Source organism: Solanum pennellii, chromosome 3, assembly GCF_001406875.1.
Source record: "Solanum pennellii chromosome 3, SPENNV200".
Taxonomy (NCBI): domain Eukaryota; kingdom Viridiplantae; phylum Streptophyta; class Magnoliopsida; order Solanales; family Solanaceae; genus Solanum; species Solanum pennellii.
The window spans coordinates 64,253,515-64,319,944 of NC_028639.1; the positions used below are offsets into that span (position 1 = coordinate 64,253,515).

The 66,430-nt window shown below is 35.9% G+C and overlaps 5 protein-coding genes across 5 annotated transcripts; 4 read left to right on the forward strand and 1 right to left on the reverse strand.

Annotated features, from left to right (window-relative positions):
• The first annotated feature begins 14,021 nt into the window (after positions 1-14,021).
• Positions 14,022-22,242, forward strand: LOC107015390 (poly(A) polymerase I). The gene is made up of 14 exons (XM_015215641.2): positions 14,022-14,179; positions 14,285-14,342; positions 14,426-14,527; positions 15,991-16,088; positions 17,508-17,591; positions 17,701-17,834; positions 18,065-18,137; positions 18,231-18,276; positions 18,526-18,635; positions 18,812-18,919; positions 18,992-19,051; positions 19,978-20,039; positions 21,357-21,666; positions 21,869-22,242. The coding sequence occupies exons 1-14, from the start codon at positions 14,111-14,113 to the stop codon at positions 22,076-22,078; spliced, it is 1,524 nt and encodes a 507-aa protein (XP_015071127.1). The 5' UTR covers positions 14,022-14,110; the 3' UTR covers positions 22,079-22,242.
• Positions 22,220-24,815, reverse strand: LOC107015391 (mitochondrial phosphate carrier protein 3, mitochondrial). The gene is made up of 6 exons (XM_015215642.2): positions 24,409-24,815; positions 23,608-23,969; positions 23,466-23,509; positions 22,837-23,051; positions 22,617-22,741; positions 22,220-22,527 (listed from the first exon to the last, which is right to left on the reverse strand). The coding sequence occupies exons 1-6, from the start codon at positions 24,679-24,681 to the stop codon at positions 22,488-22,490; spliced, it is 1,059 nt and encodes a 352-aa protein (XP_015071128.1). The 5' UTR covers positions 24,682-24,815; the 3' UTR covers positions 22,220-22,487.
• Positions 24,816-30,475: 5,660 nt separating this feature from the next.
• LOC114076557 (pentatricopeptide repeat-containing protein At5g16860) lies at positions 30,476-34,064 on the forward strand. The gene is made up of 2 exons (XM_027915853.1): positions 30,476-33,215; positions 33,294-34,064. The coding sequence occupies exon 1, from the start codon at positions 30,498-30,500 to the stop codon at positions 33,027-33,029; it is 2,532 nt and encodes an 843-aa protein (XP_027771654.1). The 5' UTR covers positions 30,476-30,497; the 3' UTR covers positions 33,030-33,215; positions 33,294-34,064.
• Positions 34,065-34,112: 48 nt separating this feature from the next.
• On the forward strand, positions 34,113-39,528 carry LOC107012266 (potassium transporter 25-like). Its single transcript, XM_027915854.1, has 10 exons — positions 34,113-35,644; positions 36,480-36,705; positions 36,786-37,028; positions 37,127-37,180; positions 37,265-37,315; positions 37,400-37,657; positions 37,786-37,838; positions 37,907-38,030; positions 38,115-38,369; positions 38,501-39,528. Exons 1-10 carry the CDS (start codon positions 35,600-35,602, stop codon positions 39,526-39,528), a joined length of 2,337 nt encoding a protein of 778 aa, XP_027771655.1. The 5' UTR covers positions 34,113-35,599.
• Positions 39,529-42,266: 2,738 nt separating this feature from the next.
• Positions 42,267-44,981, forward strand: LOC107014896 (bidirectional sugar transporter N3). The gene is made up of 6 exons (XM_015215014.1): positions 42,267-42,563; positions 42,773-42,809; positions 42,904-43,114; positions 43,216-43,377; positions 43,483-43,602; positions 44,343-44,981. Exons 1-6 carry the CDS (start codon positions 42,518-42,520, stop codon positions 44,667-44,669), a joined length of 903 nt encoding a protein of 300 aa, XP_015070500.1. The 5' UTR covers positions 42,267-42,517; the 3' UTR covers positions 44,670-44,981.
• The last annotated feature ends 21,449 nt before the right edge of the window (positions 44,982-66,430 follow it).

The following is a 66,430-nucleotide window of genomic DNA, read 5'->3' on the forward strand; positions in this document are numbered from 1 at the left end:
TCCTAAAAAGAAAGCTATGAACGTTTAAGATTAGAATAAAGATTGTAGTAGATAATCTAGTGTTGTTGCATATTTTGTAGGAGGGGTCATTTGGTGTGATGAATAAAGAAAAATAATATTGAGATATGTTTAAAAGCATTACTCAATTCTTTGTCTGGTTACAAAGTGTAAGATAATTTATTTAAAGATTAATAATTATGACTGGGATTTATTATCCTTACTTGTGGGTGAAATACTAATCGTGGGACAACTTATTCCGTGATTAATAATTATGGCTGGGATATATAATCTCTACTTTTGGGTGAAATACTAACCCTCGAATAACTTATTCCAATATAAAAATGTAAAATAACAAATATGTTAATATCCCCCTTAAATCCTCTTTTATAAACAAACAACTTATTCTTAGACGATATTTTTGTAAACAACAACTTATTCTTAGAAATTATGCATGTCATACATGTTTTATAAATCAAACAACTAATAAAAAATAATACTAACATAACTAATTTGATCATAATTTATCTCAATATAACTCATTCTATCATAATTAATCTCAACATAACTTGTCTTTAAATCGAAGACCCCTTAGTAGTCACACATTCTTTTATTTTCATTAGGTATTACTATTTGTTATTTTATTTGCTTTGTATCATGTCTTCTTTTGTGTGTTTGAAAACTTTTCTTTTAAATTCGAGAGCTTACTGGAAACAATATATATATTCCTACCCGACAAAATAGGTATAAGTTGCATCCATCCTATGCTTCTCAAGTGTTATTTCATTCAATAAGATTGGGACCTAAAGCCAGCTTCATAAAGAGGTCTTACTTTTTTTCCTTCTTATTACACATATAAATTAATAATCTTAATATATTTAGTGTAATTCTACGAGTGATATTTATGGAAGATAAAATATATGCAAACCTTATGAAATAAGTGTTATTCAATCTGTATTATAAGGTTAGCCTAAAAAAGACAGAAACAGAATAAGATGAAACAGAAAGTAAATAGATTACAAGAAGTAATCCGAGTCCACAGAAACTACTGTGTGTCGTTAAGAAATTTAATCCCCTCACTGTACCCGAGGTTATGGATTAATTTCTCCCAAGATAAAACGGATTAATCCTGTTAAAGAAATAGCGGTACCTCAAATTTCTTTAACTTCAGCGAACTTCAGAACAGCAACAAGTCACACATACTCAGTCGATCGACACTTTGATTTGTTTGAGAGAAAAAATTTATGCAGAGCAGGAAAAAATGCAGTGTTTGAAAAAATGAAAATTGTATCAATCAATCACATCATTTGCCGAAGCCGACCGACAACGGCGCGAGGGGACATCTTCTTCTTAGCTCTTTTAAAAGTAATGGAAGTGTTTCCTTATATAAGGACAACAAACAATTTCCTTTCTTTTGCCGATACGGGAGAAATGACTTTTCATTTGCACTTTGCAAATAACTTTTCATTTTCCCTTTATAATAGTTCCCTCACTTTTCATATTCTCTTTTTTCTTTTTCCATTCACACTTGCTAAACCCAACAATAAGAACAAAGAATGCAAATTTTCAATAAAAATGTATAGTATAAAGTTAAAATAATAAAATCAAACTCAAGAATTTAGAAAGATGACATAATGAAAATAAAAAAAAGTGTTGCACTAAATTTAATTCGTAGATATAACGATATTGAAATAGTATTAACTTGTCAAGTTGACCTTGCTTGTTGGTGATGAAGATGAGTGTATTATTGTTGTTGTTACTTGTTTGTGTTAAAATTTCGTAAAACATGCATGACACACCCCAATTATATTGAAAATGTCAGTTGCTTTTTTTGGTCTTCCGTTGAATGACTCTCTCATCAGTGAATCAGAGATGCAAACACTGAGATATGATGATTCAACTTTCAAGTCAGTTATTATTATGTATCTAAAAATATGACAATTCACAAGAGTTGAAACGTAATAAAACATCTATTCATTGCTGCCATTAATTGTATTTGTGTTTCTCATCTTTTAATTATTATTGTACTCATCACAAACCCCTATAGTTGAGTCTAATATTTCTAGCATTAGTTTTGTCATGGCCTATTCTAAAATAGCTTACCTATATTCTTGATTAAAGCAAAAGTGAATTTTGCATTATTATACCATAATTAGTACTCTTATAATACATGTATGAATGATTCTATCCTTAAAAAAAAATTAAATTAATAATCTTTATGATTAAAATCGAGCATGACATATGGACGAATCAAGAAGTGATATGTGGCAACAAAAATAGGTTGAAAGTGAATAATTAGGAGGGATAACATCAAATACTATACTTATCCTCAAAACGTGATCGAAATGGTGGCGAAAGCATGATTTTTCAAAATATAAAAAATTAAATACATAAAAAAATAGATAAAGGAGATTCAACAATGTTACTCCCTAATTTATATTTACAAAATCAAGCTTTGCCTGGTGATGCTGCCAGCTATCAACACTAGACCTAAGGCTCATTCTATATCTGTTATCTCTTTTACATATGCATTAAGCAAATGTAACTTATAATTCTATACCCTAGTTTGTGAGTAAAAATTGTTAAAATAGTACTATATAAGGAAACCACATTTTAATCATAGAAACTATGGAGAATAATTAAAAAAGAACTTTAACTATGTGAAACGAATAAATATATCCTTGCTATCAATATTTTGATCCAAAAATATCTTTGCCCCGTTAATAGTTTGGTCAATACCTCCCTTTTTTTTCTCTCTATATGCCAGATGAATGTTTTGTCCTTGGAAGGATTTTGAGGACGTTATATCTTCAATATTTTTTAACCAAATTATAAGGGAAAATGGACAGATATATGTTGAATTATTGTAAATGGTATGCAAATTCTCTATTATACTTTTGCAGAGGCGGAGCTAGGTGGAGTTAATGGGTTCGGACGAACCCACTAGTTTTTTTGTAGATCCATATTTGTATTAGAAAATTAAATAAATATATGTTTATCAACATGTGAACCCCCAAACAAAATTGATTTAGAACCCACAAACTCTTAACTTTGGCTCTGCCTCTATACTTTTGGGACAATGGTACCCTGCCACTCAAAAACTAGAGCATATATATATCCACCAAACCGATGGATAAGATTGTATCACATGTCCCTATTTAATCTTGCGTTAGAGTGAAGAATATACATAGTCTAGTTTTTGGACCGATACAATCATCCCAAAAATATAATAAAAAATATCTCTATATCATTTATAATAATTTAGAGATAAATATCTCCTTTGTTCCTAAATAAAATTACAGGAGAGTTCACAGCATGTATAGATCCCCAATGAACATAGTTAGGTTGGGCTAACTGTTGTCTTTGTCCAGGTCCAGCCTGTTCTTGTGGCTCAGTATCCATCAGTCTTAAAACGTGAAACTACTATAGTATATATTTGATCCGACCCCCACAATGAAGAAATATCGTACTACTATGAGTAACTTTTGATTATTGCTATTCTTCATTTCAATTTATATGACTTGAACAAAATTTAAATTATTTGTGCATTTTTTTTTTTGATTTTTCATCCGGTGTTCGGAGTCCATATTGGAGCTCTGGCTAAATCCGGATCGCGCTCTCTAGGGCTAGGGGGCCTATTCAGAGGGGGGGTGCTCCCAACAAGGTTTTCCCCATATCTAGGGCTCTAACCGAGACCTCTGATTAAGGGTGAGACACTCCCCTAGTACACCACAACCCATATTAATAAATTATTTGTGTATGGTCCAAAGCACTCGTTGGTAGTGCAATTACAAATAATTTCATTAAAGATAAAAGAAAAATTTTACAATTAAATTGTTTGTCGTTGACATAGAAAGGAAATAATTTTTTAGATGAAGTTATAAAAAGAAAACTGTGTCACGTAATAAATTTGAGGACAAACAAGGTATAATGTTTATAAATTACCTTAAAAGAAAACCGACACAAGGAAAAATAGAAATATGATTATCTTTATTCTTTGAATCAATAATTTGAAAATTTGTGTATTTGAAAATTTGCACATGCAACATAATTATAATGCGTCTGTTGATATATATATTTATATAGAGCCAGCAAAGATCCAAAAATATATAATTAGCACATTTGGAATTTGGATTATCCCTAATCAATTCTAATGGATTCTAAATTTCTCATTTGTGTTGATTGATAATTTATTTCAAATCATGCATCTCTACAGTCAAGTTGGTTCCCAACAAAGTTCCAATATCTTTTGGCAACATATATAACTTTAAATCACTTATACAAAAGGGAAAATTCCAACCTGGTACTTAGCACAATTAACGCCATAAATATTAATCACCTTAATTTTAGAAAATAAAATAAAATTTGTGCCAGTTGTCGAGATAATAATACTCATAAGCCATAACATAGTGCCTCTCACAGTTCTTGGAGATCCTCACTCAATGTCAGTCCAATCTATTTTATAGGCTTTATTTATATTAGAGCCGTTTCAAATTTTCACACAAATTAATTGATTTTTTTTTAAAAAAAACATACTCATTCATTTTAAAAATAAATAGTGTTTTCAACTCCAATACACCTCTTAAGAAAACTATTCATTTTTTGAAAATAAGAAAATGTTTTACAATCTTACCCCTTAATTAGATGTCTTGAAGAAAGAAATAGTTCTTTAATGATGTAAAACTCCATATTGTATTAAACTAAAAGTGAGTTCTGAAAGATTTTTTAAAATATTCTTCTTGAAAACACCATTTATTATTTTTTTAGAAAAAGGAAGTGAATTTGAAGCTTCAAGTTACAATAATAGGCTATAGTATAAACAAAAGCTTATTTCAAATAATTTTAAAATATTTTGAAAAATTTATTCATGGTGGCTCCTTAATTTTCAGCAGTTTTTGAATTTTACTTAGCCAAGGTCTTGTTTCATACAACCGCAATTTGCAACGTGCTTAATAACCCTTGGCTAATTAGGTCAAAGTTAATTTGTAGTGATTTCTGCTACTTTTGAATAAAAACAGGTTCATGAAACACATTATCTTTGACTCTATAGTTATTACATGTTGCTATAATCACTTCAAGTTTAATTATATACACATTATTACACCTTTTTGGATAGTTGTTACCTTTGTATTGTTTCGTTTAAATATGTTATTGTATCGTATCGTTTAATTTTATCATCGCATAATAACGAAAAAATCTATTTTGTGTAACGATCAATTTATTATTATTGCATCATTACCTTAATATTTCTATTCGTTTTATTTTTATTTATTATTTAATAATTATATTTTATTGTTTACCCTATCTTTAAAGTGACTTTACATCATATCCTATTTTTTTCATAAATTTATCATTTAAATTATATGTGTACATTATGTAACGACAAAAGACGATACAGTCTATCCAAATACTAAATTAATCAAAAATCAAAATATGATACAATATAATACTAACACGATACATTATAAAATAATTGCGGGACAACCCTCCAAATAGTGTAACAAGGTGTATATACACGTTGCTCGTAGCAAAGTATTAATTGCTCTAGTGCCTCCACAAAAAAACAAAACAAAAAGAAAGTGTTTAAATAATTATTAGCATATATGCCTCAGCAATTTTTTTAAAAAAATTGTTCATTCTAATTAGATTTCATAAAGATTCAATATTTCAAGAAAAAAATGACCCCTTTTTTTTGGTTGAGAAATTGAGGTAACGTTGCCTACTAAAATAATAGCCTAACAAATGAATATATTTTGTATATTAATATACTATATACATTAAATATACAATTCTGATATAAAAATAGTACGTATTATATATTTTCTTATTATCATATTTCAAAATGCAAATTCTACGTTCAAGAAACATTGATTGGTCATCTGGAATCTAGAGAAAAAAGAAAGAAAAAGACCTCTCTCCATGTCTGGCATTTCAAGAAAATTTTATTGATCAAATGTGATACTCGTGGTCAAAATTAGCTATGTATTATGCATATTATGTCCACACATTCATGAATTATTATATTTTCCTTTTGGAAACTTATAATTAATGAATTACTATTTATTTTGGGAAAACTTTTAATCGACCTTATCAAAGTTTCTAATTTAGATAATAGACAATGACCCAAATTCTCCTAGGATGTTGGGAGTTTGATTGATCTAATTCATTCTCATTCTTAAACGTTTTAATTTCTTCTAAACGAAATGTAGTGATGCAAGCACAAGTAGAGGGAAACAGGTTGGGGGGTTCACCTCATTAAAATGTCAATGTTTCGTGGAATTGCTGAAGAAAGATTATATTTGAACTATTTAGATGATGTCGAGGATATTTTTGAACTAATAATATAACATAGACAAATTTGATCTTTTACTGATATTTGTTTACTATTTTCAACAATTAGCTGTAGTAAGCACTTGCAGAAAACGTTTTTGATTTTTTTCCCCACCAAAATCCAATTCTATTTTTGATTGATATATTTTCTTTTTCAAAATTATAGATGGTCTTTTTGTTGAAAAATTTAACCCACGGGGTCATCGTCTGTCAAATATTTGACTGGCTATGAAGCGTCGTTTGGTTATTAATTTACAAAAATAGAAAAAATAATCTCGTATAAAATCTCGCATTATTTAATATAATGTTTGATTACATTTTTAAAAAATTTCTGATCAAAATTAATATATTCATATAGTAAACAATATTTTATTTTGGTTAAAATTAATAATTGTACACTTTATATTAATTATTATACAACACATCAATTTTATATGACAGTAGTAAATAAATAATCCTTGTGTTATAATCCATAAATTCTACAATCGTTGCTTTACAAATATCAATATCATTAATCTCCTAATCATTTTGATTCTCGTATTATAATTTTAATATAACTTCTTAACCAATCAATCGACTCTTTATTATCTTACTACTCACTCCCGTGATTGGCCTTAGGAAATGAGTATTTTCTCAGGTAGTGATATTTCAGTCTAGAGTAAAGTTGATATTTTTGCTTTTTTATGCAATATGCACAATTTTGTACACACATCAATTAAGTTCATGGAACTATGCCAACATCTACCACTAAAAAAATCTATGGCCATATTAAGAATTGGTCAGTGATTATTCTACTGTACTGTGTACTAATTGTTGGTCCATTTTCTTTTTCTTGTAACTTTCTACTCATTACATTTGGATCTCTTGTTTTTCTGAATGTACCAATTGCCCCCTCCCCCGCGGTCGTCTCCTATTTTTTTTAGTTGTTGTATTCAATGTAATTTTACATGTGAATTTCGAGATGGTAGGAGATGTGCAGTTATCAAGTAAAAATGTAAATATTAAAAATTTTTCAACAACACAATGTAATATAAAATTAAAATAATAAAACATGACTAACTTTTTCTAAAGTGTCTATATAATGATATTGAAATAGTTATCTTTACTTATTTGATAGGTTGATATAAAGATACTAAAATTCAACTGGTACATTGTTACTCTGCTTGAAATTTAAAGAATATACCAAAAACAAATTTGATCTTTTTAGAAAAACACAACAAGATTTTGCATAATGATTATTTGATGGACTTTAGAATATTCAATAACGAGAGATTAAAAATAGAAAAAGATAAATGTAAGAATAGTATAATATGGGTTCTTAATATTAATTAGGCCCCAAGTGACTGCTTTAATTTAGTGGCCTTATCAAGTAAAAATGTAAATATTAAAAATTTTCAACAACACAATGTAATATAAAATTAAAATAATAAAACATGACTAACTTTTTCTAAAGTATCTATATAATGATATTGAAATAGTTATCTTTACTTATTTGATAGGTTGATGTAAAGATACTAAAATTCAACTGGTACATTGTTACTATGCTTGAAATTTAAAGAATATACCAAAAACAAATTTGATCTTTTTAGAAAAATACAACAAGATTTTGCATAATGATTGTTTGATGGACTTTAGAATATTCAATTACGAGAGATTAAAAATAGAAAAAGATAAATGTAAGAATAGTATAATATGGGTTCTCAATATTAATTAGGCCCCAAGCGACTGCTTTAATTTAGTGGCCTTATGGCTGAGACATTCCTGCCTTTTTCCTCACTCACTCTAACAAAAATGACCATTAACGGCATTTAATTCTTAATTGCTGCTAAATATGTATTTTTAGCGGCAATTGCCACTCTTTACATATGTCCCTAAAGCATTTAGCGATATTGGTTCTAATGGAGTTGGGAACCAAAATAAGCCACAAAAATATAAAATTAACCAAAATAAGCCACTATTTTAGTAAGTAACTAAAATAAGCTTAGTGGAAGAAAAAATTCCACTATATTCAATAATTTAAACGTTTTCCGTTAGTTTCATAACTTTTATTTTTAATATATAAAGGACATTTTTCTTACACTTTATAAAGTGGAGTTTTTTCTTCCACTTTATAAAGTGAAACTTTTTATTCCATTTTATAAAGTGGAACTTTTTATTCCACTTTATAAACTGAAACTTTTTATTACACTTTATAAGAAGAATATTTTTTCACGTCTTGAAGAAGCTTTTTCAGTGTTGTCATATAAATTATATTGATTTGATATGTCATTAAAACGGAAAAAAATATTTCATTATATTTTTTTATTATTTTATTCTGAAAAATCTATTTAAGGACGTTTATACATAGTTGATAGCACCTACAACATCAACATAAAGTCTTCTATATTTGTTCATTTCAATCTAAAAAAAATATCTCCTACACCTAAAGTTAAAGTTTCAATTTATTGGGATGACGAAATTATACATGACGGAAATACCATTTATTATAATTGTCCTCCCAAACACAATGCTAAATATCCAATAAATGTCCGATATCATAAATTTATAAAAGAATGGGTATAAACAGTACGATTATAATTTGATTATAGCCGGAAAATACCCTGCTTCATTTTTATCACAAGGACAAGTAAATTTTGGAGAGTGAATTATATATAATGACGAATCGTTGACCGATTTTTTAAGGGTTCCAAATGACTATATAGATCAAATCAAGTCAACAATACTTGGAATCTATGTTAGGAAGGAGCCTAAGATTAGTCAACAACGTTCTCCTTTAGCAGCCGATGTTCATCCCTAATTAGAAAATCATAATAGCATAGATGGATTTCGATAACTCAATCTACTGATTTTTCTAAAATGACTCATTATCAAAATACTCTTACCGGCCGATATGATTTTGATTTAAACAAAACTATCAATGATAGTGATCGGTAATGCTCAATTATTATATTTCAATTATTGTTTGTTGATTTTGTCAATTATTTATTAATTTATTATTTATTATTCTTATTATTATATATTTTGTAGCGATTTACTTCAGCAAGATAGGGATATTGCTCCAAGTTATGGACTAAATAATTATTTTGGTCAGTCCTCACACTTGAAATGACGGAAAATGTTGGTACATCCTCAAATTTTCATGTCTAACCTACTTTTGATGCAGATGATTATCGCTATGTCTAACAGTTATTTTTTTAAGTGAATTTTTGATGCAGATGACCATCTTCAAAGTGATTTTTTTTGAAAGCCATGAAAAGAAAAAGGAGAGAAGGTGAAGGTGAAGATGAAAAACTAACTTTTTATAAAGTGGAATAAAAAGTTCCACTTTATAAAGCGGAAGAAAAAGTTCCGTTATATATTAAAGATAAACGTTATGACAGTAACGAAAAACGTTTAGAAAATTGGATATAGTGGAACTTTTTCTTCCACTAAGCTTATTTTAGTTACTTACTAAAACAGTGGCTTATTTTAGTTACTTTTATATTTTTGTGGCTTATTTTGATTTTCAACTCGTTCTAATGACACTTATCTAATGCTGGTAAAGACGTTAGCACTCTTTTTAGTGTCAATATTTAATGCCGCTAAAAAGTTATTTTTGTTGTAGTGACTAAAAGAAATTAATACTTTAACATCGACTAAAATCGCCACAATAACTCGCCAATAATTACCTTTAGTGACGACTATAGCGCCCTTTCATCACCTAATTTTTTTGTGATGACTATCTTAAGTCGCCACACAAAAAAAACATATTTGTGGCGACTTCATTTGCTGCAAAAATTGAAGAAACACTCCACAAAGAAGGTGTTATATAATTTGACACTGAAAATTGCCTATTAGTGGCGACTAGGGTCGCTAGAATTAGTTCTACATTTAGTGGCAACACTTATCGCCACTGTATAGATGGAACCTATTCTGACGCCTCTAAAGTCTAAACTTTTGTGGCAACTTATATATCGCCACTAAAGGTCATCACAATAAACCTTATTTCTTGCAGTAGTACCATTATATTGCATAATATGAGCCATATATATTTTATCTAGAATACAAATAGTACAAAACCATCAAAGTTGACAATGGTAATATATCATGCTAATCCCATTTAGTGAGGAATTAGCATCAAATTGTGAGAAAATTTAATTATTTAAAAGCTATTTATCAATAAATTTATTAGAAATTATCCATAAATCCCGTAGCTACTCTCTCTAATTAGCTATGCTCACTTATTATACGTCAAACATTATTTAATGAAAAACATTTCTTTTTCAATAAAAAGAGAATAACTTGATATATAACTATAGCTTTTGCACAACTATACGATGCATGTACATAACATAAAATACATTGCATTCTGCCAATTGCTTGAACTCTTAAGTATGTACTCTAGGTGATGTTTTAATTATTTGCGTCCTTCCTTGCCAGAAAAAAATGTAATGCATATGTACTCTAGCTAATCAATTTTCCAGCTATGAGATCAATCAAATTCAATAGTTTTGCTCAATTATTACATATTTCACCGTCATAATATTCAAATCATGAATATATTCATCTCTTTTTGAAAAATAAAATTATTACTTAGCATAAGATCCTTTACTATAGAATAACGCTGAGAAGTAGTGATGGACAAATCAATTTCTTTTTTGCTACCAAATAAACAACAACTTGAGAAGAAAAAGGACAAGAGAATTAATAGGGGTGTAGCAATGCATCAAACTAAAATGACATGTTGTAAATATGCATGACACAACAAAATCTGATAAGGAAATCTCCATTTATCTAATGGACCCCCTAATTAATGTTTAGTATATTTTTGTGGCCTCTCAATTCTCAAATCTAAATTCATATCAGCTTTATAAGATAGAAGTGTTATTGACCCATCGAAAAATTATTTGAATTGAAATGAACTGAACAAAAATAGAGTAAAATGTGTCAAAACTTAACATGAATTATTCTTATTAATTATTCTTATTAAGTTTTAATAATTTATTTAAAAATATATTTTAGTACTTAAATTATTATTTATCTTTATTATGACTATATAATCAAAGAAAATAAAATAAAATTAATAAGATTATTCGTGAATTAATTTGGGCTAGATATTGATCAATTGATCATAATATGATTAGCTGAAATAAATTAAATTAATAATAAACGGATTATAATTTCAGAACTAATTATGAGCAATCTCTTTGACGTGTATTGAGGTACTGATTAATGAATTTACAATTTTATGTTAGACATTATAATTATGAACTTGAAATTAACCTAGTAAATTTAATTTCCTTTATTTTCGTGGCTTATTTAATTCACAAATCACAATTCACCTGACTAGATCTCGATCTCTCTTACACTCAATGGCAAAAAGCAACAAACTCACGAAATTTCTTAAGATTACGATGGAGCCATAAACGGCCGCCGCCATCAACTAAAATGTCAAAAGCAAGATATTCTAAGATCTAATTTAAGTTTACTCACTTAATGCGAATAGTAATTTTGACTCAAATCTAATATTTTATATTAAAAAAATATTTAATATATATAAATAATATAATTAGAAACTTTCACATATAGTCACTCAAAAATATCTTAACTTTTTTTATAGCTATAGTTTGGTAATTATAATTCGTAGCACATGTTATAGGGAGGAGAGAGGCGAGCGAGACTGGAAGAGAGAGAAGAGAGAGGGCAGAGAGTGAGAGCTGAATTATATATGTATATTGGTTAGATAATTGTATATCATACATAATTTGTATATATGGCAAGCGAGATTGAGAGAGAGAAGAGATGCGAGCAAGAATGGGAGAGGGAGGAGAGAGGTGAGGGCAGAGAGGGGGGAGAGAGGTGAATTGTATATGTGTATTGATTAGATAATTGTACATTATACATATGCATTTGTATATTCTGGGCACTTATATATACAAATGTGACTAATCATACAAACTCGAAGCCAGCCCACGTAATTAATGTATAATGTTAGTCTTGAGTGATAATTATAGCAAACTATAACTATAATGATTATTAAGTAGTATAAATTTACTTAACCGCGTAATTTTTCCTATAATGTTATCCAAAATCCAATAAGTAAAGAGGTTTGTATATGATCTAAACTCATAATTAACCGACTTTCGACAAGCTACTTGTTTAATTAAACATATAAATCTCCTTAAAATGTGAATTTCATATTCTTAGCTATTACAACAGATAAAGATAACTTAAACAAGGGGAATTAAACTATGGAACTTCAGGAAGTTTCTTAAATTTCATGAGAAACTTCAACAGAAGAAACAAAACTTCACTGTTACATTGGAATATTTTCCACATTGTGTCTCTTCAGAACAAGGATATTTAATTCTACAAAAGCCATGCTAAAGAAAAACAATTTAAAATCTTATAAAATTTCTTAAAGAGGTCAAACCAGTTTTGAACACTCATTAGCAAGAAATCACTTTCACGCACTTATCCCTTTACGCGCAAATAAATTAAAGCGTGAAATTGCATGCAAACAATATTATAACTAAAATGTCAATTTTATGTCAGATGTCTCGTCAATATTATGGTGAAAGAAAAAAAAACGATGATTACTACAGCTATATATCATAAAAAGTAGGAGGAAAACACACAAAAAAGAATTGCCGTACGTGATTTTGTAGTAGTAGAGTTTCAAAAAAAAAAAAAAAGTAGCTAGCAACATCCAATGAGACGTAGTATTTTTGTCATAAATTAGACAAATTAAGAGGTCTTAATCGATAATGTACGTTGTAGGTTTCTGCTATGAGAAATAACCATTGAAAGAGACATTAGAAGCTCAAGAATAATTACGTGCTTCATTTGTTTATCGGTTGGATCCCAACATAACTAGCTGACGATGGTTGATGTGAAATAAGCTTTTTTCTGCTACTATTGTGATGTCGTGATAAGGTTGAGTTCTTCCTATGTACTTAACTTGAAAAGATATGAGAGTTAATTAGAATATATTGGATCGTGATAGATAAGATTAGAAATGATAACTGTTGCAGTCCGTCGAACAAGAGAATAGTGTTCCTAGCTTGATTTTGTTTTGTTATTTCCAATGTTGATTGCTAGATGAAATTAAATGATATGTAGATATGAAATCATGGCGATTAAACATGTTAAAATGGAAGGATATGTATCACTTGAAAGAAAGTTGTCTCCAATTACATACACTATCTTGAAATCCACGATGGATGACTAGACAAATGATAAAAGACACATGAAAAAAGTGATCTAGAAAATAGATATCTAGTAGTAATGATATGTTTTACTCATATTAGCACTTTTTCTTTACATTGTATGATTTTCAAAATAATTATTTCACATTTTATAAAGTACTTTTAGTATTTTTGTTTTTTTATTTGGTATAATATTAACTTGGTTTATATGGAGCAATATAATGTAAGGAATATATATAATAACATTAGTTGTGATTATAGAATAATTTTGTCATAGGAATTGGTTGAATCATACTACATTCTTTAAAAAAAAGTAAAATCATCATATTTGTCTTTAAAAGTGTTAATGGGCTTGCTGGCCTGCTATGAGACTTGGGCCCCATAAAGTGCCAATCCATATTGTATTTAGGGCCCATAGAAAAACTAAATTGGACCGATGACATCTTAGCGCGGCCCAGTTATGAATATCAGAAAAGCCCAATTATTTGAATTAGGACCAAGCACAACCCGAGTCCAGAGTCTTCACCTCTTCTTCTCTGATCAAAAACCCTATCAAAACCCCAGTGTACATTGTTGCAGAAGCTTAGCTTAGAACCATGGCCATTTCCACTGGTTTCGCATTTTCCTGTCGTCCGCACTTGATTCTGTCTCAGAGCATGCGAAAGGTGCCTCCTTTGTTCTTTTATTGTACATGAAGAGACACATGGATATATACTCATTTCTGTTATAGAGTTGGAATATAATTGAAAGACTCTGCAACTGTTTTTTAGGTATTTATGAGCTTTTCCGCAGCAATTGAAGCTATCGAAGAGATTGACAGTGGCAAAGGTTGGTGAATTTTGAGAATTTCTGTTTTAGTAAATTTTCCGTTATTGCGGGGAAAAAGTGATAAAATCGTAGTTGCTTTCCAGAACCAGCTGAATGGAAGAGGTTCAATTCCAAGGAACTAGGAATTAGCAGTTCGATGATCGCAAGGCCTACTAGAGTTGTTCTTAATGGTCTTAAAAGTAAAGGTAATGTAATTCACATTTGATCATAATTTGCTGCTTTTATGTTTTAGCTTACATTTGTTTAGATTATTAAGTTGTAATAACTGTAGAAGTTTGCAGTACTTGTTTTAGCAATGGAAATCATTTGCCTTGTTAGCTATTGGGAAAACTTAATGAATGAGACTAGTCTCCAGTGTTCATGTTACTTTGTTTTATCCTTTGCTGCCATCAACATCAATGCAAAGAGCAAAATGAACATTAACTTCATCCTTGATAATACAGCTAATTCTTTTATGAGTACCTGACATCTATTTGATTAGCCTGCTGCCAGCATCAGCTAACTTTGCTTTCCCATGTAATTGTTTTGTGGTGAAGAGAGTTTAAGCTTTGCCTGAGAGTTTCTTAAGGGCGTTATTATTTATTCCTTATTTATGGTTACATACCAGAGGCTATGTTGCTCGGACTCTTCAATATTTTGTCAGATGTGTGTTTGATCCTCCATAAAGTAGTATATTTTATGAGGATCGAACATGGGTGCGGCAACATTTGGAGAGTCTGAGGAACATAGACCAAAGGTCCATGCTTCTTTTAAGAGTAGTGCAATGTATGTGGGATCTGTCATATGGAACGTGGCTACTTATAATGTTCATTTTTTATGATCTGCTTTAGGTGTCATATGTGATGTAATTGATTTCCATTTTTTATTAAAAACTTCCCTGACCGTGTGTAGAAATGGATCATCTGACATCTAGCCTATGCATCCCTTCTGATATAGGGAATGAGTGACGCTAGGTCGGGGTTGGGTCAACCAACTGGTTGCTCTTGTAGTTGGAGCATCTGGCCCTTTTTCATAGCCTAGTTATATTGATGAGAGATGCCTAACTTCGCAGGAGTGGAACCCCCACTTACCGTAAAAGAAATCCACTACCTACACTCCAAAATGGGGAATATTGTCTTCGTCCCCAAAGGAAATGTCTCTATATTCTTTAGACAAAATAACTTGTTTGAAGATCCAAATTTCCAAACTCCTTTACAGTAATAATATGATGAACAAATCCCGGAGCAGCTGTGGAGCAATAAAAAGCAGAGAGTAACTGCAATACTGAGCCCTAATGTTTACCTGAAGACAGCTACCAAATACTTGATGTAACATTTTTCTTAAAAAAAATAATAATGTAATATTCCATGTCTGGATACATGTAATTGCTTCTTGGTCTTTCAATTCCCTTAAGATGGTTCTTGGCCCAATCATCTAGAGCTAGTATTGAATATATTGAACTTAATGGATAGCTATCGTGGTATCACGTGCAGCTGATGATGGATAACTATTAGATATTGATTTTTTGGTGAAGTTCTCTATTTATATGATAAATTGTTATCTAATGCTTTAGTGGTACGGGCTGTGAGTATTCTCTTTTCCTGTATCATCAGTTCAATGTCTTCTGAATTCTGATACCCTGAGAAATTTCTTTCCATCTATCATGTAGGATTTGAAGTTTACCTTGTGGGGGGCTGTGTTCGGGATCTTATTTTAAAACGAACACCAAAAGATTTTGACATTATAACTACAGCTGAACTTAAAGAGGTTAGTCTTGGGTCCGAACTGTATACTGGTTTGTCTTCTGCATATATTTCAGGTCATGCTAGATGATGTTTGAAGATCATCTTCTATGAGATGTCATAGTAGATTAGTTACATTGCAGATATCATGACTGCTTTCCGTCAGTTTCCAGGGTTGAAATAATAACCTTTTCATAGAAACATAGGAGGAGTTAAATGGCTAAAAATCTACCTCAACAACTTCAGCGACCCTTCCTATTATGTGTTATCCTCTCTTCTTAGTCGTGATTCTGATACACGCCATGTAGTTTATTTAATTAATTTGCTTATCACTATCTCTGGAACCATTCCTTTTCTTCTGTCACTTGAAGCGAAACCTTAGCTCAGCTATTGGAGGGATTTTTACATACAAGTCTGGATGCATTGCCTTGTTTAACATGATGTTTACCTTTATGGTTCTATGTTGAATTTTTTTTGGAAAATTTGTCTTAGGTATATTACAAATTAGAGACAATTTGAAGGAATTTTATTACCTAAACCTTTTTTCTATTATAAAGTGGGATTGTAACATCTCGCGCCATTATGTTCTATGTGAATTTATACCAATAAAAGATATTAGCTGACCTTTCTTTTTATTTCGGCATGGAATTGCACATCACATGCTATTATAGTGTCTGAAGCTTTGTGTAGCTGTAGTTGATCTAGTAGAAGCATGTTGAGCAGATATTTTTTCCTTTATAGGTCACTAGTCTTCGACTCTTCGGTGTAATGTGACGAGTTCTAAGTCTTGCTAGAGAAAGTGTTAATTTTATTTCTCAGTTCAGCCAGTGGCGGACCCAGGATCTTCTTTCAGGGGTTCAAAAAATAAAAGTATAAACGTGTAAAGAAATTTTTAGAAATGGGACTCTTGAATTTTTTTGGGTTTAAAACCACACTTTTAGCATGTTTTAAAATAAAAAATAAGGCTAAAAAGAGCTTGAAAAGCAGTAAACTGAAACTAAAAAAAGAAAATTAATAAATGTTGTCACAGGGATTCGAACTGGGGGCGTGCAGCTTAATATTCAGGGGACTTGCCACTGCGCTATCTATTTCTATTTGTTTTTTAGGGGGCTCAAAATATATATATATATATATATATATATATATATATATATCTACAAAACTACAGAAAATTTACCTTGTATATATCGTGTATTTTTTTCCCCAGGAGGTTCGGGTGAACCCCCTGGACCCAACGTGGGTCCGCCCCTGAGTTCAGTATTTCATTATATAGCATGATTCATGTTTTCTCATGATCTTCTCTGTGTGCCAAATTGACTGTACCTTTGTGTATTTCTCTAGGTTTGGGTACTTTGTGTTCATAAATTTCTTCTTTGCTAACTAAGATTGTGAATACAAATATACATGTGATCTGAATGGCCTATTATCATCATTGTAATTGCAGGTGCGGAGAACATTTTCACATTGTGAGATAGTTGGAAGGCGGTTCCCGATCTGCCATGTGCATGTTGATGATGAAGTTGTGGAGGTTTGCCATGATCTTTATCACTTTTTCCCACCATAGGTGCAAAGATCATTTTGCGTGCTCCACATTCATATTATTTGCTTATGAGGTGCATCTTATTTTTATTAATTAGGTTTCAAGCTTTCACACCTCAGGAATAAGGCCTGTGAGGAACTTGGGTTTATCTTTTGAGAAGCCAGTGGACTGTGATGAGAAGGACCACTTTCGTTGGACAAATTGTTTACGTAGAGATTTTACAATAAACGGGTTGCATATCTGATCCTAACTCCTTCTTGACTGTGTTTATCAATGTCCCGGATTGGCCAACCATATTCTTTGATACTGTGCTGTACTGATTTTTTTAATTTTTTTTTTTTGGTTTCCTATAAGTAGTTTATGGGTTGGAGATGTTTCAGTAGGCTTCTAAAGTTAATCTAAAAACTTCTGAAATTTACTATTGTCTACTCATGTTGTAAATATTCTTTGGTTTTGCTCAGGTTGATGTTTGACCCTTATTCAAAACTCGTCTATGATTACATGGGAGGAGTGGATGATATCAGGAAAGCTAAAGTGTGCATATTATGTTTAATGAGGTGTAATTGTTAGTTTGTTACCATAATCCTCTCAATTCCACCATATTTGATTTGATCACTTGTGCTACAGGTACAAACAATCGGTCCTGCTAGTTTCTCATTTATAGAGGATTGTGGTGAGTTCCCTTCCATTTTCTGTTTCCTTAAATGAAGTTCGACTCTTCAAATGATAATCAGTTATGTCCTCTATCTCTATTTGGGCCTCTATTGGCTTTTTGTTTAATTGTTCTCTCTCTATATAGCTATACACAAGAGTGCTTGAATTGACAACACTTCTTCTTTTCTTCTAAATCAACTTCTTTGCTCTATTGTGATCTTGTATCTTATATTTGCTGTGTAACATAAATATATTTTTACCTTTGCAGCTCGAATTCTTCGTGCAATTAGAATTGCTTCCAGACTAGGATTTCGATTTGGAAGGGAGACAGCTCTTTCTATTAAAAATTTATCATCTTCAGTCCTGAGGCTTGACAGGGTACATGGAGAACATCTATTTCTCTCTGTCCCTATGTGTGTGTGTGTGTGTGTGCGTATATAATGTATATATGTATATTTATGTTGGTTTAGTAACAAGAAAGCACAAAAGCTATTTTTCGATAGGTCAAAGCACTAAAACTATTTCAAATGTTTCACTCGGCTTTGGGTTTTCAGGGAAGGCTCCTCATGGAAATGAATTACATGTTGGCCTATGGCTCTGCTGAGGCTTCACTGAGATTATTGTGGAAATTTGGTCTTCTGGATATACTTCTACCAATTCAGGTTAATATATTCTGAATTCTGTTTCACTTTATGGTCATTTAAATTACATTTCTAATATAGCTTAATTTGCAGGCAGCATATTTCGTCCGCCATGGTTTTAGAAGACGTGATAAGAGGTCTAACTTGCTTTTGGTAATTTTTTTCGTATAAATCTTGCTCTGATGCAAGATGTTTGTTTTCTTCTGTTTGCGTCCACCATAGACTCCTGCCCTCTGTAAGGTATTTAGGGGTGGAAATTTTCTCCCCTTAAAAAGTAGTACCTATTGGCCTTTAGATGATGGAAACCATGGTGGTTATAAATTATTTTGTTCAGTCATAACTGATTTATTTAACTGCATTTGTGGCTTTAAATGTGGTTAATGCCTTGATGTGGTAGACTTTGGACCAAAAGTTCATTCATTGTCAATTTAATCAAATTCTCGTAAAAAAGCCAAAAGGAGAGAGAAGAAACAACTATGGTTTTTTTGTCGGTTTGCTATTGACTTGGTGTTGATCTAATGGTTAATCATAAGGTTGTAGATCTCATATGACTATCAAAGCTCTTGTAAATGCAAATAGTAAGAGTTTAAGATCTGAAGCGAGTGAAGAAGCAACAACTTTATGTAGAGTTTTTCATGGTTGTTAAGTTGTTTCACAAAATGTGCCATAAAGATTACATTGTTTTGTTGTTTCTTAAGAAAATAATACCAAAATGAGGTGCATGTGCGTTCTTAGTATACATGTTTTCCTGCACTCCTGCTTATTTTATACTTCTCTTTTACATTAGATGGCCTATACTACACAATGAAGAGAATCATGGTTCCCCTGACATCATATTTGTGCAAACAATCAATTACCAACATCCAGATGCAGATTTCGTTCTGGTTCCCCGTCTTTTTGTTGGACTATTTTACCACTGTGAAAATAATATCTCTCCACCTTTAGTTTCCACATGCAAGTTTTGACATGTCAGCAATTTTGCATATCTCATTTCTTGAACCTATGTTATGTTGGTTTTGGTTTGATGAGTGAGAAGTCAAAACTATTATGATTAACTTGTTTCTGCTTTTTCTTTGCAGTCCTTATTTTCCAACCTCGATAAATTAGTGGCCCCCGATAGGCCATGCCACAGTAGCTTATGGTAAGATTCTGTATACAGGCTCAGCAAGTAAGGTGGTTTTGTTAGTCATTCTATGAATCAGTTTCGATTTCAATGTCATGGTATATTCACTGGATTGTGCAGTATTATTCCTACTTCCGCTTGATAATTCTTCTGCATCAGGCACCAGAACCTTTCCTCTAAAAAGATGGTTAAATAACTGTTGAAGATACTAGATAGAAAAGGGAAACCAAAGAGCAAAATTCATACATATATGTGTATAGAGGACTGTTGATAATGCCTCGTAAAAATGGGAAAGTCAAGGACAAATCAAGTATGTTTGTATGTATGTAATCTGTTGAGTGTTGACAGCCTCAAAAGAATCTATGTACCCCTAGGTAGTTAGTAACTTTGACAGAAGTGAATGCTCTATTTAGAAAAAAAAAAAGTAAAATGTACATTGACAAGTTCTCAGCTGATTCTAAAGAGCAGATATATCTCTTGTGCATTCTCAGTCAATTTGACTTGGGCTTATTACAGGTCCAGGTGTGCAAATGTTCCACATATGATAGAATGACTTTTCTTTGGTTCCCAGTGTAATACTTCCAATAAATCTCTAAGTCAGATAAATGCAAGTGAATAATCTTATTGGCGAGTAGTGAAAACATGCAAGTACAGATATTTTTTTGTCAATATGCTTTCGTCATGTTAGTACGTTTACTTTAAGTCCTGCTTTCCAGGAGTCTTTTGGCCTTTGAAGAGATTCTTATGCCAATAGAAAATAAAGAGAACTTGGTATTTTTTATGTTTCATGTACTTTATATGTTGGCCTGAGATAAATTTAAATGGAGAAACATGGTTAGTGAGGATTCATATAGCCGCACCCAACTTTTGTTTAAGGCATAGTGATGTCGTTGTAAATGGAAACATGCAGGTGAACAATTCTATTACAAGAGAAATTTGGTGAATTTTATGGTATCGTAATGACAGATTCTGTAGTATGTTTGGAGCTGACATCTTATATACCTATAAATTTCAATTGGTTGGAGCTGCAGTCTGCATTATTGCAATTGAAGTCTACCTAGTCTAGATGTGTTGCATATATTCTGTCATTCATGATTACGCACCAAAGAATAATAATTCTAAAAGAATGTGAAGGGTGTATGTTTTAGCTCAAGTGTAACTGACTTGTCTTCTGTTAACATGCTAAAAAAGGTTTTAGAACACAATTTTCTCAGTTTGTTCCCAAAATGTAGATGCAAATTTCTTTTCTTAAAGTCAAAATGCACTAAAATTCTAGGAAGCTATTTTCCTTGTTTGATCAATTAGCCAAGCTTATCTGAATTTTATATGTTCTAGGGTCACAATTTTGGCTTTCCATAAAGCACTTTCAGATCAACCGAGGGACCCTTTGGTGGTTGCTGCATTTAGCCTCGGTGTTCATAATGGAGGTGATTTGTCAGAAGCTTTAAGTATAGCCAGACGGATTTCTACACAACATGATGGAAGCTTTCATGAGTTGGAGTCACGGGACCTGGACTTGGCAGCTTTAAAAGAGGATGTAGTGGAACTGGCAACTTCAGTTCAAAGGGCACTGACTAATATGACAGATGAGTATAGCGTCTCACGGGCAATGGCCAACTACCCTAAAGCACCTTACTCAGACCTAGTAAGCTGATTTCTCTTATATTCTTTCATTTTCGGTTCTTGCTATTCTTCAGACAAATCTTTTCTTTTCTCTCTTGGTCATTTGGCCTTTGGTTTCATTCTCTTTTTATATCGTCATACTGTGGCATAGGACAAAAGAAAGTTGATTCTCATGTGCCAAAGAAAGAGGCAGGTTAATATGTTTCTTGTTCATCCTTTTGCAGGTATTTATTCCATTAGCACTGTATTTAAAGGCGTGCAAGGTTTGCCAATGCGTTAGAATGGGAAGGGAGAAGGGATTTGTAGCCAAGCAAGGTAGCAAGATAGACTATGAGTTGTTAGCTTCAGGTAGCCTACAGGAAGTCCGACATGTCTTTTCCAGGATAGTCTTTGATACCATATATCCATTAAATACTGGCAAGGATGATACCTAAATTTTGTTAGTGCTGTAGTCACGTGTATTTTCCAATAGTATGTAGTAGCAGAAATTGATAGGTGTAGCTTGTTTCAATAAAAACAGTTGTACTATTAGCTTTGATAAAATATTGTGTACTGTCATCATGTATTTGCTGGTGTTTTTTACAAATTTTATATTGAATCGAGTATCTCATAACATGAGAACCATAAAGTGGAGAAGCAACATGCTCTCATTATGAATTTGACATATTATTGTAAATCCAGAAAACGTGAATTTACCTTAAAAGTAATACTTGAAACCCAATAATGACGAGGATGATACATCCTCTAAAACTAATACTACCATATTTATCAAACGTCAAAACTTTGAATTGAAAGAATTTCCAGTTCCCTTCTATCTCTTACGAGCAATCATTAATGTGTTCTTCACTTCTGGGCCGGAGGAGCAGCACCACCGGTGGTTGGCCTGCAAAGCGAGGTACATAAGCATCAGTTCAAGATATTTTAAGCACTCTAAATCAGTAGCAAATAAAAGGTACAGAAGAAGACGCTCACAGGCCAACAAAAACTTTGAAAGAATCATAGATTCCCCATTGAGCTCCAGTAAGTGTTCCAATCATGAATATACGAAGGGGAAGACCACGAGTACAGAGACCCCATACTCCTAGCTTATTCACAGCCTACAAAAAGGGCAAAAAATGAACAAGTCCATTGTTCAGACTTAAGAATGAAACCCGAATATTAGAACAGAGGACACAGTTCAATGTTTACTCACATCGCCAACAGTTGCCCCCTTGGCATTGTTGAGGAAAGAAACTAGGTTATCAGCAGGGTGTGACACAACAGCACAAAGAATACCAGCCAAATAGCCACCAGCAAAGCTCACACCAAGCTGTGTAGTATTGCTGCATTGGTCTTTTGGTGTTGGAATGGCATGTTTGTAGAGTTGTTCCACTATGGTTTCAAATGATGCAAACTTCATCATGGTGTCTGTAATGTAACCAAAGTGAAATTCAGTCAATCTAGCCAGTGTTCATTGTTCCACAGCAATGGAGCAATCAAGAAAGAGTTCGTAAACAGATCCCAACCAGTTTGACGAATAAAAGTTTTACTCCTTGTAAGACACTCCTATGTATTTTGTTCCATAAAAAGCATGAAACTTTTACATATTTGGAAAATCTTCAACGTTAAACTTGTCATTTGACAGTTAATAACTTGCTTTTATAGCCACAGAAATGTCATGACATGTTTACGAGCACAAATTCTACTAGTACTCGAAAATACTGTCATGTAAAATGAAACGGAGGAACTATAGAAACTGAATGACACCATTAGAAAGGTTCCAAGTTTATAGTAAACCAGAGTATCCAGATAAAAAAGATCAGAGGAAATATGTAAGCTTACATGGAATTTGTCGTCCCCATAGAGGTACAATCCCCTTGTAAAGCCTGAAACACAAACATTCAAATTCCACATTTTCGTCAGCATTTAAGAAAAACCCTCACATTAACAACAACAAATTTGTTCAACATGAACTAGGCATTACCCTGCAGCTCCTTCAGCCTTGACAAATTTGGGAAGTCCATCAGACAAGCCTCTAGCAAATCCAGGCTGAGTTTGAACACGAACTTTGACAGCCTCAAATGGACATAGAGCAACATCAGCAATAACTTCAGCAGAAGCAGAACCAGCAAGGTAAATCAAAGTCTTGTACTTGACAGCATTTTCCGCGCCAGCAAGATCTGAGTAGTACTTCTTGAAATATTCATAGAATCCATATTTGCATGCTCCTTGTGCACTGTAACCAAGTAAAGTAGGTGCCCAACCCCTAAATAATCCTCTAATTCCTTGTTCCTTAAGTAAAATTCCGAAGCCAGAGGAAATACTCTTGAACTTTGCAGGATCAATCTGATAATGATCAAACATTCAATCCATCACTAATCCAATCTATTCTGGAAATTTGACAGTTTCTTTTCATTTTCATTTTCTCTTCCGAATTTCAGATCAACAAATGAAATAACAGAATGGAAGAACAAAAAACACAGACATGAAAGAAAGATTCTAACTTTTAAATTAATAGAGGATTGATTGATCAAGGTTGGATCAAAAGAAACACACAAAATCCAGTCTAAAGTGAACAACTGTAAGCAAGTCTAAGCATCATCATTTTCATGATCGTTATCTTTAATTATAATTTTAAGAGTTGCGACAACAGTAATAAAAATAAATCGAGACTAACTTTGTAGGTCTAACTTGATACATGACATACGAAACGCGAAGGTTAATTAGTAATACTCAAAAAGTTCGAAAATATTAAAATGTATCCTCTGCTAAAGTATATGTATACCTGCATGTTGCACTTGACAAGATCAAGAGGAGTAACAGCCGTGTGTGTAAGACCACAGCTCAAAATACCGCCTACCGTGCTGGCTGCGTAAAACGCCGGTGAGTACATTTCTACCTTATAACCTGAACCTTCCTTTGGTGCTGCAATCAATAAATTCTTCTTATCCATATTGTCATGATTGTCAAAAGCACTACTGAGATTCTTTGAAGAATTAGCTGATGTTGTACTGTAAAGATAACTGGGGATCAAAGATTTTCTATCAGAAAACGCCATTTTTTCGCGATAATTGTTTGAAATGGCAGAGGAAAATGAATAAGAATGTCTCCGAGGAAGAAGGAGAGTTGAAAATGGCAATGTTATGAGAAAGCTAGCTTTTAATCAATTTTATTGGCTTACTTTTTAAGCGTGACCTTTTAACTTGGACCAATTTATAAATCAAAATCAAATAAGGGTGGCGTACTTGGCTGTCCCTTGTTGGTAAGATGACCCATTACTTCGTCTGCGTTGAATTTTATTTATGCATTGACCTTCTTTACTTATTCTTAAAAAAGTTTTGTCAATTTATTTATTGGTTTGGAGGCCCTGTTTAAGGAGGAAAGGACACAAAGGGATGTATAGAAGCCAAGGACATATTTCCTTTCATATTATTTGTTGTTTATGTTTTTTCTCATAGACACATCGATATAAATTTTGAGTATATAAATTCTAGATATATATTTACTGAATTTCTTAATATAAAAATAGACTTTCGAACGAAATTATTAGATTCTAGGAAACACGTATCAAAACACTAATTTCTGTTTCTAATAATTTATTTTATACTTATACTCAAATTATTTTTTTTAAAATTTTAATGAAAAAATAGTACTCTATATATGTGCTTTATGAATTTTTTTGGACTAACTAAAGAATATGATTGAGGTTAGGCCAATTGTAAAGTCATTGATTACGTAAAAAGGAATCTAGAAGGGACGGCCTTTACTAGTCGAAGGAACACATGCTAATTGCCTCCCTTGTGATATTTAAATGGCTAAAATTAAGCAGCTCAAACTTTGCACTTTTCCAATTTCCAAAAGATATGCGCGGACCCGTTTGACCAACGACTAATTAATCTTTCTTTCCGCTTCGAAACTTCTTTTCTCCTTCGTCCTAATTTTACTATACTACAATAATAATGATTATTAGCGGAATTTAATTGTGACATACAACTAGATATATATTATTAGCAACAATTGTTATTCTTTGCATATATTCCTAAATACTTTAGCGACATTGTTTATAAGGACACTTAACTAACGCCGACATTAACACTCTTTATTATTGTCAATAATTAATACCGCTAAAAGTTGTTTTTTACTGTAGTGCTACCCTCTATTTTTATTTGATTTAGCAAAGTAGGAGAGTTTTTTCTTTTCAGATTTATTCTTAGAATTAAATAACCATACAAAATAATAATAATTAAATTTAGAATTTCAAAAATATAATTAATAAAATTAATTTAAATAAAATATATATTTAATACAAAACAAATATATATCATACTAATATGAGTCAAGTAATATAAAACGAACGGAGAACTAGTTCTGATTCATGGTCTTTCCAACACTGTTGACAATTGCGTATTCCAACTTTGTTTCTGTTTAATTGAAAACTTGGTCAATAACACATGAATATGAGAATTCTTTTGCAAACTTTTTAAAAACTTGAATTTTTGAGTATGAGGATGAGGAGAATTGAGTTTCATTTTTTCAAAATGAATATATGAGAACTAAGTATTCTTAGGAGTAAATGTTTTTATATTTAAAACGAGGGAAAACCTTGATTTCTGAATGAGTTCATAATGAGTTTTGAACACTATCTCTTCTAAGAGAGCCTTTTGAGTAATAATCTCAAAGTTTGAGGATGAAGAAATATTTTCAAACATATGAGCATGAGTTATATTACTGGGAGTAGTATTGAACACCGATATGAGCGAGACGTTGTATCATCACATAGCTCATAGTGATGGTTGTCGATTCGAAAATATCCTAAATAAGAGTAAAGGGTTTTTATTGTATTTTGAAATGCACTGAGTTATTATCTATTGTTTTAAAGCTTTCTTTACATTGCATCTTTATTATTACTTTTATATCGTATTGAGTGGAGTATCCGTGAGTTGAGGTTGAGTTGAGATGAGGTACATTTGTTTAAATTTCCTTCTAGTTCAAGCTTATATATCTATGTTTTACAGTTTCCCTTACATGCTCGTACATTCAATGTACTGACACCATTTGACCTGCATTATTTTATGATGCAAATACAAGTATTCAGGATCATCAACTGGCGCTCCGTTGATCCAATCGAGTCCCAGAGTTGGTTTGATGAGCCCCTTACTTTCGGAGGATCCCCAATTATTTATTTCAATTTGGTTTTGTTAGGATGTCGTGAGTCTTGTTACGACGTCCATTAGAGTTATTGGAGGCTTCATAGACAAATTAAAGTTGAGTAGTCTTTTTACCATTTCCTTTGTTCATGTTTTAAAGACGGTAAGTTGAACATTTATTTTCATTTGAGTACACTGAATAGAGTATCGTATTTTATAATATTATGATGACTTGAGGTTGGTTTATGCAATTTCAATTGAGAAAAGACTTCAGTTGAATAATAAGTCAGGCCAAGGGTTAAACATTAATGGTCCTCGTGTGTCAATTGCGTCTAAGATGTAAACTCGGAGCATGACATGCCTGCTTCAGCGCAAACTGTCAAGTAGAATAAAAAAATAATTTTTTTAAAAAAAATCCAGAAACAAGTTGAAGCAGCCATGTCGATAGAGACGTGAATGCTTCAGCACGAACTGCTCTCAAAGAAGCTGAAGTCAGACCTACTTCAGTGAAAACTATCAAAGTAGAACAAAATAAATAATTTTTAATTTTTTTTCTCAGACACACTGAAACATGCATGTCAATGAAGATGTATCTACTTCAGCATAAATTGTCTCGTATATAATAAAAGGATAATGCAAATGATATTAAAAGAAAGCTACTCGTATTTTAATGTATTCGGTATTTGACCTTTTTAATTAATTTAAAAATTATATATTTCCTTATTCGGTCATGACACTAAAACTGAAGTAAATCTTTTTTTCAAAATTACATTTTAATTTCACCTAATATTTTAAAAGTTTAAATTAAACCACTCGTATCTTTATATTTATCAATATATTTTAGATAGTAAAAATCAAGGTAACATATTACAATTGATGGCGAACATTTTGTTAATTTGAAAGAGCCTATCAATATAAATAGTTAACATTGGATATGCAACCATACTAACTAATCACATGCTTTAATATCTACAAGGACAAAGTTAATGAATAGTAATGTGTACTAATAGCAAATTGGGGTTCGTGAGTCCTGAGGGTGACTCCATGAAAGGCTTAAAGTCAAATTTTAAAAAAAGAGATCTTATGTTTATTTGATAAATTTTCAAATAAAACTTTAAAATATGTCATTTAAAAATAGGATAATTATTCTTCATAGCTATAATTTGAAAATTACAATTTGTAGTTACAGGTTATATGAAGGAGAAAGGCGAGCGAGACTGGGAGAGAAAGGAGAGAGGCGAGAGAGTGGGTGAAATAGTGGGAGAAAGGTAAATTGTATGTGTATATCGATTAGATAATTAATATTATACATATGTATATATATATGGCAAGTGAGAGTGGGAGAAGGAGGAGAGAGGCGAACGAGATTGGGAGAGGAAAGAAGAGGCGAGCGAGATTGGGAGAGGGAAGAGAGAGGGCAGAGAGTGGGAGTATAATGTTACTCGCGAGTGATAATTATAGCAAACTATACCTATAATGAGTAATTAAATAGTATAAATTTGCTTTTATTGCGTAATTTTCCATGATTGCCTAATTTTAAGAAGTGAAATATATATATTTATTAATTAACCCACCAAAAAAAAGGTTACACCAACTTCTAAGGAATGAATTTTTTAAAATTCTTTAAATAACTTATTAAAATATTGTGACTACTTTTAAGGTAAGAAAATGTATTATTATGCTATAATGTATATTAATTATCACATAATTGACAATAATTAATTAAATAATATTAAATGACATTTTATTAGAAACTATAATAATACATATGCATAAATTATACAATAATTAAAGTTGTGATTACATATTTACATAAAAAAATATGTATACACAAAAAATAATTCATAAAATAGGCGTGTAAATCTTATTGATATACACATTAATCGTAGCATGTATACATAAGCTTTATATTGTATACATAATTATATTACCATCAATTATACATACTACTATAATAAATACAAGAATGAAATTAATGTAATACATATATAAATTTGATTCATTAATTGTACATGTGATTTTGTTTATGTATACAGTAACTGCACTATGTGTACATTAGTTCGTATTCATCGTGATTCAGTGAATTGTATTCACGTAATAAACTTGTATACTTTAATTTAAATTGAGATTGGAATTCATTGGTATACATTGGGTTGTATTCATCAAAATCAACATTCTAATTTTTTAGGAAAATCTTACGAGAATCTTTCTTACCCATGAAATTGAGAACAAAATTTTCAAAAAACTATTACCTAAATTTTCGCCAAAAAAAGTTTTAAAAACTTTAGTTCCACAAATCACGAAATTTTCCAAAATTAATGGTGCAAGGAATGCTACATAATTATATATTAAAAGAAATTATTGGAAGGATCAATCGATAAACATACAGTTATATCTTATTTGCATAGACAAAGTAAAAAGAACAAGAGAAAACTTAGAAGAGAAGCAAATATATATATGAAAATTATTTTAGAAAAAAAAACAAAAGATGGTTGAATAACCTAAATTTTCACAAAACAAAATTGAAGAAATTTCAATCCTACAAAGCATGAAATTCAACATTAATTTGACAACAACAAGATTATATATGAAGATGATTTTTAGAAGTATCGATGAAAAAACATATTGTTATATATGATTTTCATAAAAAAATTAAATTAAAAAGAAGAATTGAAAATTAGGGAGAGAATTACGTGTGAAAAGAATTTTGGAAAGAAAAAAAGAAGTCAAAAAATAGAAAGAACTCTATTTTAAAAATGTTGACAAAATAAAAAAAGAGATAAAATAGGGATGATAATACAATAATTATTGAGAACGTGTGTTTGAGAAAAATAAGGAGTACAAAAATACATTTTAAAAGAAAAAAAATAACCATTTAATGCTAAATAAATAAAATAAAGTCTTTTTTTTGCTAAAAAAATTAAAAGTAGGTTATTTATTGCTAATTTAATATAGGAAAAATTGTATATAATAGCATGGAAAAAATTCACAATAAATGTTCAATGCTTTTTGTCATTAGTAGATTTTTATTATTTTCTTTTTAACTTAAATAAAAAGGAAAAAATAAAAGATATATAATTTGAAATTAAATATTTCACGTTTGTATATAATTTATGAAATTCACCTTTTAAGTGGGGGCAGAGTCTAATAGTGATGGTAAAACACCTTTTATTTGTATATTTGTCATAGTTATGCATAATAAGATATGTTTTATAATCTCTTTATGTATATATGTAGTAATTTTGTTTATATACAATTACTATATTTTAGTTTATATACAAATTACCAAAATATACAGATTAAGACATGACAGGATTATTGAAATATACAACTTAATAGCTTCATAGCAAATATAAAATTTGCTATGAAACACTTAAACTATTATTATAGGATACAAATGTAATTTTTATATTTTGCTATACCTAAAATTTGCTCATTTAATTATAGAGAAAATCAGAAATTTATATTCTAAAGGATTTACCCCATGCAACAAAAATAACAATTCGCAACCAAATTAATGATGGTACTATTCAACAAACAAATATAGATATTCTACTACTAATTTTTTAAGTTAATTATTATATATTTATTTATTTATCTTAAAGAAGTACTAAAAGAAAATGCAACATGTTAATCGTGTCTTAATATGTTTCCTCGCTTAAATACACAGAAATCGTTTTTTTTTCTAAAAAAAATTCTGAAGTAGATAGAAGGGTAGTTAGGGAGTATGCTTGTTCCCTCGTCTTTGCCTCCAAAACTTTCAAACTCAGCCCTGTTTCACTTTTGCTTCAAATCCAATTCCTTCTTCGCTTTCTTCACTTCATCAACGCCATTGCTAAGAGCAGTAGTTCCTTCTTCTTTTACTCAATTACTCAAACAATGCAAGTCTTGTATCAAGGCAAAACTTGTCGTCGCCGGCGTCTTTTCACCCTCAGCAGACCTCACTACATGGTCGTCTCAGGTTGTGTTCTATTGGAACAACCTCATCAAACGGTGTGTTCTTCTCCGACATCACGAGAGTGCTCTGGTCCTCTTCCGCGAAATGCTGAGACTTGATTGGAACCCAGATGGCTACACATACCCTTATATCCTCAAGGCATGTGGTGAGCTTCGGTTCCTCCTTTGCGGTGAATCTGTTCATTCCTTGATTCTATCATCTGGGTTGGATTCCAATGTGTTTGTATGTAATGGTCTCATTGCTATGTATGGGAAATGTGGGCTGTTAGATCATGCACGCCAGGTGTTTGATGAAACGGTTGAGAGAGTAACTGCTGATGTTATTTCATGGAATTCAATAGTGGCGGCTTATGTACAGAAGGATGAGGATAAGAAAGTTTTGGAGTTGTTTGATTTGATGGTTGCGTTGAATAGTTTTGAGCTGCGGCCTGATGCTGTTAGTTTAGTTAATGTACTTCCAGCTTGTGGTTCTTTGGGGGCGTGGAAACGAGGAAAACAACTTCAGGGTTATGCGATACGGAGATGTTTGCATGAGGACGTTTTTGTAGGAAATGCAATTGTGGATATGTATGCGAAATGTAAGCATTTGGATGATGCGAACAAGGTTTTTGAGCTAATGGAGGTGAAAGACGTGGTTTCTTGGAATGCATTGGTCACTGGGTACTCTCAGATTGGAAGATTTGATGAGGCTTTGGGATTGTTTGAGAGAATGAGGGAAGAAAAGATTGATTTGAATGTCGTAACATGGAGTGCTGTGATTTCAGGGTATGCACAGAGGGATTTAGGCTATGAAGCACTCAATATTTTTAAGGAGATGAGGCTTTCTGGGGCAGAGCCAAACGTGATCACTCTTGTTTCTGTGCTTTCAGGTTGCGCTGCTATTGGAGCACTGCGTCAAGGGAAGGAAACTCATTGCTATGCCATTAAACAAATATTGAGTTTGGAAGGCAGCAATACTGAGGAGGATCTCATGGTGACTAATGCTCTGATTGACATGTATGCAAAGTGCAAGGAGATGAAAATTGCTCAGGCCATGTTTGATGATATTGACAGGAGAGGTAGGAATGTTGTCACATGGACAGTCATGATAGGTGGATATGCTCAGCATGGCGATGCAAATGATGCTTTAGAACTTTTTTCAGCAATGCTGAAGGATGAGTACTCTGTAATCCCAAATGCATATACTATATCTTGTGCTCTGGTGGCTTGCGCTCGTCTGTCTAGTCTTAGGATTGGTAGGCAAATTCATGCATATGTGTTACGACAAGGGTGTGAACCTACAAAAGTCTTTGTGGCTAACTGTCTCATTGACATGTACTCCAAATCTGGAGATGTTGATGCAGCTAGACTTGTGTTCGATAACATGAGCCAGAGGAATGCTGTCTCATGGACATCCCTGATGACTGGCTATGGAATGCATGGTCGGGGCGAGGAGGCTCTCCAAGTGTTTAACGTAATGAGAGGAGAAGATCTGCCCATAGATGGTGTAACTTTTCTTGTTGTGCTATATGCTTGTAGCCACTCTGGAATGGTTGATGAGGGTATGAATTACTTCAACCATATGCAGGGGGATTTTGGAGTTGTTCCTGGGGCTGAACACTATGCATGCATGATTGATATTTTGGGTCGTGCTGGTCGACTGGATGAAGCTATGAAGCTCATTGAACGCATGCCAATGGAACCAACCTCAGTAGTATGGGTTGCACTGCTCAGTGCTTGTAGAGTCCATAAAAATGTGGATCTTGCGGAGCATGCCGCTGCAAAGCTGTCAAAATTGGAATCTGAGAATGATGGGACTTATACACTTCTTTCAAATATATATGCTAATGCCAAACGTTGGAAAGATGTGGCTCGGATTAGATCTCTTATGAAACATTCTGGCATAAGGAAGAGACCTGGATGTAGTTGGGTTCAAGGAAAGAAGGAGACTGTTACATTTTTTGTCGGGGACAGATGTCATCCATTGTCTGAAAAGATATATGATCTCCTCGAAAACCTAATTCAACGTATCAAAGCAATGGGCTATGTTCCGGAGACAAGTTTTGCGCTTCATGATGTAGATGATGAGGAGAAAGGTGATCTTCTTATTGAACATAGTGAAAAGTTGGCCCTTGCTTATGGCATTCTCACCTCAGCTCCTGGAGTGCCTATCAGAATAACCAAGAACCTGCGAGTTTGTGGAGATTGTCATACTGCAATGACATACATATCCAAAATCATTGAGCATGAAATTATACTGAGGGACTCAAGTCGCTTTCATCATATCAAGAATGGATCTTGCTCTTGTAGAGGGTTTTGGTAGTAAGTTTTGTTATTGTGGAACATTTGCATGGCATACAAAAAGGAGGCCTCTTGAAAATGAAGTAAAAGTTCATAAACAAACCACTGGACAGTGAGATTTGCAACACTTCTGCTTTTCAGAAGAGTGACACAGTGAGTGCAAGAACATGGAAACAAGAGTACAGAGTGGGGCATTTTCTTTTTAATGGTACTCCCTTTTCATCTAGGTAAGCTAATTATTGTGTTTTTTTCTTTATTCTAAAAGTTCTTCTCCATTAATGCACAGGAAGAACCAAGAACTAGTCCTGCAGATTGGGTTTTAAACATATTATTCATAAGAATCATTCTGCAAGTGAGGCCCAGAATTGCAGCATAATATTCTATTTCCTTCCAGTCTACCACAATTGGATGTGCTGAAAGTCTGCAATGCAAAGAAGGTAATGTAAAGAAGCTTTAAGATAGTGCCTAATAAGGTGAAAAGTTATTCATATTTGTGCACTATTTTTCTCAATACTTCATCTGCCAACTTCACTGAATACAATTATACTTGGATATTCGCATCATTCTGTGATGTTATAATGTTGGGGCAGACATCAGAACGAGCTTTTCTTTGTGGGAATGCTTAATTAGAGCTTATGGTGATGAAATTACCAAACTGAAATGGTCAATTAGAATACTTTTGAGATACTCGCTGGAAATGTATAAGAGAAGATAGATTTTTTCTTTTCTCAAAGTTATTGTCACATCAAATTAACCTTTAGTTAGGTGTTTTCTTAACACATCAAACACCAATATTGCAGACATCTACATGTATAAGGATGTATTCATGTGCATCTATACACGGAACATATTAGTTTATTACACTTAACTCTTTCCTCAGACAGTATACTATTCCGATATATTGTTTAAAGTGTACAATTGTATCTGTATGCTATATTATTAACAAGGCATTGTAAAAATCCATTGGTTGCTTGATGCTGCTCAGAGTGAATCTCTTCCATAGATGCCTTACCTTGGTTGTAATCCTTACTTTGTGCAAAAGAAATACCTTTTTCAATTTGGGTACAAATTTTTCTTGAAATGGTGCAAAGGGAGAGTCCTTTCGAACATGCTCTCACACACTAGTGCACTCGCACATGAACACAAAAGTGAACAAACATGATTGTTGGGTTGTTTAGCAAAGATAGAGCATGATCTGCTTAGCAGCTTCAAATGTTCATGTGTTGATTGATATGGACCAGTAACTATTGTGCAAGTCTGGTCTATCTTTTTGAATGCAAAATGATTTGGATGGATATTCATTAGTAGTATTGCAACCCTTACAGCATTATCTAACAATGAGGATGTATACAAGCTTTATGTCACACATCGGTTCTCTGCCATTAGTTAATTCTTTTCTGTTAAGATTCATTTATTCCAATAGTTACTTATCCAAATTAAAAATATGTACTTATACCAATAGTTTGTCAAGATCATCCATTATTTCCTCAAGCCTGGTGGTGGCAGCATCTGAGAAAGGACTTATTCTAGACAAATAGGCTATATGCAAATAGAAAACCTCTCCTCTTATGGAGAACTTCCCCTTTGATGGGTCTTATGCTTCGTGATTCGTTATTAGTTAGGAGGTCCAAAGTAAGTGTTGACACCGGATGAGAAACAAAAGAAATCCCCATATAGGGTCACTGGAGCATATACTATTTATTATACCTTCATTTTTAGTTACCAAGGCAAATTAACAAACTTTTACACAGTACCTACGGAACTTTTTAGGCTTGAGAAAATAATTGAATATTGCAGATGTAGGGAAGAATAGGAACTCTGTTTGAAGCAATTGAAGAAAAAAACAGTATAAAATAAAAAAATGAATCTGTTTTCCCAATTGGAGATTCTGGTTACTCAATTGTCACTTTGTAGTTGTCGTTTCCAATTTTTGTTCGGCAACAATTAATGTAAAATACAATCAATCCATTTTTTTCGTGTAATCAGAGTAAGCAATGACGAAACCGTTTAAATACCAGAAACAGTAATTTATTATATAAAAATAAAGTGTTTAAACTATACATATTGATAATAATTTTTTTCTATAGTTTTTTTTCCCATGATATTTCCAATTTAAAAAGAAGAAGAAGAAGAGAATTAAGGGAAAAAAGAAGTAACGTGGAATATGATTAGTCAACCAGTCAGCATCGCATGTGAATAATTAAAAACTCTTTCTATTTATCCTAACAAAAACCAAACATTTGGTGCAACAACAAAAGTTTATTCTGATTTAGTTCCACTTTATATATAACTCAGTCCACTGGCTAATCAGATATAACTTATGCATTATTAATACATAGTTGTTCTAATTCTGTAAGATTTATAGTAAATAAAAAATACCTTGGTACTTATAATTTATTGTTCTCTCAAAAGTCTATTTATATATATATATTTGAACCTTGTTATTAACGTGTGTTTCCCTCGTATCAACCGATTCCTCTCAAGAACTTAAACGTTTAATGTTGTAGCTCTCTTAATTATCACTTGAAGTTGGGGTGGTTAACTTAAATTCATCAAAGGATGTCTTGCATTTCTGCTATGTTTCACTGAGATATGGATCCTTCACAAAGCCTTGTGTCCATTCATTATGCAATTAAGGTAAGTGTGTGTCACACACTTTAATAATTTTTCAATCATTTGTAAAAGTTGTTGTCGTTCGTGATCAAAGAGGTTATCAATTCAAGCTGTAAAAATAATATTGTGGAAATGCAGAGTTATATTATGTACGATTGACCCAATGAGATCCTTTTTCAGACCCGCACTTATTTTTAGATATATATTTATCAAAATAATTTTTCAGAGAATTAAGCCAAATATGTTTGATCAATAAATTTGAAAATTATCTTTTTAAGTATTTGATTAAATTGTGTTTGACAAATCTTTTCAAAAAATGTTTTTAAAATGTCAATTACGAAAAAGGACAGTATTATTAAAAGGTTAGTTTTATAATTAGTATTTTTATTTGAATAGATAAAATATTTTTAATATATTTTATGAAAAGCTGTAATTACATTTTTATTTTTATTTAAATAAAATTTAAAACATAAAACAATAAATATATACTATTAAGGTTTTTAATCAATTTAGATTTAGTTAAAGTAAAAAAGGGAAGAGGAGAGAGTTTGATTATTTATATTTTATAGATATATACATGGGTTAAACTATTGAGTAACATTTCATAATGTAATTTTTTGTAAGGGAATTTTTGTGAGTGACATCCCATGGGTAGGACCAAGTTTTCTAATAAAAAATGTTTTAGCACAACTATGTTGCTCAGACTCTTCAAAAATGAGGACAGCTGCGTGTTGGATCCTCCAAAATAGTACATTTTTAAAGGATTCAGCATCAGTATTGGAGAGTCGAGCAACATAGTTCAGCACTATATTATAAGTCATATTCATGTTTTATTCCTATGTGTATGGTGACTTTGTAGAAAGAAACATGGAGGCGCACTGTTGTTCTATCGTTTCAAAGTCTCGGAGTAGTATATGGTCGGTTAAGCACTACTCCCTTGTATGCATTCGGTTCGATTGATCCTTGCCATATCAAATCAGGACAGCAGATATATGAACTCTTTTCCTTCGTTTTTTGGACTTTAACCATCATTCCCTTGTTGAAATATGCCTTTATAGTCTTCAAGGCTGATGATAACGGAGAAGGTATGAAGTTTCAAAAACTCTAGCTGTCATTGATATATACGTTCAAATCGTACTAATAGTCAGTGATCAATCTGTTGTAGGTGGTACATTTGCTTTGTATTCCCTACTTTGTAGGCGTGCCAATGTAGGTCTGCTCCCGAGTGATACAAGTGCTACGGAGCTTATGCATCTAGAGGAAGGAACCCCTTCTAAAATGAAGGCGGAGTCAAGGGCAAGAAGAGCTATCGGAAGATATAAAAGCAGTCACTACTTGCTGTTACTTTTGGCTTTGCTTGGTTCCTGTTTGATAATCTGTGATGGAATTTTTACTCCTGCTCTTTCGGGTTAGTCTTTACTTCTCACTACTTGGAAATTTTGCTGATCATTACCTCCTACTTTCACATGATTAGGATCAGATTTTGAGTGTTATTTTCTGTTTCAGTTTATTCAGCAACGTCAAATCTGAGACGTTCCTTGTCAAAATTTGCACCCCGATGTAAGAATTGTATTACTATTATTTAACATAAAAGATATTTTATACAACTTTGTAGCTGATTTTCTTCATACAACTTTTAATCAGTTACCTCTTCAGAAAATGCAAGACAATCTGTTGACAAGTATTTAAAGAGATGTAAGTTTCCTAACTTGTACCTTTCTGTTTTGGACAATGAAATAGCACTAATATATTTTTGATTATGTGAAATGACACTTTCAGTTATACCAGTTCCAGTAGCTTGTGCCATCTTAGTTTGCCTTTTCATGCTGCAACGATATGGAACCAACAGAATCGGTGTCATCTTTGCTCCAATTGTTATCGTGTGGCTCGTTTTTACAAGTGGATTCGGCTTGTACAATATAATTCATCATCCTCAAATCCTCTGGGCGATATCCCCAACATACATGTTTAGGTTCATTAAGAAAATAGATATGACAAGTTTGAAACTTCTAAGCAACATTGTCTTATGTATAGCAGGTTAGTTTGTGTTAACTGGAAATTACGTATTTCACTTCCATTTTGATGTCGAAGTGCCTTGTATTCATCAGTTATCTCCTAGCACTTCCTAAATTTGCTGATACATCAAACACTTTTACATTCTTCAGGTTCAGAGGCAATGTTTGCAGATTTAGGTCATTTTTCAAAGAGATCTATTAAGGTACTTATGAAATTCGTTAGCCATTTAACATGGAGATTATGAGTTTTCACAGGATGCTTTTTTTGCAGGTCACTTTTATCTTTTTGGTATATCCATCCCTTGTCTTGTGTTATGCTGGCCAAGCAGCATTTTTCTCCCAACACCTCGGCTCTTCAGATGATGTTGCTCATCTTAGTGAATCTGTCACACATAGTAAGTTCAATAGATTGACTTTTTACATGTCATGATAGTGGCTTGTCCCTTTGAATTTCTAATCATCAGTCATCAATTGCTCAGGACATCTTCAGCATATTTTCACAATTTTGTCCCTTTTTGCTTCCCTCGTGGGTAGCCAAGCTACGATAACTGCAAGTTTTTCCATCATAAACCAATGTCAAGCACTTGCTTGCTTTCCGAGAGTCAAAGTTATCCATACATCAGATAAAGTCCGTGGACAGGTTTATGTTCCTGATGCAAATTGGATGCTCATGATCCTTAGCCTGTCAATCTTGATAGGTTTTCGAGACATATCAGCTATTGCAAACGCTACAGGTATTGCTTTATACATCGATCACAACTTCACTTCTCTTGGTTTTATTAGCACTTAGAAATGTCTAAATTTGGTACTCTCCAAACAAATGTATGCACTTTTGTAGTAACATCTCATAAACTTATTGCTCCAGGTTTAGCTGTTATTTGTGGAATGCTAGTGACTACTTGTCTTATGTCACTAATTATAGCACTGCAATGGGAGAAGAATGTTGCATTTCTCTCTGTTCTGTTTCTGTTATTCTTTGGTTCAATTGAAGCATTGTATCTATCGTCGTGCTTCTTGAACTTTACCAAGGGAGCTTGGTGCATCGTTGTTCTCTCGTTGATTTTCATGACAATCATGGTCTCTTGGCACTATGGTACTATCAAAAAGTATGAATTCGACGTAGAGAACAGGGTGACTGTGGACTGGCTGACAGACCTAAGTCCCGGACTTGGAGTGTCTAGAGTCCCCGGAATTGGATTCATCCATACAAACATTGTGACAGGAATCCCATCTTTTTTCTCCCATTTCATCACCAACCTCCCTGCATTCCATCAACTGCTGATTTTACTCTCCTTCAAGTCTTTACCCGTGGCATACATTCCCAAAAATGAAAGATACCTTATAGGCAGGATCGGTCATAAGGAATACAAGATATACAGATGCATTGTTCGATATGGATATCGTGATCATGTTAGAGATGTTAATGATTTCGAGGATCAGATTATTAGCTCTATAGGTGAGTTCATCACTAGAGAGGAACGACATGATGAATTGTTGATCATGCAAGAGGGAAGGATGATAATTTTAGGGACAAATGGAAATGCATTAGTCCCTATTGTTGGTGGTGAAAGTTGTCAACAAGTAACAGATATTGAAAATCAAAATCCTAATTACAGAAAGAGAAAAAAAGTTAGATTTTTGTTGCCTGAAAGTAGTCCTCAGATGAATTCATCAGTAAGAAAAGAACTAGAAGAACTTGTTGAGGCAAGGGAAAGTGGCACTGCTTATTTTTTGGGGCATTCACATTTGAAAATACGCAAAGGATCGAATTTATTGAAGCAATTTCTTGTCATGGCTTATGATTTTCTTGATAGAAATTGCAGAGAGACTCCAATTGGACTAGACATCCCTCATGCTGCTCTTTTGGAAGTTGGAATGGTGTATACAATATAATGTAAATTCGAATAGATGAAATAAATATATTATCGTCTAGATCATAGAGAATTTGAGAAAATTCAAAATTTCTGTATGTTCCAAGAATATGAATTACATGTGGAAGTTAAAACAAAATTTTGAAGAAATATGGGACACCTTCTAACCGATTATTTTAACAAAATGAAATGATTATATGACCAGAAATAATAACTCTTCTACAATTCGTTTTAACTTATGATTCAGTTAAAATTAACCCATATTATTGAAGAAAAAATATATAAAAAAAAAGAAGAGTCACATATTATATTATTTGATTGTTGTATTTAAATCTACGTTACTTGTAGTTATAACCATCTTCAAAATTTTTGGACATGTAAGAGGTATACTTTTTAATTATTGAATTCATTATTCAGGTATATACGCCAACATATATACATACGACATTATATTAAAATACCAATCGTCAAGATTTAAAATGACTTAAACTTTATCTTATAAAGGTAAATATGCTTTTAACTGTAGAAAATGATGGAATGGGTGGGGTTGGACCAGGTTTGGCTCAACAGTGTTAAAAAAAAAGAAATACGCCTTAGGCCCTCAAATTTAAGGGGCCTCATTTTTAATAATAATAAGTTATAAGTAATTATTTTTTTAAAAAAGTATTGAATACTATTTGTAGAAAAAGTAAAATTTTCATGAAAATGAAGAAATTATTGGAAGAAATTTGACATATTTGGAGTACTATATCTCATGAAAAATAATTTAAAATAAGAATTGGTTATATTATCAATTGAAAACTAGAAGAAATCAATTATATAAAAGTTATCAATAATTCAATTTAAGGTCCCGTTTGATTTCTGTTTTAGGCCACTAATATGCTTGAGCCGCTCCTGGGTTTGAACCATTAATTCATTAATTACAACCTTACAATTATATAGGAAGTATTAAAAGTAGAGTTCTCCACGCAATTTGGAGATGTGATCAAAATGCATCTTGGGATCTCTATCTCTCAAATTTGTAATCTTACTTTATAAAAGTTGAGACCCAATTTAATCGCAATAATGTGTCTTTACTTTTTATATAAGAAATCAAAATCAAACAAGCAATTGTATATAATATACGGTATTTTTTTTAATACATGATATGTATATATACATATTAAAATTTAATTCAACGTAATTTTTTTTTGATAAAATCAAAAGTTTATTTATATACACAATTTAAATAAAGTTATTAATGAGAGAGCGATATTGCTAAAGTTTATGGTAGTCTTTAATTTATGGTAAAATCAAAAGTTTATTTATGAGGTTCATTGAGTTAAAATTTTCTATTCCCTTGAGAGCGATATTGCTTAAACAATACGTTCCACAAATATATGTAGCAATATATTAATTAGAGAAGATGGTACGAAATATATTTGATTTAATCGTAGTAACAAGCATAATTTGCGTGATACGCGGATATATGGGTGATAAATGTACTGTATGAATTTAATTTGAGCATGTTAAACAAAGTGAATCAAGGTTGGGACATTATGTCAAGATAGACTAAATAATGAATGATACCAAGTATTGATTTCTTTGTTTGTTTTCTTATAAATTGTTTAATTATCAAACAAAACTATTAAAAACTTCTTCCTCGCTATAACAATATATAACATATCAAACAAAAAAATTATTTAAATAGCCTAACACAGTTTTTCGTAAGTCAATTTGATCTACATAGCCAAACAATTCAAATTTTAGATGGGCTGAATTAGGTGAGTCAAGAAGTCCGGTCAAGTTACTAGATCGATGAGTCCAAATCAGATATGTTGAATGAGTCATATTTTTATGAGTTAATTTCGACACTCCTAGAACTATGGATAAGTTTAATTATGAGCTAAGTTCTTGTGCAACTCCAACCAATTGATTTAAGAAAAGCACATTAGACTATTAAACATGTCACAAGTTCTTACAAAATTTAAGAAATGTAGAAATTGTATCTATATATTTTCATTTCATTATACATTATACATAATACAAAGGGACAAGATAAGACTACTATAGTAAAAGCAAAACGAAACATATCCTGCATTCATCAGCCATGCAGCAAATTGATCTCCTCTTTATTATTGATGCAAATTGCTGGCTTTATTTGGTCCCAATATCATTTCTAAGCTGATCTTCTTCACTTTTCTTATTTGTGGCTAAATTTGTACCAAAATTGAAAAAAGAATAAAACCTCAAAAACAATAAAGCACGAGTTGTATGTAATAGTGCTCCTTAAGGATTGGGGGATGACATAATAAAAAGAGGCTCATGGATGGGACCCTTGAACTTTGAGCATAATGAGTGCTTTTACATCACTTTGATTAAATATTTGTCCAAATATAATAAAAGTGTAAACTAGTAACACCACAGAAGTTATAACAAGGATTGTTCAAGTCATATAAAAAGTTCAGAAATTTCATCCTTCATCGACATGATGTTTCTCTTCAATGTCGTAAAGTACCCTCACCCCAAGTTCGGACCCTTTTTTGAATTGGAGCATACACATTCATGGATTAGGAGTATTTCCAATCCCTCTTAATTGGGCCGGGTTGGGGTTTTTTCTACTTTTCTCAATCGATTTAGAGTTACACGTTGACTGAATTTGACTCTGACACCATATTAATTAAATTAGATTTTGAATCTAATTTACACTCCAAAAGTTAATTCAAAAAAGAAAAGAATTGCCTGAGCTATATAAGAATTCCAAATATCTTTATCCCACGCCAATGTGGTAGTTCTCTTCAACAAAAAGAAAAACAAAAGAAAAAAGGATCTTTAATTTCAATAATTGCATGCACCCTAGCAAACTACTTTTCACACACCCTTGCGTGTATAAATATGTGAGCCAAACCTACCTCTCATTTCACAGCCAAGTAGAAAACTTGATTGTCATCATTTGCAACTCTAGCATTGTGTGTGATAAACAGTGCTAGAAATTTGCAGTTCTTTGGCTAGAAAAACAAAAGGAGAGAGAGATGGCAGTTGATTTTGGTCACTACGCTTTTGCTTTTGGTGTCCTTGGTATACTAACCCCTTTTCTCCTTCAATATTATAAGTCTACATACATTTACTTTTAATTCTATTAATTAGTTGAACAAACACTTAACGAAATTTCTGACTAAACGTAAGCATATCAACAAAGTGATACTCACTACATACGTATAAACTCATGATCGTCTCATTTCTTATTTTATTTTGGTAAATTCAATTTTGGTAAATTCAATTTTCAGGTAACATTATCTCGTTCATTGTGTTCCTTTCTCCAATGTGAGTCTCCATTTACTTAAGTTATTTTTTGAAAAAAAATCAGTATATTTGGATTATATGTAATCGTACTGATTCAAATTTATCATACTTGTAGACCCACGTTCTATAGCATTTACAAGAAGAAATCAACAGAAGGGTATCAATCAATTCCATACGTGGTTGCGCTCTTTAGTTCGATGCTTTGGATATATTATGCACTTTTGAAATCCAACATGCCCCTACTCATTACAATTAACTCCTTTGGTATGTTCATTGAGACTATCTACGTTGGTTTCTACCTTTTCTACGCACCAAAGAAAGCCAGGGTACGTATTTTAATTTTTACCTTTTTTTTCCTTCCTTTTCTGTAGGAAAGAAAAATATAACTTTGATCGTTAAAATTTTATTTATTTATTTATTCATTCAGGTCCATACTATAAAAATGCTCATGTTATCAGTGGTTGGTGGATTTGGTGCAATAGTGCTAGTTACTGAATTTCTATTCAAAGGAGTCGTTCGTGGACAAATTGTTGGATGGATTTGCCTTATTTTCTCCTTGTGTGTATTTGTTGCTCCCTTAGGCATTGTGGTAAGCTTTTACGCGTAATTTTTAATTTTCTCATTCAATTGGAGTTTTGTCCTTCTCTATATGTTAAGTTTGTGAGTGTTTTTGTTATTATTTGATTTCATGCAGAGACAAGTCATCAAGACCAAGAGTGTGGAATACATGCCACTTCTCCTATCAGTTTTTCTCACATTAAGTGCTGTTATGTGGTTCTTCTATGGTCTTCTACTAAAGGATATTAACATTGCTGTGAGTTCACTCATCCTACAAATTCTTCAATTTTCTTGCATGCATAATCCACCACTACATACAACAACAATAACATATCCAGTAAAATTCTACGAATGGGATTTGGGAAATATAGTGACTACGCTAGCTTTACTTTTAGTTGCGCGGACTCTTCACTTTTGATGCCGCACCCGTCTCGGATTCTTAAAAAATACACTATTTTTGGCGTGTATTCAATTTTGGGTAAGGAAAAACTTGTTATTCTTAACTCTTGGGCTCAGGAATTCCTATATAACTTAAGTGACACAGCAAAAGCTTTGTGTATTCTTCTAGTAAGTGAGTTTTTTCTCGGATATCATTCACCCCAGGTTGGGCATAATAAAACAAAAAGGGAAAAAGAATATAGTAGAAAACACCAGTAGCGCACACCAATAAATAAGTATAATAGTCTAAACAAGTAACAATTAGAAGTATAAGAAAGCAAGGAGAGGAACAAATAAGTACTAATATTACTGATAAGGGAAACTAGACGGTGCAACTAACACCTATTACCTTTTTACCTTAATCAGTGACCTTTGTATACCCTATATAGGGTCCATGTTCACAGTAAGCCGCAAGTGTTTCAGATCATGTGTAATCACCTTTTCTCAATACTTTTTCGGCGTACCTCTACTAGAGAATACATATTTACGCGTTTACTAAAATATCTTGTATATTATCACTGTTCTTACGTACTAACCTTTTTTAAAAATATTTTATAGGCTCCAAATGTTTTGGGGTTCATCTTTGGAATACTCCAAATTGTACTCTATGCAATATACAGCAAAAAGGAGAAGTCCATCATAAAGGAACAGAAACTTCCAGAGATACAAAAGACTGAAGTAATTGTGAAGGATGAGAACATGAATGCAAATAAGAAGCTTCCAGAACTCACACAAGAACAAATTATTGACATAGTGAAGCTTGCAGGTTTACTGGTTGTTACTGATAAAACAAACGTAGCCACGTGTCCAAATGATACTAATTGTGGAGTTAAAGCAGTTAATAAAATAGAAAACATGCCCAAGCTGCAAACAGTGGCAACTTAGTACGTACTACATGGCAAGTCATTTGCTTGGAATTTGGCATTGAAATCTCAGTGTCATTTATTCCTTTGGTTAACTTTTCCTAAGTAATATAGTGTGTGATGCATGTCAAAGTTTGTACACAAGTTATGTGTGACGAGAATATAATTAAGTAATTAAAAGTGTGTGCTCTCTAATAGTTTAGACTAAACTTTTGGATGAGATGGCCGTTGCAATGGCTTAGGATATTCTCTGTATGTGTGCTCATATTTATGTAATTCTATTAATATGTTGTCCTAGTAAATAATAATTGGTTGTCGTGATCTATATTATATATAATTAGTCCCATATAATTAAGAGGCTAGCATTGATATATTTCTTTTACAGCAAATAAAGTATAGCAAGTACTAACATTTTAACGGGGTTAATGCATGTGTGCGTCCTCAGTAAATTTTATTTTTTCATCAAACATATTTCATTTCATGCAGCCGATTGGTCCTTACGGCCAATCCGATCCATTTTCAAGGTCAAACGAGCTCCAAAGTGCGCATACTCCCCATTTCGATGATTTTCGTGTGCTATACCAAATCATTTTTTGGGTGATCCGGATTTCGACGTTAAAAATGCCAAATTTTTTTGTGGACGTCCATCATGACTTTGGTTGTGCAGCCGGTTGGTCCTCACAGCCAATCCGACCCATTTTCAAGGTCAAACGAGCTCCAAAGCGTGCATACCCCATATTTCAACGATATTCCTGTGCTATAGCAAACCATTTTTTGGGTGATCCGGATTCCGACGTCAAAAAAGCCAAAATATTTTGTGGACGTCCTTCAAAACCTTGACTATGCAGCTGGTTGGGCCTCACACCCAATACGACCTGTTTTCAAGGTCAAACGAACCTCGAAGCACACATACACCCCCATTTTGACGATTTTCGTATGCTATAACAAATCATTTTTTGGGTGATCCATATTTCAACGTCAAAAATACCAATTTTTTTTTATGGACGTCCGTCAAGACCTTGGCTATGCAGACGATTGGCCCTCACGGCCAGTTCGATCCATTTTCAAGGTCAAACGAGCCAGGAAGCGCGCATACCCCCCATTTCGATGATTTTGTGTGCTATATAGCAAACCATTTTTTGGGTGATCCAGATTCCGACGTCAAAAATGCCAAAATTTTTTGTGGACGTCCGTCAAGACATTGGATATGCAGCTGGTTGGACCTCACGGCCAATCTGACCCATTTTCAAGGTCAAACGAGCTCCAAAGTGCCATTTCGACGATTTTCGTGTGCTATAGCAAACAATTTTTTGGGTGATCCGGATTCTGACGTCAAAAATGCCATAATTTTTTGTGGACGTCCGTCAAGACCTTGGTTATGCATCCAATTGGCCTTCACCGCCAATTTGACCCATTTTCAAGGTCAAACGAGCCCCGAAGCGCATACCCCCCGTTTCGACGATATTCGTGTGCATAACAAACATTTTTTTGGGTGATCAGGATTCCGACGTTAAAAATGTTTAAATTTTTTGTGGACGTCCGTCAATACCTTGGCTATGTAGCGGGTTGGCCCTCACGGCCAGTCCAACCCATTTTAGAGGTCAAACGAGCCCCGAAGTTACCCCATTTTGACGATTTTTGTGCGCTATACCAAACCATTTTTTGAGTGATCTGGATTCCTACGTCAAAAATGCCAAAAGTTTTTGTGGACGTCTGTTAAGGCCTTGTCTATGCATCCGATTGGACGTGAGGGATAACCGGCTGCATAGCCAAGGTATTGACGGACGTCCTTAATAAATTTTGGCATTTTTGACATCTGAATCATTATCACCTAAAAAATGGTTTGGTGTAGCACACGAAAACCATCGAAATGGAGAGTACGCTAGCTTCGGGGCTTATTTGACCATGAAATTGGGTCCGGCTGGCCACGAGAGCAAACCGGCAGCATAATCAAGGTCTTGAAGATCGTCCACAAAAAATTTTGGCATTTTTTACGTCGGAATTTGGATCACCCCAAAAAATGTTTGCTATAGCACACGAAAATCATTGAAATGGGGGGTATGCTCGCTTCGGGGCTCGTTTGACCTTGAAAATTGGTCGATTGGCCGTGAGGACCAACCGGCTGCATAGCCAAGGTCCTGACGGACTTCCTCAAAAAAGTTTGGCATTTTTGACGTCAGAATTCGGATCACCCAAAAAATGGTTTGCTATAGCACACGAAAAATCATCGAAATGGGGGGGGGGGTATGCACACTTCGGGGCTCGTTTGATCTTGAAAATAGTTCTGACTGGCCGTGAGGCCAACAGGCTGCATAGCAATGGTCTGGATGGACGTCCACAATTTTTTTTGGCATTTTTTATGTTAAAATCCGGATCACCCAAAAAATTGTTTGCTATAGCAAACGAAAATCGTTGAAATTGGGGTATGCGCGTTTCGAGGCTCGTTTGACCTTGAAAATGGGTCGGACTGGCCGTGAGGGACAACTGGCTTCATAGCCAAGGTTTTGAAGGATGTCCAAAAAAAAATTTGGTATTTTTGACGTTGAAATCCGGATCACCCAAAAAATGGTTTGCTATAACACACGAAAATCATCGAAATGGGGGGGGGGGTATGCGCCCTTCGGGGCTCATTTGACCTTGAAAATGGATCGAACTGGCCACGAGGGACAACCGGCTGCATAGACAAGGTCTTGAAGGATATCCACATAAGATTCTGGCCTTTTTGACGTTGGAATTCGTATCAACCAAAAAATGGTTTTCTATAGCAAACGAAAATCGCTGATATGGGGGTGTGTGCATGCTTCAGGGCTCTTTTTACCTTTAAAATGGGTCAGATTGGACGTGAGAGCCAACCGGCTGCATAGCCAAGGTCTTGACGGACGTCCACAAATTTTTTTGGCATTTTTGACGTCGGAATTCGGATCACTCAAAAAATGGTTAGGTATAGCACCACTTTGCCTCGGTTCTATGTAAACCCCCCCTTCACCCCACTCCCTGAAGTAGTAAAGTAAAGAAGGGCTCTTTGGGGTCTCATTTTGAAAATCGTCGAAATAGGGGGTATGCGCGCTTCAGGGCTCGTTTGACCTTGAAAATGGGACGGATTGGCCGTGAGGACCAGATAGTTGCATATTAAAGGTCATAACACACGTCCACAAAAAAATTTGGCATTTTTGACGTCGAAATCCAAATCACCCAAAAAATGGTTTGCTATAGCACACGAAAATCATTGAAATAGGGGGTATGCCTGCTTCGGGGCTCGTTTGACCCTCAAAATGGGCTGGATTGGCCATGAAGGTCAATCAGATACATATCCAAGGTCTTGACGGACTTCCACAAATTTTTTTGGCATTTTTGAAGTTGGAATCCGGATCACTCAAAAAATAGTTTGCTATAGCACATGAAAATTGTTGAAATAGAGGGTATGCGTGCTTCGGGGCTCGTTTGACCTTGAAAATAGTTCAGACTGGCCTTGAGGGACAAACGACTGCACAACCAAGGTATTGACGGACGTCCACAAATTTTTTTGGCATTTTTGAAGTCGGGATCTGGATCACCCAAAAAATGGTTTGCTATAGCACACAAAAATCATTGAAATGAGGGGTATGCGCGCTACGGGGCTCGTTTGACCTCGAAAATGGGTCGAACTGGTCGTGAGGACCATCCGGATGCATAGCCAAGGTGTTGACGGATGTCCACAATTGATTTTGGCATCTTTGACGTCGGAATCCGTATCAACAAAAATATGGTTTTGCTATAGCAAACGAAAATCATCGAAATTGGGGATATGCGCGCTTCGGAGCTCTTTTGACCTTTAAAATGGGTCGGATTGGCTGTGAGGGATTACCGGCTACATAACCAAGGTCTTGACGGACGTCCACAAAAAATTGAATTCGGATCACCTAAAAAATATTTGGTATAACACACGAAATCGAAATAGGGGGTATGCGCGCTTCGGGGCTCCTTTGACCTTGAAAATGGGTCAGATTGGCCTTGAGGGCATACTGCTGCATAGACAAGGTCTTGAAAGACGTCCACAAAATTTTTTGGCATTTTGACGATGGAATACGGATCACCCAAAAAATGGTTTGCATAGCACTTGAAAATCATTGAAATGAGGAGTATGCGCGCTTCGGGCTCGTTTGACCTTAAAAATGGGTGGCATTGGCCGTGAGGGACAATCCACTTCATAGCAATAGTCTTGACGGACTTCCACAAAAATTTTTGGAATTTTTGACTTCGGAATCCGGATCACCCAAGAAATAGTTTGCTATAGCACACGAAAACCATCAAAATAGAGGGTATGCGTGCTTCGGGACTTGTTTGACCTTGAAAATAGGTCGGACTGGCCGTGAGGGACAACCGACTGCACAACCAAGGTATTGACGGACATCCACAAATTTTTTTGGCGTTTTTGACATCGGAATCTGGATCACCTAAAAAATGGTTTTCTATAGCACACAAAAATAGTCGAAATGGGGGGTATACGCGCTTCGAGGCTCGTTTGACCTTGAAAATGGGTCGGATTGGGCATGAGGTCCAATCGGCTGCATAGCCAAGGTTTTGACAGATGTCCAAGGTTTTATTTGATGTCTACATAATTTTGGTATTTTGGACATCAAAATTCGGATCACCCAAAAAATGATTTGTTATAGCACACGAAAATCATCGAAATGGGAGGTATGCGAGAATCGGGGCTTGTTGACCTTTAAATTGTGCCGGGTTGGACGTGATGGACAACCGACTGGATAGCCAAGGTCTTGACGGACGTCCGCAATTTTTTTTGGCATTTTAAACTTTGGAATCCGTAACACCCAAAATATGGTTTGCTATAGGATACAAAAATCATCGAAATGGGGGGTATGCGCGCTTCGGGGCTCGTTTGACATTTAAAATGGGTCGAATTGGCCGTGAGGGCCAACCAGATGCATATTCAGGGTCTTGAAGAACTTTCACAAATTTTTTTTGTCATTTTTTATGTCAGAATCCGGATCACCCAAAAAATGGTTTGCTATTGCACACAAAAATCGTCGAAATGGGGGGTATGCGCGATTCGAGGCTCGTTTAACCTTGAAAATAGATCGGATTGGCTGTGAGGACAACCGGCTACATAGCCAAGGTCTTGATGGAAGTCCACAAATTTTTTTGGCATTTTCGACGTCGGAATCTGGATCACCCCAAAAATGGTTTGTTATAGCACACGAAAATCGATAAAATGGAGGGTATGCGCGTTTTGGGGCTCGTTTGACCTTAAAAATGGATGGAACTGGCCGTAAGGACCAATCGGCTGTATAGCAATAGTCTTGACTGACTTCCACAAAATTTTTTGGCATTTTAACGTCTGAATCCAGATCATCAAAAAAATGGTTTTCTATAGCATACGAAAACCGTCGAAATGAAGGGTATGCGTGCTTCGGGGCTCGTTTGACCTTGAAAATGTGTCATACTTGCCGTAAGAGCCAACCGGCTGCATAGTCAAGGTCTTGACGGACGTCCACAAATTTTTTTTGGCATTTTTGACGTCAGAGTCTGGATCACCCAAAAAATGGTTTGTTATAGCACACTAAAATCATTGAAATTGGGGGCATGCGCGCTTTAGGGATCGTTTGACCTTGAAAATGGGTCGATTGGCCGTGAGGGCCAACCGGCTGCATAGCCAAGGTCCTGACAAACGTCCTCAAAATTTTTTGTCATTTTTGAAGTCAAAATCCGAATCACCCAAAAGATGGTTTGCGATAGCACACGAAAATCATCGAAATGGGGGGTATATGCGCTCCGGGGCTCATTTGTAATTGAAAATGGGTTGGATTAGACAAAAGGACAATCAGCTGCATAGAAAAAGTCCAGTCGTACGTACACAAATTTTTTTGTCATTTTTGACATTGGAATCCGGATCACCAAAAAAATGGATTGCTATAGCACTCAAAAATCGTCGAAATGGGAGGTATGTGCACTGCTGGGCTCGTTTGACCTTGAAAATTGGTCGGAATTGCCGTGAGGGCCAACCGGCTTCATATCCAAGGTTTTGATGGATATCCAAAATTTTTTTTGGCATTTTTTACATCAAAATCCAGATCATCGAAAAAATGGTTTTCTATAGCACAAGAAAATCATCAAAATGGGGGGCAGGGGTATGCGCACTTCGGGGCTTGTTTGACCTTAAAAATGGGTCGGACTGACTGTGAGGGACAACCAGATGCATAGCAAAGGTCTTGAGGGACGTCCACAATTTTTTTTTGCATTTTTGACGTCGGAATCCGGATTACCCCAAAAATAGTTTTCTATAGCACAAAAAAACGTCAAAATGGGGGTATGCGCAATTCGGGGCTCGTTTGACCTTGAAAATGGATTGTATTGGCCGTGAGGGCCAACCGGCTGCATAGACAAGGTCTTGACGGATGTTCACAAAGTTTTTTTGCATTTTTGACTTTGGAATCAGAATCACCCAAAAAATGGTTTGCTATAGCACACGAAAATCTTTGAAATGGAGGGTATGCACGCTCCAAGACTCGTTTGACCTTGAAAATGGGATGGATTGGCCGTGAGGGACAACAGGCTGCATAGCCAAGGTCTTGACGGAAGTTGAATTTTTTTTTTGGCATTTTTGACGTCGGAATTATGATCACCCCCAAAAAATGGTTTTAGATAGCATATGAAAATCGTTGAAATGGGGGTATGTGCGCTTCGGGGATTGTTTGACCATGAAAATGGGTTGGACTGGCCGTGAGGGCCTATCAGCTGCATAGTAAAAGTTTTGACGGACTTCCATAAAAATTTTTGGTATTTTGGATGTCGGAATCAGAATCACCCAAAAAATGGTTTGCTATAGCACACGAAAATAATCGAAATTGGGGGTATGCACGCTTTGCGGCTCATTTGACCTTGAAAATGGGGTGGATAGGTCTTGAGGGCCAACCGGATGCATAGCCAAGGTCTTGACGGAAGTCCACCAAAATTTTTGGCATTTTTGAATCAAAATACGAATCACCTAAAAAATGGTTTGCTATAGCACACAAAAATCATTGAAATGAGGGGTATGCGCGTTACGGGGCTCGTTTGACCTCGAAAATGGGTCGAACTGGTCGTGAGGGCCATACGGATTCATAGCCAAGGTCTTTAATGATGTTCACAAAAGATTTTGGAATTTTTGACATCAAAATATGGATCACCCAAAAAATAGTTTTCTATGGCACACGAAAATCGTCGAAATTGGGGATATGCGCGCTTCGAAGCTCTTTTGACCTTTAAAATGGGTCGGATTGGCTGTGAGGGCTTAGTGGCTACATAACCAAGGTCTTGACGGATGTTCACAAAAAATTGAATTCGAATCACCTAAAAAATAGTTTGGTATACACACGAAATCGAAATAGGGGGTATGCGCGCTTCGGGGCTCGTTTGACCTTGAAAATGGGTTAGATTGGCCTTGAGGGCATACTGGCTGCAAAGACAAGGTCTTGAAAGACGTCCACAAAATTTTTTGGCATTTTTGATGGCGGAATACGGATCACCCAAAAAATGGTTTGCATAGCACTTGAAAATCATTGAAATGAGGGGTATGCACGCTTCGGGCTCGTCTGACCTTAAAAATGGGTGGGACTGGCTGTGAGGGACAATGCACTTCATAGCAATAGTCTTGACGGACTTCCACAAAATTTTTTGGCATTTTTGACTTCAGAATCCGGATCACCCAAGAAATAGCTTGCTATAGCACACGAAAACCATCAAAATAGAGGGTATGCGTGCTTTGGGACTTGTTTGACCTTGAAAATAGGTCGGACTGGCCGTGAGGGACAACTTACTGCACAACCAAGGTATTGACGGACATCTACAAATTTTTTTGGCATTTTTGACATCAGAATCTTGATCACCCAAAAAATGATTTGCTATAGCACACAAAAATAGTCGAAATGGGGGGTATACGCGCTTCGAGGCTCGTTTGACCTTGAAAATAGGTCGGATTGGGCATGAGGTCCAATCGGCTACATAGCCAAGGTGTTGACAGATGTCCAAGGTTTTATTTGATGTCTACATAAATTTGGTATTTTGGACATCAAAATTCGGATCACCCAAAAAATGGTTTGCTATAGCACACGAAAATCATCAAAATGGTGGGTATGCGAGAATCGGGGATTGTTGACCTTGAAAATATGCCGGGTTGGCCGTGATGGACAACCGAATGGATAGTTATGGTCTTGACAGACGTCCACAAATTTTTTGGCATTTTTAACTTTGGAATACGCAACACCCAAAATATGGTTTGCTATAGGATACAAAAATCATCGAAATGGGGGGTATGAGCGCTTCAGGGCTCGTTTGACATTTAAAATGGGTCGAATTGGCCTGAGGGCCAACCAGATGCATATCCAGGGTCTTGAAGAACTTTCACAAATTTTTTTTTGTCATTTTTGACGTAAGAATCCGGATCACCCAAGAAATGGTTTGCTATTGCACACAAAAATCATCGAAATGGGGGGTATGCGCGATTCGAGGCTCGTTTAACCTTAAAAATAGATCGGATTGGCTGTGAGGCCAACAGGCTACATAGCCAAGGTCCTGATGGAAGTCCACAAAATTTTTTGGCATTTTCGACGTCGGAATCTGGATCACCCCAAAAATGGTTTGTTATAGCACACGAAAATCGATAAAATGGAGGGTATGCACGTTTTGGGGCTTGTTTGACCTTAAAAATGGATGGAACTGGCCGTAAGGACCAATCGGCTGTATAGCAATAGTCTTGACTGACTTCCACAAAATATTTTGGCATTTTAACGTCTGAATCCGGATCATCCAAAAAATGGTTTTCTATAGCATACGAAAACCGTCGAAATGAAGGGTATGCGTGCTTCGGGGCTCGTTTGCCCTTGAAAATGTGTCATACTTGCTGTAAGAGACAACCGGCTGCATAGTCAAGGTCTTGAAGGACGTCCACAAATTTCTTTTGGCATTTTTGACGTTAGAGTCTGGATCACCCAAAAAATGGTTTGTTATAGCACACTAAAATCATTGAAATTGGGGGTATGCGCGCTTCGGGGATCGTTTGACCTTGAAAATGGGTCGATTGGCCGTGAGGGACAAACGGCTGCATAGCCAAGGTCCTGACAGACGTCCTCAAAATTTTTTGGCATTTTTGAAGTCAAAATCCGGATCTCCCAAAAAATGGTTTGCTATAGCACACGAAAATCATCGAAATAGGGGGTATGCGCGCTTCGGGGCTCATTTGTAATTGAAAATGGGTTGGACTGGACAAAAGGACAATCGGCTGCATAGAAAAAGTCTAGTCGGACGTACACAAATTTTTTTTGTCATTTTTGACATTGGAATCCGGATCACCAAAAAAAAGGTTTGCTATAGCACTCGAAAATCGTCGAAATGGGAGGTATGTGCACTGCTGAGCTCGTTTGACCTTGAAAATTGGTCGAAATTGCCGTGAGGGCCAATCATCTTCATAGCCAAGGTTTTGACGGATATCCAAATTTTTTTTTGGCATTTTTGACATCAAAATCCAGATCATCAAAAAAATGGTTTTCTATAGCACAAGAAAATCATCAAAATTGGGGGGGGGGGTATGCGCACTTCGGGGCTTGTTTGACCTTAAAAATGGGTTGGACTGGCCATGAGGGACAACCAGATGCATAGCAAAGGTCTTGAGGGACGTCCACAAAATTTTTTGGCATTTTTGACGTCGGAATCCGGATTACCCCAAAAATAGTTTTCTATAGCACAAAAAAAGTCAAAATGGAGTATGCGCGCTTCGGGGCTCGTTTGACCTTGAAAATGGATTGTATCGGCTGTGAGGGCCAACCGTATGCATAGACAAGGTCTTGACGGATGTTCACAATTTTTTTTTGCATTTTTGACTTTGGAATCAGAATCACCCAAAAAATGGTTTGCTATAGCACACGAAAATCTTTGAAATGGAGGGTATGCGCGCTTCAAGACTCGTTTGACCTTGAAAATGGGATGGATTGGCCGTGAGGGACAACAGGCTGCATAGCCAAGGTCTTGACGGACGTTGAATTTTTTTTTTTGGCATTTTTGAGGTCGAAATCTGGATCACCCAAAAAATTGTTTTAGATAGCATATGAAAATTGTTGAAATGGGGGTATGCGCGCTTCGGGGATTGTTTGACCATGAAAATGGGTTGGACTGGCCGTGAGGGCCTATCAGCTGCATAGTAAAAGTTTTGAAGGACTTCCATAAATTTTTTTGGTATTTTTGATGTCGGAATCAGAATAACCCAAAAAATGGTTTGCTATAGCACACGAAAATCATCGAAATTGGGGGTATGCACGCTTCGCGGCTCGTTTGACCTTGAAAATGGGGTGGATAGGTCTTGAGGGCCAACCGGATGCATAGCCAAGGTCTTGACGGAAGTCCACCAAAATTTTTGGCATTTTTGACATCAAAATACGAATCACCTGAAAAATGATTTGCTATAGCACACAAAAATCATTGAAATGAGGGGTATGCGCGCTACGGGGCTCGTTTGAGCTCGAAAATGGGTCGAACTTGTCGTGAGGGCCATCCGGATGCATAGCCAAGTCTTTAAGGATGTCCACAAAAGATTTTGGAATTTTTGACATCAAAATCCGGATCACCCAAAAAATAGTTTTCTATGGCACACGAAAATCGTCGAAATGGGGGGTATGCGCGCTTCGGGGCTCATTTGACCTTGAAAATGGATCGAATTGGCCGTGATGGAAAACCGGATGCAAAGTAAAGGTTGTGATAGACGTCCACAATTTTTTTTGGTATTTTTGACATTGAAATTCAGATCACCCAAAAAATGGTTTGCTATAGAATACGAAAATCGTCGAAATGAGGGGTATGCACGCTTTGGGGCTCATTTGACCTTTAAAATGGGTTGGATTTGCCGTGAGGGCTAACCAGCTGCATATCCAATGTCTTGAAGGACGTCCACAAAACTTTTTGTCATTTTTGACGTTGGAATGCGAATCACCCAAAAAATGGTTTGCTATAGCAAACGAAAATCGTCGAAATAGGGGGTATGCACGTTTTGGAGATTGTTTGACCTTGAAAAAGGGTTGGATTGTCCGTGAGGGCCAACCGGATGCATAGCCAAGGTCTTGACGGATGTCCACAAAAAATATTGGCCTTTTTGACGATGGAATCTGGATCACCCACAAAATGGTTTGTAATAGCACACGAAAATCGTCGAAATAAGGGGCGTGGGGTATGGTCTCTTTGGGGCTCGTTTGACCTTGAAAATGGGTTGGAGTGGCCGTGAGGGACAACCAGATGCATAGCCAAGGTCTTGACGGACGTCCACAACATTTTTTGTTATTTTTGACATCGGAATTCGAATCACCCAAAAAATGGTTTGCTATTACACATGAAAATCGTCAAAATGGGGGGATGCGCGCTTCAGGGATCGTTTGATCTTGAAAATGGGTCGGATTATCCGGGAGTGCCAAGCGGCTACATAGACAAGGTCTTGACGGACGTTCACAATAAATTTTGGCATTTTTGGCTTTGGAATCTGGATAACCCAACACCTGATTTGCTATAGGACACGAAAAATCGTTGAAATGGGTGGTATGCGCGCTTCGGGGCTCGTTTGACCTTGAAAATGGGACAGATTGGCTGTGAGGGCAAACAAACTGCATAGCCATGGTCTTGACGGAAGTCCAAAATTTTTTTTGGTATTTTTGACGTCAAAATCCAGATCACCTAAAACATGGTTTGCTATAGCACACGAAAATCACGAAATGTGTGTGTGGGGTATGGGCGCTTTGAGGCTCATTTGACCTTCAAAATTGGTCGAACTGGACATGAGGGCAAACCATTTGCATAGCCAAGTTTTCGACGGACGTCCACAAAATTTTTGGCATTTTGACATCAGAATTTGGATCACTCAAAAAATAGTTTGCTATTGCATACGAAAAGCGTCGAAATGGGGTGTATGCTCACTTCGGGACTTGCTTGACTTTGAAAATGGGTCGGATTGGCCGGGAAGGCCAACCGGATACATAGACAAGGTCTTGGCGGACGTCCAATTTTTTTTGGCATTTTTGGCTTCGGAATATGGATCACCCCAAAAATGATTTGCTATAGCACACGAAAATCATCGAAATGGGGGGTATGCACGCTTCGAGGCTCGTTTGACCTTGAAAATGGGACGCATTGGCCGTGAGGTCAAATCGGATGCATAGCCAAGGTTATGAAGAAGTCCACAAAATTTTTTGGCATTTTTGACGTCAAAATCTGAATCACCTAAAAAATGGTTTGCTATAGCACATGAAAATCGTTGAAATGAGGGGTATGCGCGCTTCGGGGCTCGTTTGACCTTGAAAATGGGTTGGATTGGTCGTGAGGGCCAATCGGATGTATATACAAGGTCTTGATAGACGTCCACAATTTTTTTTGGATTTTGACATTGAAATCCAGATCAACCAAAAAATATTTTGCTATAGCACACGAAAATCATCGAAGTGGGGGGTATGCGCGCTTCAGGGCTTGATTGACCTTGAAAATGGGTCGGATTGGCCGTGAGGACCAACCGACTGTAAATCCAAGGTCTTGACGTACGTTCACAAAATTTTTTGGCATTTTTGACGTCGAAATCCGGATCACCCAAAAAATGGTTTGCTTTAGCACAAGAAAATCGTCGAAATGGGAGGTATGCGTGCTTTGGGGCTTGTTTGACCTTTAAAATGTGTCGGATTAGCCGTGAGGGCCAACCGGCTGAATTCCCAAGGTCTTGAATGACATCCAAATTTTTTTATTGCATTTTTGACGCTGGAATCCGGATCAACCAAAAAATAGTTTTTATAGCACACGAAAATCTTAGAAATGGGGGGTATGCGCGTTTTGGGGCTTGTTTGACCTTGAAAATGGGTCAGACTGGCCATGAGGAAAAATTGGCTGAATAGAAAAAGTCTTAACAGACTTCCACAAAGTTTTTTGGCATTTTTGACGTCGTAATCTGAATCACCCAAAAAATGGTTTGCTATAGCATACGAAAATCGTAGAAATGGGGGGTACGCGAGCTTCGGGGCTTGTTTGACCTTTAAAATGGGTCAGAATGTCCGTGTGGGACAACTGGATTCATAGCCAAGATCTTGACGGTTGCCACAAAATTTTTTGTCAATTTTTACTTCGGAATCTGATGACCAAAAAAATGATTTGCTATAGCATAAGAAAATTATTGAAATAGGGGATATGCGCGCTTCGGGGCTCTTTTGCCTTAAAAATAGATCAGATTTGAAGTGAGGGACAGCCAGATGCATAGCCAAGGTCTTGACGGATGTCTATTAATTTTTTTGGCATTTTTGATGTCGGAATCCGGATTACCCAAAATATGGTTTGCTATAGCACTCGTAAATCGTTAAAATGGAAGGTATGCACGCTTCGGGGATCGTCTGACCCTTGAAATGGGTTGGAGTAGCCGTGAGGGTCAACCAGATGCATAGCCAAGGTTCTTTACAGACTTCCTATTTTTTTTATTTTTTTTGACGGTTGAATCTGGATCACCCAAAAAATAGTTTGCAATAGCACACGAAAATCTTTAAAATGGGGGGTATGCGCGCTTCAGGGCTTGTTTGACCTTTAAAATAGGTCGGACTGACCGTGATGGCCAATCGTCTACATATCAAAAGTCTTGACGGACTTCCACAAATTTTTTTGGCATTTCTAATGTTGGAATCCAGACTACTAAAAAGCCGGTTTGCTATAGCACACGAAAATCATCGAAATGGAGGGTATACGCGCTTAGGGGCTTGTTTAACCTTGAAAATGGGTTGGACTGGCTATGAGGGCAAACCGGCTGCATAGCCAAGGTAAGGTGGACGTCCACAAAGTTTTTTAGAATTTTTGAAGTCGGAATGCGGATCACCCAAAAAATTGTTTGCTGTAGCACACGAAAATCATCGAAATGGGGGTATGTGCGCTTCGGGGCTCGTTTGACCTTGAAAATGGATCAGAATGGCCGTGAGGGCCAACCGGATGCGTAGGCAAGGTTTGAAGGACGTCCACCAAAAATTTTGGCAATTTTGACTTTAAAATCCAGATTACCCAAAGAATGGTTTGCTATAGCACACGAAAAATCATCAAAATAAGGGGTATGCGCGTTTCGGGGCTCGTTTGACCTTAAAAATGGGTCGGATTTGCAGTGAGGGACAACCGAATGCATATCCAAGGTCTTGACGAACGTCCCCAAAAATTTTTGGCATTTTTACATCGAAATCCATATCACCCAAAAAATGGTTTGCTATAGCACTCGAAAATCATCTAAATGGGGGGGGGGGTATGCGCGCTTCGGGGCTCGTTTGACCTTGAAAATGGGTCTGATTGTCCGTGAAGACCAACCAGATGCATAACCAAGGTTCTTGATGGACGTACACAAAAAATTGTAGTATTTTTGACGTTGAAATATGGATCACCCAAAAAATGGTTTGCCATAGCACAGGAAAATTGTTGAAATGGGGGGTATGCGCACTTCGGGGCTCATTTGACCTTGAAAATGGGTTGTACTGGCTGTGAGGTCGAATAGACTGCATAGACAAGGTCTTGATAGACGTCAACAAAATTATTTGGCATTTTTGACGTCAGAATTCGGATCACCCAAAAAATGGTTTGCTATATCACACGAAAATCATCAAAATGGGGGGTATGCGCGCTTCTGGGCTCGTTTGACCTTTATAATGGGTTGAATTGGCCGTGAGGGCCAATCGGCTGCATAGCCAAGGTCTTGACGGACGTCCAAAAAAGTTTTTGGCATTTTTGACGTCGGAATATGGATCACCCAAAAAATTGTTTGGCATAGCACACGAAAAATGTCGAAATGGGAGGTATGCAAGCTTCGGGGGCTTGTTTTACCTTGAAAATAGGTATTATTGGCCGTGTAGGCCAAGCAGATGCATAGCCAAGGTCTTGACGGATGCCCACAAAAACTTTTGGCATTTTTGACGTTGGAATCTGGATCACCCAAAAAATTGTTTGGCATAGCACACGAAAAATGTCGAAATGGGAGGTATGCGAGCTTCGGGGCTTGTTTTACCTTGAAAATAGGTATTATTGGCCGTGTAGGCCAAGCAGATGCATAGCCAAGGTCTTGACGGACGCCCACAAAAACTTTTGGCATTTTTGACGTTGGAATCTGGATCACCCAAAAAATGGTTTGCTATAGTACACTAATATCGTTGAAATGGTGGGTATGCAAGCTTCAGGGCTTATTTGACCTTTAAAATGGGTCGAATTCGCCATGAAGGACAACCCAATGCATAGCCAAGGTCATAACGGATGTCCAGAATATTTTTTGGCTTTTTTGACGTCTGAATCCGGATCACTCAAAAAATGGTTTGCAATAGCACACGAAAACTTTCAAAATGGAGGGTATGAGCGCTGCGGGCTCGTTAACCTTGAAAATGGGTCGTACAGGCCGTGAGGGATAATCTTCAGCAGAGCCAAGGTCGTGGTGGACGTCCACAATTTTTTTTGTCTTTTTTAAGTCGGAATCCGGAACACTCAAAAAATGGTTTGCTATAGCACACGTAAACCGTCTAAATGGGAGGTATGCGGTTCAGGGATCGTTTGACCTTGAAAATGGATTGTACTGGCCGTAAGGGACAATCGACTACATATACAAGGTATTGAAGGATATCCACAAAAATTTTTGATATTTTTGATGTAGGAATCTGGATCACTCAAAAAATGGTTTGCTATAACACACGAAATCGTCTAAATGGGGGGTATGCGCACTTCGGGGCTCGTTTGACCTTGAAAATGGGTCAGAATGGCCGTGAGGGCCAACTGGATGCATAGGCAAGGTCTTGAAGGACGTCCACCAAAAATTTTGGCAATTTTTACTTCAAAATCCGGATTACCCAAAGAATGGTTTGCTAAGGCACACGAAAAATCATCGTAATAAGGGGTATGCGCGCATCGGGGCTCATTTGACCTTAAAAATGGGTCGGATTTGCAGTGAGGGACAACTCGTTGCATAGCCAAGGTCTTGACCGACGTCCCCAAAATTTTTTGGCAATTTTGACATCAGAATCCGGATCACCCAAAAAATGGTTTGCTATAGCACATGAAAATCGTCTAAATGGGGGGTACACGCGCTTTGAGGCTTGTTTGACCTTGAAAATAGGTCGGACTGACCATGAAAGCCAACCGACTGCAAAGTGAAGGTATTTACGGACGTCAATGAATTTTTTTGGAATTTTTGACGTCGGAGTCCGGATAACCCAAATAATGGTTTGCTATTACACACAAAATCGTCTAAATGGGGGGTACACGCGCTTCGGGGCTTGTTTGACCTTGAAAATGGGTCTGACTGGACGTAAGGTCCAACCGGATGCATAGAAAAGGCCTTAACGGACGTCCACAAAATTTTTTGGTATTTTTTACGTCGGTATCCGGCTCACCCAAAAAAAGGTTTGCTACAGCACACGAAGATCGTCGAAATGGGGGGTATGTGGGCTTCGGGGCTCGTCTGACCTTGAAAATCTGTCGGACTGGCCGTGAGGATCAACCGTATGCATATCTAAGGTCTTACCAAATGACCACAAAAATTTTTTACATCGAAATCCGGATCACCCAAAAAATAGTTTGCTACAGCGCACAGAAATCATCGAAATGGTGGGTATGTGCGCTTCGGGGCTCGTCTGACCTTGAAAATGTGTCGGACTGGCTGTGAGGGTCAACCGGCTGCATAGCCAAGGTCTTATCAAACGTCCACAAATTTTTTTGGCATTTTTGACGTTGAAATCCGGATCACCCAAAAAATGGTTTGGAATAACACACGAAAATCGTCGAAATAGGGTGTATGCGCGCTTCGGGTCTCGTTTGACCTTGAAAATGGGTGATTGGCCGTGTAGGCCAACCAGACATATCCAAGGTCTGGACGGACGCCCACAAAAAGTTTTGGCATTTTTGACGTCGGAATCTGGATCACCCAAAAAATGGTTTGCTATAGTACACAAAAATTGTTTAAATGGGGGGTATGCACACTTTGGGGATCGTTTAACCTTTAAAATGGGTCGTATTGTCCATGAGGGACAACCGAATGCATAGCCAAGGTCATGACGGATGCCTAGAATCTTTTTTGGCATTTTTGACGTCTGAATTTGGATCACTCAAAAAATGGTTCACTATAGCACACGAAAACTGTCAAAATGGAGGGTATGAGCGCTTCGGGGATCCTTTGACCTTTAAAATGGGTCGGACTGGAGGTAAGGAACAATTGGCATCATAGTCAAGGTCGTGGTGGTCGTCCACAAATTTATTTGGCATTTTGTAAGTCGGAATCCGTATCACTCAAAAAATAGTTTGCTATAGCACACGAAAACTGTCTAAATGGAGGGTATGCGCTTCGGGGCTAGTTTGACCTTGAAAATGGGTCGTATTGGCCGTGAGGGACAATTGGCTACATATACAAGGTATTGAAGGATATCCACAAAAATTCTTGGCCTTTTTGATGTCGGATTTTGGATACCCAAAAAATGGTTTGCTATAGCATACGAAAATCGTCTAAATGGGGGTTATACGCGCTTCAGAGCTTGTTTGACCTTGAAAATGGGTCGGACTGTCCGTGAAGGCCAACCGGCTGCATAGCCAAGGTCTTTACGGACGACAATAAATTTTTTTGGCATTTTTGACGTCGGAGTACGGATAACCCAAAAAAGGTTTGCTATAACACACGAAAATTATCTAAATGGGGGGGGGGGAGGGTATGCGCGCTTCGGGGCTTGTTTGACCTTGAAAATGGGTTGAACTGGCCGTGAGGTCCAACCGGATGCATAGACAAGGTCTTAAATGACTTCCACAAATTTTTTTGGCATTTTTGACATGGGAATCTGGATCACTCAAAAAATGGTTTGCTACAGCACACGAAAATCGTCGAAATTAGGTGTATGCGCGCTTTGGGGCTCGTTTAACCTTCAAAATGGGTCAGACTGGCCGTGAGGGCCAACTGGATGCATAGACAAGGTCTTGACGGACGTCCACAAAAACATTTGGCATTTTTGACGTCAGAATCCGGATCACCCAAAAAATGGTTTGCTATAGCACATGAAAATCGTCAAAATGAGAGGTACGCTCGCTTCGGGGCTCGTTTGACCTTCAAAATGGGTCGGACGTGCCGTGAGGGCCAACGGGATGCATAGACAAGGTCTTGACAGACGTCGACAAAAAAATTTCGCATTTTTGACGTCGGAATCCGGATAACCCAAAATATGGTTTGCTATAGCACATGAAAATCGTTGAAATGAGAGGTATGCGCGCTTCGAGGCTCCATAGCCAAGGTCTTGACGGACGTCCACAAAATTTTTTGGCATTTTTGACGTTGGGATTCGGATCATCTAAAAAATGGGGTATGCTCGCTTCGGGGCTCGTTTGACCTTGAAAATGAGTTGGATTGGCTGTGATAGCAAACTGCCTGCATAGCCAAGGTATAAACATACGTCTAAAAACAATTTGGTATTTTTGACGTCGGAATCCGGATCACCTAAAAAATGGTTTGCTATTGCTTACGAAAATCGTCGAATTTTGGGTATGCTCTCTTCGGAGATCGTTTGACCCTGAAAATGAGTTGGATTGGCCGTGATGGACAACTGGATGCATAGACAAGGTCTTGAAGGACGTCCACAAATAAATTTGGCATTTTTGACGTCGGAATCCGGATCACCCAAAAAATGGTATGCTATGGCACACGAAAATCGTCGAAATAAAGGGTATGCTCGCTTCGGGGGCTCGTTTGACCTTCAAAATGGGTCAGATTGTCCGTGAGGGCCAACCGGCTGCATACACAAGGTCTTGAAGGACGTCCACAAAAAAATTTGGCATTTTTGACGTCGGAATCCGGTTCCCCCAAAAAATGGTATGCTATACCACCCGAAAATCGTCGAAATAAAGGGTATGCTCGCTTCGGGGGCTCGTTTGACCTTCAAAATGGGTCAGATTGTCCGTGAGGGCCAACCGGCTGCATACACAAGGTCTTGAAGGACGTCCACAAAAAAATTTGGCATTTTTGACGTCGGAATCCGGTTCCCCCAAAAAATGGTATGCTATACCACCCGAAAATCGTCGAAATAAAGGGTATGCTCGCTTCGGGGGCTCGTTTGACCTTCAAAATGGGTCAGATTGTCCGTGAGGGCCAACCGGCTGCATACACAAGGTCTTGAAGGACGTCCACAAAAAAATTTGGCATTTTTGACGTCGGAATCCGGTTCCCCCAAAAAATGGTATGCTATACCACCCGAAAATCGTCGAAATAAAGGGTATGCTCGCTTCGGGGGCTCGTTTGACCTTCAAAATGGGTCAGATTGTCCGTGAGGGCCAACCGGCTGCATACACAAGGTCTTGAAGGACGTCCACAAAAAAATTTGGCATTTTTGACGTCGGAATCCGGTTCCCCCAAAAAATGGTATGCTATACCACCCGAAAATCGTCGAAATAAAGGGTATGCTCGCTTCGGGGGCTCGTTTGACCTTCAAAATGGGTCAGATTGTCCGTGAGGGCCAACCGGCTGCATACACAAGGTCTTGAAGGACGTCCACAAAAAAATTTGGCATTTTTGACGTCGGAATCCGGTTCCCCCAAAAAATGGTATGCTATACCACCCGAAAATCGTCGAAATAAAGGGTATGCTCGCTTCGGGGGCTCGTTTGACCTTCAAAATGGGTCAGATTGTCCGTGAGGGCCAACCGGCTGCATACACAAGGTCTTGAAGGACGTCCACAAAAAAATTTGGCATTTTTGACGTCGGAATCCGGTTCCCCCAAAAAATGGTATGCTATACCACCCGAAAATCGTCGAAATAAAGGGTATGCTCGCTTCGGGGGCTCGTTTGACCTTCAAAATGGGTCAGATTGTCCGTGAGGGCCAACCGGCTGCATACACAAGGTCTTGAAGGACGTCCACAAAAAAATTTGGCATTTTTGACGTCGGAATCCGGTTCCCCCAAAAAATGGTATGCTATACCACCCGAAAATCGTCGAAATAAAGGGTATGCTCGCTTCGGGGGCTCGTTTGACCTTCAAAATGGGTCAGATTGTCCGTGAGGGCCAACCGGCTGCATACACAAGGTCTTGAAGGACGTCCACAAAAAAATTTGGCATTTTTGACGTCGGAATCCGGTTCCCCCAAAAAATGGTATGCTATACCACCCGAAAATCGTCGAAATAAAGGGTATGCTCGCTTCGGGGGCTCGTTTGACCTTCAAAATGGGTCAGATTGTCCGTGAGGGCCAACCGGCTGCATACACAAGGTCTTGAAGGACGTCCACAAAAAAATTTGGCATTTTTGACGTCGGAATCCGGTTCCCCCAAAAAATGGTATGCTATACCACCCGAAAATCGTCGAAATAAAGGGTATGCTCGCTTCGGGGGCTCGTTTGACCTTCAAAATGGGTCAGATTGTCCGTGAGGGCCAACCGGCTGCATACACAAGGTCTTGAAGGACGTCCACAAAAAAATTTGGCATTTTTGACGTCGGAATCCGGATCACCCAAAAAATGGTATGCTATGGCACACGAAAATCGTCGAAATAAAGGGTATGCTCGCTTCGAGGGCTCGTTTGACCTTCAAAATGGGTCAGATTGTCCGTGAGGGCCAACCGGCTGCATACACAAGGTCTTGAAGGACGTCCACAAAAAAATTTGGCATTATTGATGTCGGAATCCGGATAACCCAAAAATTGGTTTGCTATAGCACATGAAAATCGTCAAAATGAGGGGTATGCTCGCTTCGAGGCTCGTTTAAACTAGAAAATGAGTTGGACTGGACGTGATGGACAACTGTCTGCATAGCCAAGGACTTGATGGACGTCCACAAAATTTTTTGGCATTTTTGACGTCGGAATTCGGATCACCTAAAAATTGTTTTGCTATTGCTTATGAAAATCATCGAAATTGGTGTATGCTCGCTTCGAGACTTGTGTGACCTTCAAAATGAGTTAGATTGGCCGTGATGGCCAACTGGATGCATATCCAAGGTATTGACGGACGTCAACAAAATATTTTGGAATTTTTGACGTCTTTATCCAAATCACCCAAAAAATGGTTTGTTAAAGCACACGAAAATCTTCGAAATGAGGGGTATGCTCGCTTCAGGGAATGTTTGACCTTCAAAATGGGTCGGACTGGCCGTGAGGGCCAACCGACTGCATAGACAAGGTCTTGACGGACATCCACAAAAAAATTTTTGACCTCGGAATCTGGATAACCCAAAAAATGGTTTGCTATAGCACACGAAAATCGTCGAAATGAGGGGTATACTCGCTTCGGGGCTCGTTTGACCTTCAAAATAGGTCGGACTAGCCGTGAGCAAACTGGATGCATAGATAAGGTCTTCACGAACGTCCACAAAAAAATTTGGCATTTTTGACGTTAGAATCTGTATTACCCAAAAAATGGTTTGCTATAGTACACGAAAATAGTCGAAATGAGGGGTATGCTCGCTTCGGGGCTTGTTTGACCTTCAAAATGGGTCGGACTGGCCGTGAGGGCCAACTGGCTGCAAAGACAAGGTCTTGTCAGACGTCCACAAAAAGTTTGGCATTTTTGACGTCAGAATTCGGATCACCCAAAAAATGGTTTGCTATAGCACACGAAAATCGTCAAAATGAGGGGTATGCTCGCTTCGGGGCTCGTTTGACCTTCNGGTCGGACTTGCCGTGAGGGACAACTGGATGCATAGACAAGGTCTTGAAGGACGTCCATAAAAAAATTTGGCATTTTTGACGTCTGAATCCGGATCACCAAAAAAATGTTTTGGTATAGCACACGAAAATCGTCGAAATGAGGGGTATGCTCGCTTCGGGGCT

Excerpts from the sequence above, each read along its gene's own strand:
- LOC107015390 (XM_015215641.2), top strand. The coding sequence starts at position 14,111 with ATGGCCATTTCCACTGGTTTCGCATTTTCCTGTCGTCCGCACTTGATT. Across the intron at positions 16,089-17,507 it reads CTACAGCTGAACTTAAAGAG|GTGCGGAGAACATTTTCACA; the intron begins GTTAGTCTTGGG and ends TTGTAATTGCAG. Across the intron at positions 19,052-19,977 it reads AGAGGTCTAACTTGCTTTTG|TCCTTATTTTCCAACCTCGA; the intron begins GTAATTTTTTTC and ends TTTTCTTTGCAG.
- LOC107015391 (XM_015215642.2), bottom strand. The coding sequence starts at position 24,681 with ATGGCGTTTTCTGATAGAAAATCTTTGATCCCCAGTTATCTTTACAGT. Across the intron at positions 23,970-24,408 it reads TTGTCAAGTGCAACATGCAG|ATTGATCCTGCAAAGTTCAA; the intron begins GTATACATATAC and ends GATCATTATCAG. Across the intron at positions 23,510-23,607 it reads AAGGCTGAAGGAGCTGCAGG|GCTTTACAAGGGGATTGTAC; the intron begins GTAATGCCTAGT and ends TTTGTGTTTCAG.
- LOC107014896 (XM_015215014.1), top strand. The coding sequence starts at position 42,518 with ATGGCAGTTGATTTTGGTCACTACGCTTTTGCTTTTGGTGTCCTTG. Across the intron at positions 42,564-42,772 it reads TTTTGCTTTTGGTGTCCTTG|GTAACATTATCTCGTTCATT; the intron begins GTATACTAACCC and ends TTCAATTTTCAG. Across the intron at positions 42,810-42,903 it reads ATTGTGTTCCTTTCTCCAAT|ACCCACGTTCTATAGCATTT; the intron begins GTGAGTCTCCAT and ends TCATACTTGTAG.
- LOC114076557 (XM_027915853.1), top strand. The coding sequence starts at position 30,498 with ATGCTTGTTCCCTCGTCTTTGCCTCCAAAACTTTCAAACTCAGCCCTG.
- LOC107012266 (XM_027915854.1), top strand. The coding sequence starts at position 35,600 with ATGGATCCTTCACAAAGCCTTGTGTCCATTCATTATGCAATTAAG. Across the intron at positions 37,029-37,126 it reads TTTTACTCCTGCTCTTTCGG|TTTATTCAGCAACGTCAAAT; the intron begins GTTAGTCTTTAC and ends TTTCTGTTTCAG. Across the intron at positions 37,181-37,264 it reads GTCAAAATTTGCACCCCGAT|TTACCTCTTCAGAAAATGCA; the intron begins GTAAGAATTGTA and ends ACTTTTAATCAG.